Genomic DNA, 72,089 nt, shown 5'->3' on the forward strand with positions numbered 1-72,089 from the left:
AGCAAGGTGTAGTCATCTATTAAGGTGCAAAGGCTCTGCTTGCGTTGGAGTAGGGAGGATGGGGAAGGTGGAGCCATAGTAGTAACAGTAGTAGTCGTTGCGGAAATCTAGTAGGTTGGGGAGAGGAGGGGAATAAGACAGCCGCACTGCATTCTGGGAACTGTAGTCTTCCCTGGGGGAGGGGGAGGAGTGTCGGGGGTCCCGCGCTGCATGCCGGGAGTTGTAGTCTCCTCCCCGAGGGTGGAGGGAGGGCGGCGTTGATGCGGCCACCATTTTAGGCCTCGAAGGGGCCGCGGCCCGAAAGCCGAGGCCGGCTCCACTTCGGCGCCGGGCGGGCCCCGCCTCCGAGGGGGACGCCTGGAGGCCGCCCCTCGTCAAGGCCCCGCCTCCCCCCACGTGTACGCCTCGGGGAGGAGGAGCTCCCCTCTTACGAGGAGCGGGAGCCGGCCGGGCAGCCCGAGCCGCCCCTTCTTCTGCTGGCCTGGGAGAGGCTCCGTCTCCGCCCGTCCCGTGTGCGTTCCAGGGGCCCCCGATGCGGTGGCGGTCCTGCTTCTGAAAGTCTAGCCGGCCCGGGTGTCGTTCCCCGAAGCGCCGGCGGGGGGAGCAGCGGCCTTCGTCGGGGCTCTCCTGGGAAAGAGAGAGCCGGGGCAGGGGGCAGGGGGCGGGAGGGCCCCCACGTTCCGGCGAGACGCGGCGGCCGCGGGGAGGAGGATGGGGGCGAATCAGCTGGTGGTCCTCAACGTGTACGACATGGTGAGTGCGGGCCCCCGCAGCCCCTCCCCCCACCGCGGCGCGGGCGCGAACCTGGGGAGCCCCTCCTTCCCTCCACTCCCGCCCGCCTGGACCGGGCCCGCCGAGGATTTCCCCCCCCTTCTCCCGCCCTGCTCGGGCTGCTGGAGCCCGGCCCTACCTCGACCCCCAGGCCGGGCCGCGTCCCCGGTCCCCGTGCCCTGCCTGGCTCGAGCTCCCCCCGCCCCTCTGGTCCTGGAGGGAGCTCGGACACCGGGGCGCCCAACTCTCCCCGCCCTGTCTCCGTCCTCGTCCGGCCTGTCCGGCTGCTCCCCGGCCTCAGAAATGCTCCCCCCGCCCCCAGTCCTCCGAGCTTGCCCCCGAGAGCGAGTGACCGTCCAACACCCCCACACACACCACACCCCCCATCCTTGGCGGCCGTGGCCAGTGCCCCTCCTCCAGGATTGGGGGCCATTTAGCAGGTGTGCAACAGGTGAGCGAGGACAGCCTGGGGAGGAGTTGTGGGCGTCCTGGCGCTTTGGCGAACTGGAAGATGCCGGATCCAGCGCCGAGGCCTGTTGCCCCTTTGGAGGTCACTGTAGAGTTAGGCGCGTGTTCCCGGTCCGAGAGTTAGGGAGGGACAGAACCAGGGAAGTCCGCGGGCCGAATGGAAACTTTTCTTGTAAAACTGCGGGCGCTGTTCTTCTTTAGCTGCTGCCCAAAAGGTGAGCAGTGCCGCCTCTGACTTGATAAAGCCTCCGGATGGGCATTTCTTAATTTGGATTCAGCCGCAGCCTGGAGTTTATGCGAGTGAGATGGGCATGGTGGCGATCGTGCCCGCGTGCTCGCGACTTGGCGTAAACCAACCACCAAGGGAGACACGGACGGACCGGGCACAAGAAGAGCCAACGCTGGGTGTGCTACATGTGCCAGGAAAGCCAGGCTTGCGTGGGGCGTCAGTAATGACCCTGGATACCGGGCAAGATGCCCGCTCTCTTTGGGTGCCCCCAAGACCCATGCCCTCTCAGCTACTTCTTTTTACAGCCCTGAAAGCTGTTGCTAGATGATGGTCATTCATTCTCTACCATAGGTAGTCATTTTCTTGTGCTTTTCCCCTCTCCACTCATAAAGCCTGCACCTATAATCCAGATTTATTCCGCTTTTCAGCCCATTCGTCCCAGAGAGAGTAAGAATACACAGTAGCAGTTGCCCTCAGGCCCAGGACCTAAAAGAAGTTACACTAAGGGCAAGGAAACATTCTTACAAAAATTGGAAACATGTTCCTCTTTAGGCCAGGGTGCAGCGGAGAATCTGATTCTCAGAAATATGGAAAAAATGGGTGAAATTTTCCAAACTGCCGAAGAGGTCTGTGATTCTTGAAAAAGATTTGCATGTGAACTACCGAGGGATTGTCTTAATCCTCAGGGGACAGTATGAGACATAAAGAGGCTGCCGTGATGTCTCCATCTAGATCACATTTGATCAGGTCACTTTGGGAACTTGTTTTATTTTCTTCTCTGTAATGTGATTCCTACCTTTACTTCGTTAGTTTTAATCCCTGAGAGAAGCGGTTGAATGGTTATCAGATGGCCAGTAGCTATTATTCAATTTTAAATTGTTTTAGCCTTCCTAAGAGCTACTTTTATTTTATTTGAAAGGCAGGGAGGGCTTCCTTTCAGTTTATGAATTTTTCGTAAGGTAAGGCATCTTTTTTAGCTTTTGTTTTGTGTTTTTGCTCATTTTCTTGGCCCTTGTCTTTCCTCTGACTCAGTTCAATTGGAGAAATTTTGGTTTTTGAAGTTTTAAAATATCATTTGGTCTTCTTTTGGTTTCAGCCCATCCTTAATTCAATTATATCTGTTATTGCCTGCATGTTTAAGGCAGACTGTATGTGTGCAGGTGTGGACTAGCTGTAATTTTCTGTGTGTGTGTGTGTGAAAACAGACCCTTTTTGACATTTTTGACAGGATCTGTTGCCATTTTCAGCCATCTTTTTCCTTCTCAACCTTCCATTTGCTGTGAGTTAGATCAAGCTCTGCTGTTTTCCTTTATTGCATTCTTGATTGGCCTTCTGTCTGTTAACTCCTTCCCATAGAGAATCAGTGCAGTCCTCAAAGTTTACCTAGACATCTTGAATGCTGATAAGGTATTCTATACTATAGTCCTACTTTAGTGATTGAATCCACTGAACTTAGTCAAAAGACTTGAGTTCGAGGTTTGCCACCTGCTAGCTGTGAACCTAATCAAATTAACTTATCTCTAATTGTATATTTAGGTATAATAATATTTGTGATAATTACCTTACAGGGTTATTGAAATATTCAAATATGAATGCATATAAAGGGCTTCGTAAATTCTAAAAGTTTTCTACAAGTGGAAACTGTTGTCTTCCTGTTTGTGTAGGACTTGGGTGGATTCCATCCTCCATAAAGTGTGTGCTTCAGTTATTTTTCTCTGCATGGGAATTCAAATTCAATGAACATTTAATACCTACCATATGTGTGGTATACAGACACTGGGGGTACAAAGATTGAAAACCTTCAAGAAACTTGCAATCTAGTAGGGGGATAAGACTACACAGATTAATATATTATAAAAAGCACATAGTCCAGTGAGAGGTTTATGAGAGAGATGCAGAAGGCTTTATGGAAGAGGCAGCATCCTGAACTGTGTCTTGATGTAAGAAGCTAGAAGACATGTACAAGGAATCCTATGTCTGGCTTGGAGCCACCTTGATCCTGCCTGAATATAAAATTTTCAGGTGTCAGTATTTACACCTCAGAAATCAGCAAAGTCTGATTTAGGGCTTGATTTTGTGTTTTGTTGATTTCCTAGATTTAAGAAAATGTTAATAATGCAAATTAAACTTCAAAGTGTGCTGTGAGTGCATTTTTTTCCTGGAGAGACAGTTGTTAAACATTTACCAACACTTCTGTGATCAGAGGACAGAAACAAAACTGCAGGGAGGCAGGAAAGGGCAGAAACAATATGTAAAGGATGATTGGGGAGTGGGGGAGAGGGGTGATGAAAAAAGCCTGGTAATTTGGAGCCAAATTTTGGTAGGGTTAAATGTTCCCCTTCAGAATAAAATGCCAACTAATTATTCCAACAAGGGCCTGTCAGGCAGTCAGGAAAACCTAGCTTTAGGCACCTTTTCTGACACATTTTCTTAACCTCTGTGGCCCCATGCAATTTTCTAAGACTAAGTTAGAGATCAGTTGCTCTCTGCATCTATGGAGGGAGTTTCCAAAACAGAATTTAACTTTGAATCTACTTTGTGAATGTTCCCTGCAGTTCCAGAATTTTGTGTTTCCCTAAAATATGTGTGCATGCATGTATGTGCATAATATATATCCCTCTATATCCTGTAGACAATGGAAAATGATGAAAGTAGCTACCAAAGTGATTTTTTCTTAAAGCCCTGATCTAATCATGTTAGCTGACTTCAAAGGCTCCATATTACCTTATGAATCAAATTTAAACTCTTCAGTGTGAAGGTAGAAGCAGCTAGACAACTTGAGTTTGAGGTGACTCTGAGACATCCAAGTAGATCATTCCTGCTGTTTGAGCAGAATGTAGAACCAAACAAGTGATTTAAGATTAGGGTTTCAGCTTTGATTCAATGGAACAAAGGGCAGCTGGATGGCACAGTGGATAGAATGCAGAGCCTGCAGTCAGGGAAACTTACCTTCCTGAGTTCAGATCTGGCCTCAGACACGTTCTAGCTCTGTGACCCTTGGCAAGTCAATTAACTCTTTTTGCATCAGTTTTTCTCATCTGTAAAATGAGATGGAGAAGAAAATGGCAAAACACTCCAGTATCTTTACCAAGAAAACCCCAAATGGTGTTGCAAAGAGTTGGACACAACTAAAAACAACTGAACAACAGCAACTATTGAAAAAAATGTTAAATTTGGAGTCAAAGCACCTGGGTTTGAATTCTGCCTCTGACATACTACCTTTGTGATCTTGAACCTTAATTCACTTTACTTCTGGTTTTCAATTTCGTCATTTTTAAAATGTGAGGAGCTGGTGCAGAGGGCCTTAGGAGTTGGTTCCCATTCTAAATCTTTGATTTAATATTAAAGTCTTTGTTTCTCTAAAGTCTTTTCATATATCTTGTAGGTAGACAGCCATACCTGCAATAAAAGTTGGGGGAAGTTGGTTGGTCTTGATTTTTTACCTGCTGGGAATGTGGGCCTTTTAAATTATTTTTAGCCACTTAATCCCATATCAGACAGTAGTGGGTCAACATTTCCATGAGTGTACTAACAACAACATTTCACTTACCTAAGCTGACTCTAAATTGCTGTCACCCCAATCCACAACAAAACCTAAAGTGAACTATAAATAGCTTTTCTTTTCCCCTAGGGATCCTTCAGAGGCAGGAGAGAAACTTTGATTGTATTGAGACCATTATTTCCTGTACGTCTCTTAAGTTTCACCAAAAGAATATTGGTAATTGGAAGTATGGGTACTCTGTGTGTCTGTGCTTCCCTGAGATTTGATTAGGTAATCTTATTGGGAAAGGTTCCTATTATTTGGTACTGCTGATTCCTGTTCCATCTAGCACTTTAATTCTCCTTAAACTACTACTGATAGCACATTTCTCAAGTGCTTCTCTATACCTCTCTTCTTGTATCCAAATGTTACCTGTAAATTATACAGATTTTTGAATTCAGATTTTTAACATTACATAGACTGTGACAACAGAAGTGACCAAGAAAAGAATGTAACATAAGAAATACTAATCTCTCCCTTTTTGTACATTGCTCTCTTCCAGTGGTACAGATTATAGGATCATAGACTCGTCTTTTTAGAGCTGAAAGGAATCTTAGAGGCCTCAAGGCCAACTCTCACATTTTACAGATGAGCAGAGCTGAGGTCCAGAAGTCATACCACAAATAAATAGTAATAGAATCAAGATTTGAACCCCTTCTCCAAATCTAATGTTCTTTTTAATGTGCCATGTTTCCTTTCAAATGTGATTCTTAAAAAGTTTTTATTTTCAATTTGATATTGTAAAAATTCATAGAGATCTTAGATTTATACTCAGTCAATCATCATCATGACCTATTATTTATTTCTATGTGTCAGGCACTATGCTAAATGCTGGGAATCCAAAGAAAGACCATGACTTGTTTCCTGCTCTCAGGGAGCTCCAATTCTGATGGGGGCAACCGCAAGGAAACAACAATGGGAATACAAGATACTGTCTAAATGGAAAATGACCCCAGCAGGAAATTAGAGGGGGGAGAACAAGAAAGAGAGAGGCCTTTTGCAAAAGTGGGATTTGAGCCAAATTTTAAAAGATAGGAGGAGAGGCAGTGCATTACAAATTATGGGAGGCAACTCTTAAAAGGGCACTGAGTCAGGAAGTAGAGTATAGTATGTAAGGCTGGTGTCTCTGGATCATATTGTAACTAGGAAGTCTGGAAAGGCAGGAGAAGCAACATAGGGAGAGAGGATTCTGAGGGTGGTGGAGGTCTCGGCTCTCCAAATGTCCTCCACAAAAATAGACAGAACTTCGCCTCAGAGCACCAGAAATAAACACAAGGTAAAGCAGTTGCCCTCCTAGGACAATCTGAGAAGACCCCAAGAAAGACCCAGACTCTTCTGGCTGGAGTGAAGTGCAAACACCTCCCCTCCTGCTCTGCAGAATCAACAAACTACTAGCTCTGGGGGTACCTGGTTGGGAGGAAGTCTCTGCCTTGGAAACTTGATCTCTCTGAGTGTGTGGGGGTCTGAAGGCTGAGCAGGAGAAGATTAAAGGAATTTATACCATAAAGGGATGCCTAGCACAGCTGTGCTGAGGAGTCCTGGGCTGTGGCAGTGGAGAGAAGAAGCTAGCAGCACATCTGGTGAGTGCAGTAGCAAGGGGCAGGGACCCTGTTGGCACTTGCCGGAGAGCAGAATCCCTGGTTTCAGTTCAGGGGCAGAGACGACAGCTGTAGTTTGCAGCCACTGGAGGGTCCACAGGAATCAAGATTATTTTGGGGGGGAGGGGGGCCTTGCTGTGGCTTAGGAGTGGAGAGGAGGAGAGCCCAAGGTTGGGCCCTAAGACAGACCTCAGGAAATAACAGTAAGAAAGACCTGAGGCATCATTCTCCATACCTCAGGACTACTAATAGCTGCTAAAAACAAAATGAAACAAAAAATAAGCAAAGGAGAAAGAATCCAATCATAGATAGTTACTTGTAGAGATAGAGAAAGATCTGGGTTCATATTCAGAGGAAGGTAATGGTGCTAAAAAGCCACCCCTTTTTCAATGAGAAATGTCAAATGGTCCCAAGCATAAAAAGTTCTTGGAAGAATTTTAAAAGGACTTTAGAAATCAAATAAGAGAGATCAAGGAAAAATTAGAAAAAAAATTAGAGAAATCCAAGAAAATTATGATAAGAAAGTCAATCAACTAGAATTAGAGAATCAAAAACTTAAGGAAGAAAATAATGGCTTGAAAGCTAGAATTGGGCAAGGGGAAGCTAATGATGTTAAGACACCAAGAAATCATAAAACAAAATTAAAGTGTAGAAGAGAAAGGGGAACATCTCATCAGAAAAACAAGTGATCTGGAGAACAAATTGAGGAGAAATAATATAAGAATAGTTGGACTACCTGAAAATTGCAATAAAGAAATCTTGATATAATATTACAAGAAATTATCAAGGAAAATTGTCCTGATGTTCTAATACAAGAAGACAAAGCAGTAATAGAAAAAAAAACCACCAATCACTACCTGAAAGAGATTCCAGGAGGAAAACTTATGGAAAATCTTTATCAAGTTTCAAAACTCCCAGGTTAAAGAGAAAATATTGGAAGCAACAAGAAAAAAAACAATTTAAATATCATGGAGTACAATAAGGATAGTAGCTGCTATATTGAAGGACTGTAGGTCTTGGAATACTGTTTTCCATAGAGCAAAAGAACTGAGGTTACAGTCCAGGGTAACTTACCAGCAAAGTTAATCCTGAATTTAAAAAATGGACGTTGAATGAACTGAAAGTATTTCAGTTTTTTGTGACAAAAATCCTAGAATTTAAGAGGAAATTCAACATACAATATCCAGGAGAAATATAAACATTAAAGACCAATTATAAGGGGCTCAAAAAAGTCAAAATTATTTACTTTGTTATATACGAAAATATTAGCAGTATAATTATGATTGTCATCATGATTTGGGTAGTTTGAAAGAAAGACTTGGGTTGAACTGAATATGATGGAGTGATTCTAAAAAAATTAAACTGTAGGGAGAGAGAAAAAGAAATAACTATCACAAATAAGGCATAAAAGGAAAAATTGATGCAGAAGAAGCTAGTAGGGGGAAGCAGATACTGTTGGAACCTTACTTTCAATGGAAATGGTTTAGAGAGGGATGTATGTATGTATAAAAGTCTTCTAAATTCAGAAAGAAATAAGAATAGGGGGATAGAGTGGAGGGAGAAGGTAAGAGGGAATTTTAGAGGAATGGATAGGTTAAGGATATGAGGGCAGTGTAGCAGATAGAAGTAAAAACAGGAGTGAGGAGAGAGGGTAAATAGGGTGAAAAGGGTAGTGAGGAAAAACAGGAAGGAGAAAAATACACAAGCAATTATAGCTTAGAGTGTGAATGGGACGAATTTACCCATAAAATGGAAAAGGATAGCAAATTTAAAATTTGAATTTAACAATATGTTGCTTTCAGGAAACAAAAATGACAGATATACAAAGATAAAGGGCAGGAGTAAAATTTATTATGTAAAAACAAGCAAGGATAGTAATCATGATCTCAGACAAAGTTAAAATAGATTTAATCAAAAGTGAAAAAGTTTTAGACCATTTAAAATACCTAGACAGCATAAAATATCTGCCAAAGCAGGCACAGGAACTATATGAACATAAATGTAAAACACTTTTTATACAAATAAATTAAGATCCAAATAATTGAAGAAATCTTTATTATTCTTGGATAGGTAAAGCCAATTTTTTAAATGACAGTTTTACCTAACTAATTATTCAACGTCATCTGAATTAAACTACTAAAAAAATTATTTTACTCAGAAAAAGATAATAACAAAGTTCATTTGAAAAAACAAAAGGTCAGGAGTTTCAAAGAAACCAAGGGAAAAAGATGTAAAAGAAGTAGATTTAGCAAAATCAGACCTTAAACTAAAAGGTGATATTATTGTTGAAATGTAAAAAGGGTAATTTCAATTATTTTATTATTCAAAATGTATTATTATTTAAAATTTTCTTGTATAAAAAAATATATGTAGCCAAGAACAGAAGGAAAGCAGAAAATTGGGCCCGGGGGGGGGGGTGCCTTTCATAGACATAATCTCCCAGATAGGATGTGATTGGGTTGGAATATTGCTGTGGTATAAGAAACAACGAGCTAGTTGGTTTAGAAAAACATGGAAAGACTTAGGAAGGAAGATCCTGTCCACCTTCAGAGAAACATGATAGGAGGAAATAAGCATAGTGTGGTCTTACATGTATGTATGTGAATATATGTGTGTGTGTATGTTTGTAGGTATCTGGGTATGTGGAAAGGTGCTGTATTTATGTTGTCTTTGTATTTATTTTACTTTCTTCATCCTGCATCAGTTCATGCTGATATTTCAATGTTTCTCTGAGTTCTTATCATTCCTTAAGGTGAAGTAATGTTTTATTAGATCCTTATGCCATCATTTTGTTCAGCCATTTCCTACCTGTTGAACAGACACACATTTCATCTGTTTTTTGTTAGCACAGATAATGCCACTGTGAACATATTTATATGCTTTTGGTCACCTGCTTAAGGGATCCCTCTACTACCTTGAAGTAATAGGATCTCTAGGTCAGAGATATGGATACTTAAGTAATTTCTCTTGAGTAATTACACATTGATCCAGTTCACAACTCCAATGTTGTTCAAGCCTGTGTTAAGGCACCTACTACGTGCAAGGCTCTGAAGACACAAATGCAGGATTGAGACAGGCCTTCCATCCAGGACCTTGTATTGGGAGGGAATACATACCATTCACAGTGAAGGAAATATAGAATGTGTATAAAATAAATACGACGTGATGGAGCAGGGGCAGAGAGTCGTACTAACAGCTGGGAGAATCAGGAAAAGGCCTTTGGAAGGTGGTAACACTCTAAGCCCAGGAAAGGAGAAAGCATTCCAGACATGGAACAACCTGTATCGTCACAGAGGCAGGAAATGGAATGTCCTGCCGCTTGTTTGGTCTTCTCATAGCTGCCCCAAAATGAATTTTTCCATTTTTTTATAAAAAGCATCAGGACATAGCAGATGGAACACTGGATTGAGACGTAGGTTCAGATCCTCCCAAGTCACTTAATTTCTCCAAGCCTCAGTTTCCTTCCCTGTAATATAGGGATAAAAATCGTACCTACCTTCACTGGGTAGTAATTGTAGAGATCAAGTAGGATAATATATGTAAAGCATTTTCCAAATCTAAAGCCACATATAAAATGTCAGCTATAATAATATTCTTTTGATGAACTAGGAAACATTTGGCAAGAAATTCGCCACCAGCAGATCAGCGCCTGCTCTATTTATATTCTTAGAAAGTTTTCTGGAGCACTTGTAGGTGAAGTGACTTGAATCCAGGCCTTTCTGACACTGACATCAGTTCTATCCATTATGCCCCACTGCCCCTGATATCGTTCAGTTGTTTCAGTCATGTCTGTCTTGTCTTTGCCCTATTTGGGGTTTTCTTGGCAAAGATACTGGAGTAGTTGAGCATTTCTTTCTCCAGCTCATTTTACAGATGAGGAAACTGAGTTACACAGCTAGTAAGTGTCCAAGGCCAGACTCAAGCTCAGTGAGTGAGTCTTCTAGGTCTGACATTCTATCCCTGCTCACCTAACTGCCTGGTACTACCCCTGTTGCTATTAATTAACATTATTACTAATTTAATAAACTGTTTTAATTCACATTTGTGGTTATTTCTGATTTGGGACATTTTTTTTCCTGTAGCTGTTAATAGTTTGTATTTCTTCCTGTGACTTTCACCACTAGTCTATTGGAGAATGAGTCTTAATCTTACACATTTGTCAATTCCTTATAGCTCTATTTTGTCTTATGGTTTTTTTTTTGCATGTTTGCTTAAAAATTTTTCCCATGCCTGTAATTTTGAGTTACCTTGATATTTTTAATGGTGTGATTTGGAAAGATAATTAGCCTGTTTATCCATTTTTTTATTTAATTGGGTATAATATGTGATTATTGAAACCTATTTTTGACAGATTGTTTTCCAGTTTTCCCAGCAATTCTTTTGAAATAGATTCACTTTTCAAGTATGTTCTTGAATTTATTAAACACTAGATTATTGATTATATTTGTTTTTAGTTCTGTTTACCTAGTTCATTGCACTAGCCAACTTTTTTATTCAGTACCAAATAGTTTTAATAATCTCAGCTTTGACACCTCCTGCCTTTGACAGGACTGGACACTTAGCTCTCAGTGCTCTGGGCTGCTCTCTAAGATCCCTAAGTTTCAGAGAAGGTGCAGGCCTGTTTTGGTAGAAGTAACCTCATCTGGGTGTTCCCTGTACCAATATACATATACCCTGTGCCAGTCCCTCTCTGTATCTCAATCCATTGTTATTCTTGAACTGTAATCCTCCAAATGAATTTTGTTGTTTTGTTTAATGAAAATACAGTAAAGTATCCTTTGGGGATTTGGCACTAATTAAATTTATAAATCTAGTTTTGTTATTTTTACTATATTGATACAACCCAACTATGAATATTGGAAATCTTTCCAATTATTTAGATCACTTATTTACATAAAAAGTTACTTTGTAGTTGGAATAATCAGAGGCCAATGCTTAGGGGTAAGTTAATTCTCAGGCATTTAATGCATTTCACTATCTTCAATGAAATTTTACTTTAACCTCTTCCTCTTGGGTTTTATTAGTCATTTGCAGCCAAGCTGCTAGTTTTTTGGTGCATTGATTTTGTGTGCTTCTGTTAGTCAAGCTGTGTTAGTTACTTTATTTTTTCATTGATTCTTTAGGGTGCCTTGTTTAAGCAAACAGCCCTGTCACCTACATTTGCCTTATCTACAAATTTGCCTCCTCTTTGCCTATATGTATCCCCTCATTTTCTTGTTTTATAGTTGGTATTTCTAGCACTGTCAAATAATAATTTCAGAGGTTCTTAGCCACTTTTGTGTGTCATGGGACCTCCTTTGCAGTCTGGAGAACCTTAAATATGGATCTCTTATCAAAATAATGCTGTAAGTAGGATTACAAAGAACATCAATTAGAGTGAAATACAATTATCAAAATATTTTTTAAAACAAGTTCACAGACCTCAACTTACAAAACCATTGGTTTAGATGGTGGATATCCTCTTTTTGATCTTGCTGAGGAAACCCAGCACTGTTTTTCTGCTACAAGTAATACAGGATTTCATTTTAGATAATTTTTTTATCATATTGAAGAAAAGTCCTTTTATTCCTGTTCTTTAGTGTATTTAACAAATCTTTTTTTCAAAGACTTTTTCTGCTTCAGTTGATGGTGTCTTTTTTTATTAATAGAGTCTTATATTTCTGATTTTTATAACATTGTGAACTATCCTTGCATACCTGGTCTAGCCTGCTCATTGAAGAATTTTAAAGTATATTTCTATATTCTTGCTAATATATAATAATTATGCATCAGTATAAATTAGTGATGTTGGTATATTGTTTTCTTTCTCTGCTCTGTCTCTCCCTGGTGTTGATTTCAGGATCATTTTTCTCTCATAGAAGGATTGGGTAAGGTGGTTTTTTTTTCTCTATTTTTGTAAATAGTATATGTAGCATAGGAGCTATTTGTCTTATGTTAGAATTCAGTTACAAATCCATCTGACCAGGATTTTTACCTGGAAGTTCATTTATGACTTGTTTGATTTATCTCTGTGAAATAGAGTTTATATTTTCAATATCCTGTTTAGTTCATTTGGACATTTTACATGTTTGTAAGTATTGTGTTTGTTTTCTGGTTTGTTTGGTATATTATTGTATACCAAGATTACATACATATATATGTGTGTGTGTATATTATATACAATGCATATATACACATATAATAACTTTCTTTTTCATTGTGAATTCTCATTTTTTATTTTTAGTAATTTGGTTTTCTTCTGTTTATAAAAATCAGATTAAGCATGGGTATATTTTGTTGATTTTTTTAAAATTGGTTATAGTTCTCCCCTCAATCGTTTTGTCTTTACTTTTTTTGTGTGTGTTTTCAGACCTTTTACTTCTGTGTTTATTTTGTAATTAATTTGATGAAAATCTAAAATTTGGTTTTTTTTAGTTGCATGCTCAAATGGCAAATATTTTTTCCTTGTGTTCAAAAATAAAATTCCCTAAAGATTACTTTAGGTACATGCCACAACTTTTGATATGTTGTCTCATTTTAATTTTTTCTATGATTTTTTTCCTTTGACCCACTTATTTGGATAGCTTTTAGTCTCTGTGTCCTTTGTTCCTATTTCCTTCATTGTTTTATTGCATTATGAACTGTAACTGATGTGTTCTTAGAACATGATCAGTTTTAAACATAAAAATTACTTTTCAATGTTGAAAAATAGGTGTACTCTTTAAATTAGTAGTCACTAAAAATTGTCATAACTAGTTTTTCTCACATTCTGTTCATGTCCTTAATTTTTTTTTTCTTGTTTATTTTTTCTCTTAGATTTTTTTTTAAGTCAGAAAGAAGCACAATGAAATCATCCTCTATGAGTATTTTCTAGGTTGACCTGGAATTCAGTTAGCTTTCTTTAAGTATTTAGTTGCTATACTGTAAAGCTCACACACACCCCCACAAACATCTATCAGTTAACAAGTTATAATAACAACCAATACATTGCCATTTCGTATTTGCCAGTGATGTTCAATGTGAATTTCTTCATTATATTTAACTTTTCTGTAAATATGAGTTAATAAGACCACACTTAGATCATCTTTGATTATTCCCAAGTCCATTAAATCATCTGAATATAAAGAAAATGGGTAATAGGGTAATAAATAGGCAATGAAGAAAAGACAGAAGTAGGAAACCTGCCACCAGTACCTCAAAATCCTCAGAGCATTTAGGAGCCAGTCTACTAAAATTATGGAGTGGTATAGGGGCTATGCAGGCCATTGTTAAAATGCTTTTTACACATTGAGCTTTTCAGTATATTGAGACCTTTTTTTAGAATCTTTTTTTCTTTTTAGATAGGCATTTTTAACAGTACGTGATCGATGCATCCTATGCTGACATTTCTTGAAGGGAACTTTAGACTCTCCTCCCCCTTCATTATATTTATTTTGCATTTTTTTTATGTATCTCTGTTCTCAAATAAGAATATAAGCTCCTTGAGGCTAGAACTGTATCATTTTTTGGTTTTTTTTTTGTATCCCTTGCACCCAGTGTGGTGTCTGTCATAATGTCTCTAATGAGATAATATTTATAAAGCATTTAGCACAATGCCTTGCTCATAGTAGGTGCATAATAAATGCTCATTCCATTCCCTTAACCTTTATAAGGCAGATCCATATTGCAGGATCATGATTTAGTGCTGTAAATACTCTTAGAGGACATGGTGTCCAATGTTGTTCTTTGACAAGTGAGGAAAACAGGCCCAACTTGAGCTTAAAGTGACTTGCCAGAGGTCCCACAGTTAGTCTCTGGGGTAGGATTCAAATCTAGTTCTTCCTGATTCCCAATTCCAGTATATATATATTTAATATATACCATGCTGCTTTAACAGCTTAATAAATGTTTGTTGATTAATTAACCTCAAGTGTAAGTTTTTATATTTATCCCTTAGCAGTATATTACTTGTGTTATAAGTAGAACATTAATTTTTTTAAAAATCTACTATATACTAAGCACTGTACTATGCACTGAGATACAAAATCAAAAATGAAACAATCTCTGCCCCTATTGAGACTTTCTTTTACTGGTTGGATTGATTACTGCATAAATGTGGATAAATACGCAAATGGAAAGGTCACTGGGGGCTCTGATCATGTGACTCCTCTATTTAATCAGTTTTCTAGTGGCTTCTTCTTGCCTCTAGGATAAAATGTAAACTCCTCTGTTTAACTTTTATGACCTGGCCTATCCTGGCCTTAACCTATCTTGCCACTCTCCTTCCAGCCAGACTGGCCTTCTAGCTTGTTCTCTGTACACAATACCTTTTCCCATCTCTGTGCCTTTGTGCTGGCTGTCAGTTACTTCCCTGAAATGTACTCCCTTCTTACCTCTGTGTCAAATAGTCCTCTCTCTTCCCTTAAGATGCAGTTTTAGCGCCATCTTCTGCATGAAGCCTTCCTGGTCTTCCTCCATGCCTCAGCTGCTAATCCTCTCTCTTCAAATGTACCTTGTATTTAAACTACTTTATATTTATGCTGGATATATTCATGTGTACTTATAGTCTCTCTGCCTTTGGGAAGAAAGCTCCATGCAAATAGGGATTATGTTTTTTATAAGGTTTTATTGATGACTTCTGTTTCTTACATTATCATAGTTATCCCAAGTATTCCTCCTCCACCTTTTTCCAGAGAGCCATCCCATATAACATATAGGTGTGGGTTTTGGTTTTTTTTAGAAAGGGGAGAAAAAATCAGCTTGACTGATGAGTACACTGAAAAAGTTCAAAAACCTGTGCAGTGTCTAATACTTGCAGGGCTCCTATCTCCACAAAGGAGTGGTTTGATTGTGTTCTCTTATGTTTCTTCATCTGTATCCTGCTGGATCTTTGTAATTTTGTTATTCACTTGTGAGGTGGTTTTGTTTTTTTTTCCCCATTTACGTTGTTGTAGTTATTGTGTGTATTATTTTCTTGGCTCTTCATTCAACATCACTTCATATAGATCTTTCTATGCATCTCTGTGTGTTCATCACACAACATAGTATTACTCTATTTCATTCGTAGTGCCACAATTTGTTTAGCCTTTCTCCATTGGATAGATGTCTATTTTGTTTCCAGCTCTTCCCTGTCGCAGAAAGTGCTGCTATAAATATTTTGTGGTATATGGAGACTTTCTTAAGAATGGTTTCCATGGGGTATAAACCCAGTAATGTAATCTCTGGTTCAAAAAGTATGGACATTTTAATTAATTTTTTGGCATAATTTCAAATTGCTTTCCAAAATGATGGTACAGTTTCACAGCTCTACCAGCCATGTATTAGAGTGCTTATTCAACAACCCCTCCAACATTGAGTATCTTTATTTTTTTGGTCATTTTTGCCAGATTGCAGGATGCGAGGTGAAACTTCAAGGTTGTTTTGGTTTGCATTCCTCTTGTTATTGATTTGGAGCATTCTTTCATGTAGTTGTGAACACTTTGCAGTTCTTCTTTTGAGAACTGTTTGTCCATATCCTTTGACCGCTGTGGGGAGAAAAAAGAAACAGCCCAGGACTGAGTCTTGTAAGATAGAATAATAAAAGGTAATCAAGTAAAGGAATTTCAGAATTCTTGAACATGGAAATGGATCATTTGTAACTGATGGCAAGATCTGGGGTGTAACTGTCACTGCGTGTAGCTGAGATGGAGTAGTGGGTCGTGAATAATAGACTGAGGAGCTGGGTGGTTCAGGTATTTGAGGAAATATCAATATGTATGTAAAAGTCTCTTACTCTGGTCAGGAATTGAGTTGGGAAAGTGACCCAGGCACTGAACAGGTTAAAGAAAAAAGAATGCCTTGGGGTAGTAGATAGATCTAGGCTCTGGGCTGGGTGATAAATTTGAATAGCCTGAACTTCAAAGGAGAGGTTCCCAACTAATAGTGGTAGAGAAAGAGAAACTGTGGAAGTGGTGATGGAGAAAAAGGAGTATGCTGATTCCTCCACTTTGACCAGAAATTCAACCAATACTAGAAAGAGTTGTTAGAGAAGCAAGTGTAATCAAGACTCTTGTCTGGGGTGTGCAGCCTGGGCCTGGGCCTGGTTCTAGAAAAGATCCTGAGAGCAGGGCCTGTGGGGGAAGTTGACCTTGCCCAACATTGGTTTTGGAGAACAAACCTCTTTTTTAAAAAATATTTTTATTGAAATCTTTTGTTCTTACATTGCAGAAATTCTTTGCAGTTAACCCTTTCCTTCACCCCTTCCATAGAACCATCCCACAAAACAAATCATATATTTTAGAGAAAAAGAAGAGACAAAATCGGTAAAACTGGATCAGTATATCAGCAGTTTGGAAATAAATGCGCAGTGTATCATACCTATCCATGGACTTCCCACCTCTGCATAGGAGTAGACTGGGGATGACTTCTCCCATATCTCCTTTGTGGCCATTCTTGTTCTTTGTGTTTTCATAATATTCATTTTTGTGTTTGTTATTTTGTTTACCTTGTTGTAGCCATTGGATCCAAATCATTTAACCTGTCTTTCCATTATTCTCTGTATTTATCATATTTGTTAATTCTTACAGTACCATAATATTCCTTTATGTTCATATGCCACAATTTGTTTAGCCATTCCCCAATTAAAGGGAATATACTTTGTTTCTAGTTCTGTGCTATCACAAAAAGTGTTATTATAAATATTTGGGTATATATGGAGTTTTGGGGGGGGTTAAATTAATGACCCTCCCTAAGGGTATATGCTTAGTGGAATCTTTGGTCAAAGGGTATGGACATTTTAGTTACCTTATTTATATAATCCCAAATTGCTTTCCAGAATGGTAGTACCCATTCATGGCTCCACCAAGTAGGCATTTCTGTTACTCGTCTTAAGTGTTCTTTCATGTGTTTGTTAATAGTTTACAGTTCTTTTGAGTGAACTGTTTATGCTATTTATCTTTTGAATTATGCCTTTTAACCTTATATATCTGTTAGTTGTGTAGATTTCTGGGATTCCAAACCTCTCCGAGAAATTGGATACAAAGATTTTTTTTTTCCCCAAAAAACTTCCCTTCTTATCCTAGATGCATTAATTTTATGTGTGTGCAGAAGCTCTGAATTTCATGTGATGAGAACTATTGATTTTATATTTTATAATTGCTTCTATCCCTGATTTAGTTGAAATGCATCTCCCCATAGCAATGAAAAGCATACGATTTTAGTATTTTCTAATTTTGTATGCTGTAATCTTTCATATTAAAGTCATATATCTATTTTGAATTTATTATGAAATATTATATGATCCTGATTTAAATTTAAGTTCTGCCAATCTCCTTTCCAGTTTTCCTAGCAGCTTTTATTAGAGCTCTTTCCTAAGTAATTTACGTCTGGGGGTTTATCAGACACTGTTATTGAGTTCCTGGTTCTCCCTTGTACAGTTGTATGATCTGTTCCTTTGATCTACTTTTCTGTTTTTTAACCAGTACCAAATAGTTTTGATGGCTGCTGCTTTATATTTTGAAATTTACAATAGAATTTGAGGCAATTAGGTGATGTAGTAGATAGAGCCCTGGGCCTGGAGTCAAGAAGACAGGTTAAAATTCAGCTTTAGATATTTAGTAGCTCCCTGGACAAATTCACTTAACTTCTGTCTGCTTCTGTTTCCTAAACTGTAAAATCGGGATTTATAATAGCACCCACCTCCCAGGGTTGTTGTGAGGATCATATAAGATGTTTGGAAAGTGCTCTGCACAGAGCTTGGCACATAGTGGGCCCTTAGTAAACATTTGTTCCCTTACCCTCCTCCATTTTTCCTATATTCCTGACTTTTTTTCCCAAAAAATGTATTTTGTTATTTTATCAAGTACAGAATAGATTCCTCTGAGAGGAACCCATTCCAAACAAGTAGATCCCTGGTCTTTACTAGAACTTAGCACTGCATAAGAGGATGGCAAAAGGGTGAGGCATGGAACTGTAACCCAAGAAATAGGTGACCAACATCAAGGAATTTATTACCTCAGAGAGATAGCATTTTGCCAGTGAGAGGAACAAAGATTACAGGAGTGCCTGAAAAGTACTTTTTCCTCACCCCAAGGAACTGATTCCTCTAATTCTTAGCTTTCTCTCCTTTCTGTAATTGTTGTTTATATATTTCTCTTTGCATCTTGTATTTACTCCTGTGTAAACTCCTTGAGGGCCAAGGCTGTTGCCTACCCCATAGCACATTTCTGGCATACAGTAAATGTTTAATAAATGCTGCCTGACTAACTGGTATTTTGTGCACCTTGTGTACGTGTTGAATTGTATCAGATTCCTTGCTGTGATTTGGCAGTTTCATTGATAGTGCCCAGCACTACGGACAGGTCAAGGAAATTGAGAGCCAAGGATTTGCCGTTGAATTTTTCTTTAATTAATAAACATTTATTTTCCCTGTTTTCCATCTCTCCCACAAGCACTACGGCAAAGAAAAACAAAACAGAACCCTTGTAAAAATATGCATAGTCAAGCAAAACAAATTAAAATGATTGTTTTAGTCTGTCACCTTTCTGTTAAGAAATGCATGGTATGCTTCATCATTGGTCTTCTAAAGTTGTAGTTGATCATTTCATTGATCAGATTTCTTAGGTCTAAATTATTGAAAAAGACATAACATTGATGTTATATTCTTCTGGTTCTTCTCACTTCACTCTGTAGTGATTCATACAAACTTTCCTGGGTTTTAATGAAATTGCCCCTTTCATCTTTTTTTAGTGCACAGTATCCATTGGATTTAGCCAATCATTGGTAGCCTTGAAGGAAGAAGTTTTTGTATATGTAGGGTTAGAAGCCAAATTAAAAGAGAGAAAGGTTTCTTGGTGGTAAGAAAGTGGAAAAAGCAACTATGGCCAATTTTTTCTGATTTAGAGGTGATGGCTGGGGTCAAATGAAGGGTTTTTAAAGAATGAGATAAACCTGAGTGTGTTGGTAGATATCAAGGAAAGTGTCTATAGGTAAAGACAGAGACAGTATGATTGATGGGGCAAGCTCCTGGAGGAAATGGGAAAGCATGCATCTATAGTTGAATGGTCTGGGCAAATGCCCACCTTTTATTCAGAGACAGGAATGTAAAAGGCAAGAGAACTAGTGAAGCCGTAGAGGGGTTCTGAGATGTGAAATAGGGAGAGAAGAAACTCATAACAAGGGGCCTTGGTTACCTTGGTAAAGTAGAAAACAGGCCCTTCTGGGGATGGAAAAGAAGAAAGGAAAGAGGTAGAAAAAGGAAGCATACAAATTTTGCTATGCAGTTTAAGGGACCAGTTGATAGTAGATAACATTTTTAGTAGTATGTTACTTGGAGCTGTGTTCAGAAATAGGAGCTAGGAAGTAGCTGAAGAGTAGGAATAGAAGCAAATAGAAAGTCTTCCAGGATTGCAGTTGGCAGGGTATGAACAGCAACAGATGCCTTGGGATGTTGGTTGGGGATTCACAAGTGGAGAACTCTACAGTTGAATTGGTCAGCTGTTCAAGACCAGCGAAAGCAACGCTAGGGGAGGGGTATTAAATTGTTACTACGGAAGGAAGGGTGTGGTGAGGACAGAGAATGGGTTTGGGAGTAAGGCAGAGGAAGCAATAGGATAGCAGCAGATTATGACCAAAAAGGAAAATTTCAGAGTTCATGGTCAGATACAGTTGTGAGTGATTAAATCTAATGTCTATGGTGATGAGACGTGGACTGTGGTATTTTGAGCAGACATCAACTTGTGTATTGAATATTGGTACAAGGGGAGGGGAGGGGGAAAACAATTAGGAACCAAATATTTAACTTTAGAAGGGAGTGTGACTCAAAGGCCAGGATATTACAGTAACAAGGATTTATAAAAAGGTTTGAGGGGAGATGATATAAAAATATGGAATAAATTTCAAAGGAGTGATTGCTAAATTTTTGACCAAGGGAGCATCTCAAATTGGGAGTAAGGAGAGCAAGATTCAGGTTCAGTCTTTATCCTAGTCTTGGGGAGGCTGACAGAAGAAACACTGAAAACTGGAAAGGCCCAGAACTGACCCAAGAATAAGTGTGCAGTGATGTAGGATGAAGTAGATTCATTAACAGTAGAATGGAGAGTTCCAGAGGATACAGTGAGAAAATATAGATGGGAGGAAAACAACAGGGAAGGGATTTTTCACCTCATCCAATAGTGTTTCTGAATTATGTAGATAATTCTGTGATGAAGTCTTAAGCTTGCAGTGAGCAGCAATGGATGAGATTGGTTAAATTTCAAAAATTTCCTTGCCCCAGTTCTGACCATATTATAGCTTACATCTCTATCCAATGAAAAAAGTTTAGTTTTTTTAAGATTGGAAATACATAGCTCAAAATAGGAGAAAACGTACCCTTTTTAGTATATATGTTTAGTATTTAATAACATAGTGTATACCTATGTCTTGAACTACAGATTCATAGTATGTCACAGACAGTATGTCAAATATGCTAGCTTAAAACATAGAGGCTTCCATTTTGTCTTGAAATTGTCATCTTATCACTAGTACAGCAGTATACAGTTCAGATTCAGATAGTACATACATACTGTTACAAAAAGAATATTTTTATTTGCATGCCTTCTTGAAATTCATTGTAATAAAATTTTCCATTTATCTATCAAGTGCCCACTTTTGGGTGATATCCATACTGAAACTATAAAACTATAGTTACAGATATATTCCTTGTCCCATCAAGATATTTGATTTCTAAAATGTGACTTTTATTCATTGAAAAAATCAAACTACTTAAAATATACATCATATTAAGTTCTAAATAATGTACTAATCTCCCATGGTGAGTGGCTACTTAAAGTCTTTTGCATCTTGGGCATCAAATATATGTGACACTGTAGCACTCTTCACTATAAAATGTAATTTATAATAAAGTAGGTCTGTCCTGCCTTATAGGCAGTGATTAGCTGCAACCAGAGACATTATGGTTTTAGTATAATTATGTGCTTTCTTCTATGTATGAAGATGATCATCAGTATTTCAGTACTAATGTTTTAGTTTATATTGGTGAGGATTTTTTAAATGTATAACAGCCTCCTGATTTCAGTCTGTGTAATCAGTTACCTACTGAAAACCTCCTCCTGGATGTCTCATGAACATTTCAAAGAACATATCCAAAACAGCTTGATACATTTCCCACCCAAACCATCCCTCCTTCGGACTTCTGCATGTCTGTTCACATGACATCATCATGCTTCCAGTTGTCCAAGGTCACAACCTTGTAGTGATACTTAACTCTTCCTTATCCCTCAACCCCTCCCTCCCCCATATCCAACTAGTTGCCTAGTCTTGTCAGTTCTACCTCTTTACAGTAACATCTTTAATTCATGTTTCTCTTTCTCCAGGTACACAGTACCCAAGTTCAGTATCTTATCACCTTTCATATCAACTATTGAAAGTGGCCTCTTAAATTAGTTTTCCCTCCAGTCATGTATAGGAAGATTCACTTTACTCTGCAATCCATATTAGATCTAACTTTCTAAAACAGATCTCTATGTCAGCCCCTTATTCAAAAATCTTCAGTGGTTTCTTAGTGTCTTTAGGTTAAAATACAAAATCCTTAGTCTGGTATTTAAAGCCCAAAGCAAGTTGATTTCCATTTACCTTTCCAGCCTTATTTCATATTAATCCCATTACTGTACTCTAGTCAATGGGCTGGCTATTCCAGGTTTCTGACATTATATCTCCTAATTCTGTGCTTTTTCATAAATGGTTCCACTATATCTCAGAGGTACTCATTCCTCACCTCTCCTTCACAGAAAAGCTAACATAGCACAGATCAGGTACCATCTCCTACGTAAGGCATTTCCTGTTTTCCCTCTTGAAATTACTTTTTATTTATGGTATTTTTTTTTTGTATTTATTTTTATGCATGAATGTATTCTCTCTCTCAGTGAAGTTTGAATCCCTTGAAGGTAGGGATTGTTTTCTTTTTGCCTTTGTACTTAGCACTTGCATTATGTTCAATCACGTTGAATTCGTATGTACCATAGCCTTTTAACAACAATTAAGATAAATGCTGAATCTAGTTTTTTTAATCTTTGGATTATGTTGCACTTCATTAAAAATGTTTTATTTTGCTCATGTGATAATATTGATTGTACAAAAATGGGGTGGGTATTTGTCATGTAGACGTATGCAAATTACTCATCACTCCTTTCCTTCCCCCCTCCCCCCATGGAAATGCTTAAGTTTCTACTTAAGTAAAAATGTTAATGTGAATAGAGTACCTACTTTAATCAGTAGGTAAGTAGAGTGAATAATTTGTATTCAAAAGTGAATATATCAAAATAGAATAAACTTTAAACACTATTTACTGAACTGGGCTAATAGGATTATGTTTTCATGTAAGGTTTCACATTTCTGAAGTATTCACAGATAGCCTGATAATTGTTCTATGAAACCAAAAGTTTCCAGAGTGATCGAGTGGGAAATTCTGTAGATTAAGCTAAACAACCCACACGAACACATCTCTGCTACAGAGGGATTTAGTTAAGTGGATTGTTGATGTATCATTGTTGTGGTCGGAGTTTTTTTGGTTCTTGGGTTCGTGGAACAGTACTTTGTGGTAATATCTAATTTGTTTAGTATTGTGCTTGGTATGTATTAGTGAATGTTTGAGGGAAACCAAGCTATTAACCAGCTTCTGAATGCTCCCCCGGAGCACTTTGGAAAATGTGATTTTGATTTTTCTTTCTTTTTCCTGTGTTGTTTGTTGCTGGGACTTAGCTTGTCTTTAGAAAGACATATCTTTAATGTTTTGTGTTCCAGAAATAGTCTTCTTCTAAGCTTTTATGGGTTTGTTTGCTAAACCTTCCAAATAGAGATGTTGAGAGGAACCTAGCTGGCCTTGGAATTCGGAAGAAGTGGATTCAGATCCTGCCTCAGGCAAATGCTAATTATGTGACTATGGGTAATTTACTTAAACTCTCTGTGAGCTGGGTAACTCTCTAAGGACTGTTAAAGATGAATTAATTATGGTTTCCACACCAGGAGTTCCTACAGAAACTGGCACCAACATTGATAACAGCAAAAGATCTTTATGTGGAAATTAGGTCTGATACTTAATAAGCTGAATGGTTTTTGGGGAGTAATGGTATTAGTTAAAAACAATTTATCAGTTTGAGAAACAGAGGCATTAACAGTAATTCATTGATGACCACAGTAATATAAAGTGATGGTTTCAACATGAATAACTAATGGCTCCAGCTCACTATCACTGTGGAACTTTGCAGCTGGGATCATAAGAAACATTTAGTCCTGGATTCTGCTACTTAATCTTTTTTAATCGTCCTCTAAACTTTGTAGCATAGACTGCTTCCATTTTATCTCTGTAGTTAGGTCATTATTAATATCCTGACCTTGAATTAAGCTGGTGAAGTCTGGAGGCAGCTGGTTCAATTTGGAAAGATTGAGCCACCCAGACTCATGGTCTAATAATAATATTCAGGAGTCACAGCACAGGCAGCCCTAAAAGGAATTAAGTTTATACTTGGAGGACATGTCTGTGATTGCTTTCCCCTGGGAAGACTTCTTTTTCCCTTCATATTCTTTGGTCATAGGTTTTTCAGAAGTGGAGTAATTGGTGTGTTGTTCAGAAAAGATGATACTAAAGAGGTGTACAATTCTATCTTTCTGACAGTCTGATTTCTAAAAATTCTCAAGTAGTATAATTAATATATAAAGGTGACACTGACCCTGTCAGGGAAAACATAATTTGAGTTGTCTTACAATTTGTGTTGATAGGTTATATATACTAAGCTAATTTCTCTTTTATCCACTCTTTGGCATTAACTACACATTTGCAGAGACAGCTATAGCAATTAGGAATACAAATTTTAATTATAAGAGTAAACATAGTTAAAGAGTTTGATTGAAGAAGGTCTGGGAACCAGTGCCAACCCTTACTCTTATAGGAAGATTTAGGTTTTGGTGCAGCTACTACTTTAAAATTCTTTTTACTTAACATGCATACCAGGTAGCAAAATGTAACAAAGCATTTTTTAGATAACTTAATAACTTTGTTTTACTTCTACTTCTGCCTTAGTGCCAATCCTACAGAAATTTTAAAAAAAAAATTCTTTTACCATCTTTCTTAGCTAACAGCAAATAGATTTTTTTTCATAATGTCACAGTTTGGGGCTTTGTGGGGAGTAAGAGGTACTTCATTGTGTTTCTTATTTTCAAAGTGCATACTGCAGTGTATCTGGCAAGGAGATTATCTTTGAGAGGTGTGAGATATTTATAGAACAGCTTAGGTCTATGTTTGCAAATTAGGACAGTGTGGCTCCTGTAGGAGTTAGTGGGACTTGACTGGTCTTTTACTTGTACTTTATATTCATAGCTTTCTGATAGAGATAATCTAGTGAACATTAATTTGCCTCCCTCCCCCCCCCCCAAAAAAAAACAACCATTTTTTAAATATTGGGGGCCTTTCTGGGAAATATGACAATTAGAGAATTGATGAGCATATCATTACATTCTAGCAATGAGCTACATTACCATGATACTTTAAATTTCTTTGTGGCACAGAATAATGAATTTTTTGTTTTGAATGTTTTGAAACAGAAAATTTTTGTAGACTTGAGCCTATTTTTAGTACTTCGCAGTGGGTTGGATAACAGTAGCCTGGAAGTCCTATTCTTAAAAACTTAAAACTTTGTTTCTTGTAGCCTTAAGAAAAATCAGTTGACTGTCCAACTTTCCATCTCTAAGATGGAGGTAACACTACCCATTTGCAAAGCTATTAAGTATTCATTTTTTGTTCTAGTACCTCAGCAATCCTCTGGAAACATTATAAGGGTCCAGTTTGGATCAGATTCCATTGCAGTAAGTTCCAGCTAGCTAACATTTGTGTAGCATTTTAAGGTCTGCAAAACACTTTGCAGATACTATTTTATCCTCATTTCAACACTGGGATATAGGTGCTCTTATCCTCATTTTCCAGATGAGGAAATTGAAGCAGGACAAATGATTTATCCAGAATCACAAAGCTAATTAAGCATCTGAGGCCAGATTTAAACTCACATTCTAGACTCCCAAATGCAGTGCTTAATTCACTCAGTTTCCTGAAGCCTTAGATTTAAGGAATTTTTCAGGCCAGAGTATGTGATTTTCAGTGGCACCTACTAGCAACTTTTTTAGACTCATTCTGTTGAGTAGGTTTTAGGGAGAATGAGAGAAATTCCTGTGATGGAAGAAAAGTTAGAAGATTATAAAGTCAAGAAAGTGCTATCAAAGCATTACCCATCTTAGAATTCTCAACATGCTAGCACCTTAAACCCTTTTCTTGCCCAAAATTCACTCTTGGGATTTTTTTTCTATTTTTCCATGGAACAGATTTCTTGATCTTATGATGGAAAAACAAGTTTCACGTCATAGTTTGTAACCAGATTTGCTAGAATATTCCATAGAATGTTCCATAAAGGATAATCCCATATTATAATTGTGTTTTATGCTTAAAATGAATAAGCAGTCTCTTACAGTTTTATGTATATATAAATTTGAGAATTCATAATGCATTTTTGTTTATTAAATATTACATTCCTTTAATTTTTAATTTTAAGATGAATTTTAGAAGCCTTTTATATAGGTCAGTATCACAACATTATTTGGTTTTGAGTATTCTTGGGCTTTAAATGGAGACAGCATAGGAAAGGAGAGTTTATGAGGGCAACAAGAGTCCTCCTACTGCTATGTTACAAGCAGGCAAGAGTTAGATCTTTCCCTGTTCACATTCTCTGCCCCCACTAGCCAAATCTACTGTCTGACCTAGTGGCAGGGAGAATTGTTTCCCAAATTCTTTTCAATAGAATCCGGGTATTCTGTGATTTGAATTTGGTATTCTGTGAGATTATTCCTCTACAATATTTAATGTTAAATTATATATCAATAAAGTCACAACATAAGGCAGTTTTTCATTTAGAAATAATTTCTCCTGTTTTGCCTCCAAATTTTTCTGATGCCCTTCCTTTGTCATTTGAGTATCCAATGCTTCTTCATCTCCCAAGATCAGGACTTTATGAGTTCCATGAGGATATTTCAAGCCCCAAATTGTCCTTTGTTCATATTAGGTTCTGCTCTAGAATATTCACATACATATATGGTATAGCTCACATTGAAATAATCTTGCCTAGATCCAAAGCTAGATACTTCCAAGTCTTGCCCTAGTTCAGTATATCCTTAAGTTCCCTGTGCCACCAAGCCTCTTAATTTCTCTTGGCCTAAGTTTTGTAATCTATGCAGTAAGATAGAATGTCTCCTCATCACCCAGTCATGTGTGAGAATAAATAAAAATGCAATATAAGATCTGAGTGGTTAAGCTGTTATGGGCATTCAAAACATAAATACTGTATTATCAAATAGTATCTAAGTACCTCAGCTACTAAGAGAGGGTCATACCAAATATTTTATCACTCATAACTGTCAACGTGAATAATTTTGAATCCAAATTTTCCCATTTTTCCCCATTACACAATGTTATTATGTCTCCTGTTCTTTATTTTTATCTCTCCATCTGCCTCACTCATTACACTTTAATTTCATCTCAATCCTAATTATTCTCTACAATTCCTATTCTAGACCATCATCCCTGCCTTTAATTTCTTCAGTGTGAGCCCTGTTCAACTGTTTACCAAATATATGTGATTCTTTTTAGTCCTCTGTCCTACTACCATTCACACCATTCTGATTTTTAAATCTGAATCACATCCACCATCTACCTTCCTTCCTATTCCCATACTGCTAAAGCAACGGGAGGAAATCCTGGCACCATATCACTACAAATTTATGTTATCTGATTTCAACTGACCTTTACAACTATACAGTAAAACTATTATCTTTAAATTTCATTGATTAGCTCTCTATCCCACTTCCTTCAGCAGTTATACCAAAACTTCCCCTGAAGCCCCTGACACCTCCCAAGATTACCCTCTCAGCAGATGCCCCACCTCCTACTCTTCTGATAAAAGAGAGGCCATCAATTGAACTTTCTTTTTTTCTATGCCGTACCATAAAACTCTTCTGAATTTTTACCCATCCTCTCCTTGTCTGAGGAAGAAGAAGTCTTTGCCAAGACCCTCAATCTCATCTCCTCCTATCTTTTCTAGAAATTTGCCTCCTGGATCATTCCGTCTCTGTCATTTCAGTGTCCACATCTACTTATTCTTTCCCTCTTGCCTACAGATTGCCTGGATGTACCCCATTCTATTAAAAGTCACCTGACCCTACCATCCTCTCAAGCTATAGTGGTCTCTAAATTGAGTTTTAAAAGAAAGAAAATATTTTAGGCATTGGGAACAGGATGAGACCAAATGCACAGAAGTAGGAAAATTCAGGACACATTTGGAGAATAAAAGTCCAGGTTGGCCAAAGAATAGAATATATGAAGGACTGTAATACAGAAAGGCTGGAATGTTAGAGTAATATCAGATCGTGTTGGGCATTGAATGCTGGGTGAATGAGTTTAATCCCAGCAGGTAAGGTGGTCCACACCTGTAGACTCATCTACCATGGTGACTTTAGGGTAGTTAGATCTTTGAGATCAAGATTTGAACTTCAGTAGTCTATGCCAGTTTGATGTCTTCAGTAATTTTGGCATTAATATAGTGAACCCCTGGAAGAGGAAGCCATCGGGTTACAAGCAGCAGGTTGACCAAGTTCAGAGCCAGTCAAAACTCCCATACAGTTCAGTAATGGAATTGAGCTCTTGAATAGCTTCTACATTTCCAGCCTGACCTATATGGGGACCCTGTACAGAAAATATGGTCTACTATCTTTATTATTGGGATTTATCATTAATGGGGAGGGAAGATTACCATTACCCTGTTTGCTTTTAGCTACACATAGCACAAAATCTAATAAATTTAAATATCAGCTTGAAAAATTAGATACCTGTAATAAAAACTTGTAAGTGAATGAATAGTTGTAAAGATGTCACTTAGTTACAGGTGTATGATATGTTGTTAAAACTTATTTCACAAAAGATTTATTTTTTGAAAATCTATTATAGTAGTGCCACATTTCATTACAATTAATGTATTTTTTAAAGAGGGAATTATATCGAACTTCACACTGCTAAAGCCTAATTAATATCTATGGGAAACAAAGTTCTGTAAACACTGGTTTAAAATTTGGGCTTTCATGTAATTTGGGCACATTCACAGAAACTTGTTTGGAGAAATATAAGTGAGGAACTACAAACAATTTTTTTGCATTGTTATAAGTGATCAAATTTATTTTTTTAAAGTCCTTTAAAAGGAATGCTCTTTGAACATTTGTGATAATATAGAATCAGAGCATAAGTTATTTGTGTATTATTTTGTAACATACTTGCTTTCTTGTGCCAAAGAACTTCAAAGGATCTTTGAGCTAAAAACATTTTTCTAAATGATTATAGCAAAAATGAAGCAAATTCATTTTAAGAACAAGATTTCTCCAAAAACTAGTTAATGTGTTTGTTAGTTTTGAAAAACTGAGTACTTGTCAAAAGATATGAGTGGGCAGTTTTCAAACAAAGCTGTCTATAGTCATACGAAAAAATGTTCTAAACCACTATTGATTAGGGAAATGCAAATTGAAATAACTGTGAGATACCTCCTCATACCTGTCAGATTGAAAATGATAAGCATTGGAGAGGATGTGGGAAAACTAGGACACTAATACACTTTTGCTGAAATTGAGAACTGATCCAACCTTTCTGGAGAGCAATTTGGAACTATGTCCAGTGGTCTATAAAAGCGCATACTGTTTGATCCAGCAATACGATTACTAGGTCTGTATCCTAAAGAGATCAGGAAAAGGGGAAAAGAAACTATTTGTGCAAAAATACTTATAATAGCTCTTTTTGTGGTGGCTAAGAATTGGAAATTGAGGGTATACCCATCAATCAGGGAATGGCTGAACAAGTTGTGGTATGTGATTGTAATAGATTATTATTGTTCTGTAAGAAAAGACAAGCAGGATGATTTCAGAAAAACCTGGAGAAACTTACATGAACTCTGATTTAAGGTGAAGTGAGCAGAACCAGGAAAACATTGTACACAGTAATAGCAATATCATTTGATAAAGAATTGTGAATGACTTGGCTATTCTCAGCAGTACAATGGTCCAAGACAATCCCCAAGGACTCATAATGAAAGTGCTATCTACCTCTGAAGAAAAAACTGATACTGGTTGAAAACAAACCAAAGCATACTGTTTTTTGCCTTCTTTTTTTCTTTCTTTCTTGTTTTAAGTTTGAGTTTTCTTCCACAAAGTGAATTATGGAAATGTTTTACATGATTGCACCTTTTTCAGATTACTTATCAGAAGGGGGAGAGGAAAGGATAGAATTTGGAACTCAGAACAGTTTTTTTAATGTCAAAAAAAATGATTGTAATTGGACAAAAATTTTTTTTTTTAACTGAGTACTCAGAGTCAGTGTAGAGTCCTCAAATTCATACTCCAATCCAGGAAGATATATTTACTGAATTTATGAAAAAGAGCCATAGACAATAAATTTATAAAAATGTATTTTTAATATGTTGCAATTAAGTGGAACAAAGTAATTACCACTTGATTAATCTCCAAAAGCAATTATCATTTTAAAGACCTAGGTATTTCTAAATATGAATGAATAAGAAATTTTCAGTAAATAGCTATTTCAATATTATTGAACTATATTTCAATAAATATCACTATTGTATTTCATGTGTTAATTATCTTTTATAAAATTGTGTTAAGTTCTTGATTTTACTTGAAAATAATATTACCTAAGAAAATTATTTGTGTGAAACTGTTTTATGAAAAATATGGTGATGGCATTTTTTCCCTTAAAAAACTTTATTATGTACAAATTCCCCCCAAAAAAATTTTTTTAAGCTTGGAATGCGGACTCAAGTTGCCAATGAGCATATTCTTTCATAAGTATGAGTAACAATGGTTGCAACTCTTCAGTGGTTGGAGTTTTTTTCCCCTAAAAAAGTGAGACATCATAATAAAGAAAAGCATTGGGATATTAATCAGTGATACTGTAAAGTATATTGAAGTGGTTGCAGTTCTTTAAATCTTGCTCTAGTTGAGCATACTGTTTATAGTGATGCTGGTTAAAAAAAATTTTATTGATAGAATTCTGTCTCCTTATTGCTTTTGAAACTGCCTTTTTGTAGTTTAACAACGAATCACCAGGTTCAGGTCCTTTTCTCAGCCCTCATTCTGTTTTATTTCTGTAGCCTTTGATATGTAAAGTATTCATCCCTCCTCTTCAGATTCTCCTCTTGGCTTCTATGAAACTGATTCTGATCCTTTTCTTACCTCTCTGATCCTCTCGTTGTCTCCTTCACAGTTTCCAGTTAGTCACCATTTCACAGTCATCTGCCATTCTTTTACATTCCTATAGGCAGGTCCTTAATTCATGCTCTTATTTCGTGTACTAGAGTCCTCACTCATCTTGCCTGTAGTTCACTTGTTTAATCCATCTTACACACTTGTCAGACTGATGTAAAAACTCACTTTGGTTATCTCCTTCCCTTGCTCAGAGTATAACATTAAGCCCTTGCAAGTTACTTTGAAGCACAGCAGCAGTCTTCGGTCAAATACAGACCCTGAAATGCCCAAACTATTTTATTTAATGTCCCCCTAATCTATTTTTGTTGTCTCTCACTGTAGCTTTGCTCACATATACACACCCTTATCTAGAAGGTTTCCCTAGAATAGGAATGTCTTGTAACTTCAGATTTACAAAAATGACAGCAAATATCCTAGCTAAGATTGGTTGTTGATCTGTATTCTCACTTTTAATATGAATTAGAGAAGGAGCCTTACTCTTCTAGCTGCATCAATAAACATCTACAAGCATATTTATTAAACACTTAACCATGTGCAGGCATTGTGCTTATATAAATAAGCACATTTTATGCTGGACATTTTGTAAATGTCTGACTCATCCTGTGGTATATGTCTGATTATATTTACTTAAAACTTTCTTCTATTTAAAATAATAATTTTTTCCTTAACGCTAAAGTTTTATCTAAGTAATGCCTTCCCCCAGTGTTAAACTATGTTAAAATTTATCTAAATGGTATTTCTTAAAGAAAAACAAGAAAGTGGGATGATTTATCTGTAGACAAATACAATAAGAAATGATGGCAAACTTTAGCTCTAGTTTTACTTATCGGTTCTGAGATCAGAAATACCCATTTTAATAGACAGGAAAAACTGAATATTAATTGAGCATTTATAAATAGTAAAAACTTAAAGTAAACTTCTGAGTTTGTATGTGTAAGAAATAAATATAAATTATTTTTGTTTACTCACATTCCAAACAGATGATCTTGCAACACAGTTGTGCCCTTTTATCCCATTTTGATTTCTCTTGATTGTAGAATTAGTCAACTAAAACTACAACTTTTTCTAATGTTGCTTTTTGCTTTTTATTGAAGTGTGTTCTTTTTCTACATGATAAAGGAATTAGCATGAATTTATAAATAATTGTATTTTGCTAATGAAGCATTGAGTTGCATTTGCAGAAGTTAAATGATTATGATGGGATTTTTTTTTCCCTCTTCAGTACTGGATGAATGAATACACCTCATCCATTGGAATTGGAGTTTTCCATTCAGGAATAGAAGTGTATGGTAGAGGTATGTATATATAGTATCTTTAAATCTACTTCATAAAGATATGTGATTCTTAAGGAACTTCATGAATTGAGATTTGGGGTGCATCTTTATTAAACAGTTACTGTCCTAAGCTCCTGTGTTTCAGAGAGTGAATGAAAAAACCCTTCATCATTTAATCCCCAAGTTTGTTAATTAGTTAACCTTTCCATCAGGCCTTAGTTCCTTGGAAGAGGGAAATGGCAATCACCTGAGCAATATAATTGTGATAAAATATCCATTCTTTTAGCCAAAGTTTTCTGTTGTCATCTTTTTAAAAGTTTCAACCTGTCACTTTATCAGTGTGGTCAATTGCTGGTGTGCATATTCCCTCTACTGGTAAAGGTAATTTGAAACTTAAATGATCTTAGCTGTCTGGGGCACTGAGAGAGTAAGCTATTATATTATGTGTTAGAAATAGGGCTTGTGAACTGGAGTCTTCTTGACCGTTCATCCATCATGCCATGCTACCTCTCTGTTAAGTATATATCAGATTAATATGAGGTAAAGTAAACGAGAATGAATGAACAAAAATTTGTAATGAGGGCTTGAGAAAGTAACTGAAAGATTGTATTTTATATCATATAATCAGTGATTTTGAATGTAAATATTACTAAGCAGACTTAGTTCATTGCATTGTTCAGTGATGAGCATCATTAAAATGTCATGTGCCTCTTAATTGAAAGTTTTATTTGGATTTGAATTTAACTGTATGATGCATACTTCACTTTGGGTACTTCTGCTTCTGACTTCAGTTGGATTATTGCAATTTCTTCAGTGTTACCAATGACTGCATATAAAGTATAAAATACAGGTATAAAACAGTCTCATTTGCGTATGTATTAGCATCATTATTAAAGACTCACATTTATAGCTTTGTGGTTCCAAAGTGCTTTGTTCCTATCCCATTACGTCTCATCATTCTTCATCAATCTCTATTCTGGGTTCTAGAGTATGAGGTATAGTTTATTGAAGACCCTTCTTTAATTTTTTTTTCACTTAATAGACTGCCTTCCTCTTGCAGTCGTCCAAAAATGTGAGGTTTTTGCAAAAAACACCAATGCCTCTAGACGTAGCTGATGATGGTTTTGTCTCCTACTAGTAATTTTGATTGGGTTTGGCTTTGGTCTGAGTTGTGGCCATTAGTGAGGTCCCCTTCATTCTGGAAAGAAAGGAAGGTAGAGACACCTAATTATTGCTACTTTTGATGTAATGATTTGGGGATGTTTTTTGTATTACCCAAAAAAGACTATTTGACCATAATATACTTAGGATCGGTTTTCCTTAAAGGGAAGTAGTGCTAAAAAATATTGCTTTTTCAGTAAAATACTGAATTTACCTCTGCTTTCTGTTTCCTCAGTACTGTCTAGTGAGAATTTAAGCCTTTAAACATTTTTCTGTGTTTACCCTCTTTGTTACTAGCACTATTTGTGGTAGTGAATTGTTGAACTTAAAAATTTTCAGCACCAAGCCACATTTTAAACGCTTATTGAAAAAGGAATTGAACAACTAAAGCAGACCCTCAAATAATACCTTGTGTCCCTGGAAAAGGGACCACAAAGTTTACTAAGAACTAAAAGTTAATTTAGCAACACCATGGTTCAGTGGAAAAGGGAATGGGATTTTGAAGTTAAAGGATGATCTATATTCATATCCCCATATTGCCACTTGTTACCTGTGTGACCTTGGGTAAGTCATTTCCTTTCAGGGACTTAGCTTCCTCACCCATTGTGAGGATTGAACAAAGTTATGTCTAAGGTCCCTCCTAGTTCTAAATCTCCGGTCCTGTGGACTGTTTTGCTATTTATTGTTCACTGTTCTACGAGATTTTTAAAACCATGTTAGCCTAACCTTGTCACGTAAAAGTTACTTTGGAAAAAAAATGTCGTGCCCAAGGTCACACTGAAGTATCTAAGAAAGATACTAGAAGTGAAGCTGAAATTTCATTAGGGCTTCCTTATATCAAATCTTGTATGAAACTCTTCTCTGTGTTATGTTATGCTAGATAAAAAGTCACTGAGTATGAAAGAATACTTTGTCTGAGCTTTAGAAAAGCCTGCCAGTTGACAGTTTCTGGCCCATAAACATGAGTTACTATAGCCCTTTAAGAGCTGGGTGGAGGGCAAGAAGAAGAGGGGAATTATGTTAATAGTTCATTATTAATTATTAATTAATTAGTAATTCACCATTGAGGATTCATTCAACTTGGCCCTTCATGCCTAGAACAATTAACAACAAAAGAGCTTCATTTTGAGACGCTTTCATTGTCATATTCTCAGATCCTCTTCCTCACATCTTCTGTGCATTTATTACAAGTCAGTAGTAAAGAAGATTCAGCATCCTGGTTGACTTCAGTTTTAACTTTGTGAAAAATACTAAAAATCATGAGTTTTCTCTTTTCAGAATTTGCTTATGGTGGTCATCCTTACCCCTTTTCTGGAATATTTGAAATTTCCCCAGGAAATGCTTCTGAACTAGGAGAAACATTTAAATTTAAGTAAGTAGGGAGGATAATTTTGTTACATTGTCATATATAGCTGCCAGAGCTTATCTTATTTGCAACAATATTGAACACATCCCTGTAAGTTCAGTTACTTCTAGTGCTTCTTTAATAGTTTTTACCTGTTTGTGCATTTTGTAAATTGAATTGGTTGAAATTATTGTGTAAAGACTAAATTGAGCCAAAGTGATTGAAATAATTCAGTCTTTATTATTTAGTACTTTTATTTTAGCTTTTAAACATTACTCTGCCTGGTTCTAAATTATTAGTTTTCATGTAACTTTTGGTACTTTTCTGAAAGATAAAGGGTATCAAACATGATTTGTTGTATAATTATTTCCCACCTTAACTTTTTTTGTCAGCATTTTCAGTGTGAATTTACCAATGTTGAACATTTTCCCTTTTTCCTAGTGAAAGGGAAGCAGTACAGGAATTTAGCATAATTAATTAGACATATTGAAATCCGTTGGTGAGATGATCAGTAATTGTATTAAGTGACTATAATAAACTAAAATTTATTATATATTTTCAGACCTAATCTATCTTAAAAGCTTTGAAAACCTTTGATTGATTATTTTCAACTTCTAAATATGATTTATATTTAAAGAGTAAAATGGTTAAACCAGTGGTAATATAACTTGGTGAAATGAATATTTAAAGCAATAAATAAAAGTGTAGGGTGATAAGATTTTTAGTTCTTTTGCACTAAGCCCAAATACCAATTTGAGCTGTCTTGCTGGCAGAGCACTCTAGTGCTGTTCTAAATTCCTAGTCTGGAATATACTGTCTCAGCAAGACAACCTCATATCTGCTAAACTCCCTTTTGATACCTAGTTGGATCTGTCTTAATTAAGATTCTCCTTTCCAGAGAATAATATGTTGACGGTATACTGTAATTCTTTTCTATAACATCTACTTTGAATTTTTTGATGTTTTGTTAAGTTTAGCAGTTGCATATCTTTACCAAAACAATTGTAAATAAATTAAATACATTACTGCAAAGATAATATAATCAACCTACCAATGGTGAGGGTAGGCTAATCAAGATTTTGTTTGGTTTCTTTATTTACTATAGCTACCACCTATATAGATCTGGCATCTAATAATGGAACATTTATTGAAACAGCTGGAGAGTAATGTCATGTAGGGTTCATCAGAAACATCTGGTTCCTTTATTTAGCTTAGTTATCGCTAGAATGGATCTAGGACTAACAGCAGAATGGCTATTGAGATAGGAAAAAGAAAATATTTATTTTGCATTTGTATGTTAGGATTAATGTATCTTGACTTCATGTATTTAAATCCAAATCTAAGAGAATTAGAATGATGAAGAAATTTTATTTTTCTGGTTGTCTTATTTTTATTAATAGTTCCTTTTCTTATATTGGTCAAAGTATTCTAAGACTACCAGATTATATAAACAAGCCTATAAATACCTAAATACTATGTACTTATATTTTTTCCTTTTGTTTTAGAGAAGCTGTTGTTTTGGGAAGCACTGACTTCCTAGAAAATGATTTAGAAAAGATTGTAGAAGAATTGGGGAAAGAGTACAGAGGCAATGCTTATCATTTGATGCATAAAAACTGCAATCACTTTTCTTCAGCTTTATCAGAGGTAAATGAAATTGTATCCAAAAGGGCTTCCAAACAGACAATGCTATTTAGTATTTGTTTCTTGTTTCATTAATTACATCTTACTTTGCTGTTTTATTTTTCTGATCTGCTTATTTTTATGTAAAAACATGATAACAGAATTTATGTGATTTACTTAAGGTCACACAAATAATTAATAGCAGATCAGAAATTATAACAAGATTTCCTAACTTGGTCCAGTGCCATTTATACTATGCTTCCTCCCTCAAACTGATCTTTTTGTGTTCCCCCAAAACAATGAAATCCCCCCCCCAAAATCAACAAATATTTATTAAATATCTATTTTGTGCAAATTTATGCCTGCCCTTGTCCAGCCTTACAATTTCATTGTAATCCAGGATGCAAAAAGTCATACTGGGGTTTCCTCTCAAAAGGAAATATCCTTCCAGCTCATGTTGTGTATACTCTCTACAGACTTTCCTCACAACTAGCTGAATCATTAAAGAATGCTCCCTAAAATAAGCTGGATTGCACAGAATGGGAGAAGTAGTTGCTGGGAGCCTGATTAATAACAATTAGCACTTAGGTTCCTGAAGTAAGAACAAACAAATTCTTGCAAGACTGAATTACTTAATTACAGTTTAATGAGACATAGAATGGAAAGTGTGTTGGATTTGAAGTCAGTAAATGTGTTGGAATTTGAATTCCTAGTTCCACTTCTTAATACCTTTGTGACCTTGGGCCAGTAACTGACCTCTCCCAGCCTCAATTTATATAAAAAGACAGGATTCGATGGCTTCTGTGACCTTTCCAATTCTAATCTATCATTCTTTGAACCGTTACTAATACGGAGCACTTTTGATGCCTCTTCTGTATCTCTGCTTAGTCCATTGTTTTCTCTGCCAAGATATTTGTCACCTCACTGTTACATCTAAGATAATTTTGAAATTCGCTTTTAAAATGTTACTCATTACTTATCAAACTGCTTCACTGGTGACAGGAAGAGTTATTGCTCATTGCCTTCTTGTTCTCTAGCCATAGTCTTAAAGGGTATTGAAAGTATGACTCTTGCTGCACCCACAATATTGGTCCATATGGTTCATATAACTTAGATGAATCATCATTTAGCTATCTTGCCTTCAGATTCTTAGTCAGACCGTTCACCTTTTCCTTGATTAGCATCAGATCTAAAATTATCTGTTTTAGAGGTTCAGTGTTGTATGCTGCTGCTTGATCTTTTGTTATTTTGAAGAGAGAAATAATTTCTCACATTTAACGTTTTACATATGAGGAAACTAAGGCTTTGAAAGGTAAGTGATTTGCCTTTGATCACACAGCTAATAAATGTTGTGGGGAGGCTTTAACCCAGGTCACCTGACTGCCAAGTTCAGCCCTATATCCACAGTTCCAGATTACATCTCAAATAGACATCTGATTGGAAGGATGTTGTGTAATTAAGTTCCTTTCGAGCTATATGTAGGCCACCATGGGTTCTCGTCTCCTCATATACAAGGGGAATATTTATGTGCAGTGACATGTTAGCTATCACTCATGTATTCAGAATTCATATGCCTTAGTAATAAGCCTATTTAACAATTTATTTGTGAAATCAAAGACTGGAAAAAAAAAGGCCTTAGAAATCATTTATAATTTATAATTATTTGACAAATGTGGAGACTTGAGAACAGAAACAGCAGAAAACTTAATCCAGGTCATAAAGGGCCAGAGCTAAAATCCACAGCTTCTGACTCAGTCCTGTTGCTCTTTGTAACGACACCAGGTTGCTCCCCAACTTATTAGGGGTCTTTGTACAAGATATAACTGATGTAGTCTAAACCTGGGCCTCAGTAACCACTTCAGCATTTTCGAAGGGATAGAACCCAAGAGTTAACTTGATTTTTTTGCTGTGCTGTACAGGTGAGCACATCTGACTAATACTTGAACTCTTTAAATCCCAAACTTAGGATACACCAAATACAACAGGTATTTACATATAAGCAGTAGAAAAGAGAAAGAAGATTATATGTGAAATTGCAAATCTTTATTATGTACAGCTTGCTTTTTAAATATAATTAATTAATTAAAATTTAACATGTCATTTTCAAAGCTGTGTTGCTTGTTTGTGACACTGGCCTCCCTTCATTTTTTTCTATGCATTTTTTTTAATGCTTAAGTGATCCTCCTCTTTTTTTTAGCCAGGGAGAGGGTTATGCTACCCTGTCCCCTTGTCCCTCCTGCCAACCTGCTTATCCCCATTGCGGGGAGGAAAAAGCAAAGCTTTTATAACGAATACATAGCCTAGCAAAATATTCTTACATTGGCCATTTCAAAAAATGTGTCTTATTTTGCATCTTGAGTCTATCACTTCTCAATAAGTAGGTGAGTACTCAGTAAATAGACTTCGTCATCAATCTTGGCAGAATTATAGTTAGTCACTGCATTAATCAAAGTTCCCAAGTTCTCATGGTTTATTTAGTCTTTTGTCTCCAACTGTTGTGATTTGGACTGACTTGGAGTTTTGTTGGAATAATCTTGCTGCCTTCTATTCATAAGTCATCTTTTTTTTTATTACCCAGTATCTGACATTAGCTTTGTGATAGTATTAGCTCTCCATAACTTTAATTTTCACTTTAAAATTATTTGTTACTAAATAAAAATCTCCTTTTCTAAGAAATATATAAAAAATTTTATTAACTAAACTGCAAGTATGTTTGAAATAAAGTCACGACATCAGGGTCATCATTTTGCTAATATTCATGAGAGGTAGACAGTTTTTTTCAGTGGCTTCCATTAGACTCCTCCCCTGTCAGTTGGTTAACTCTCAGAAAAAAACTTCATTGCAGCCACCTAACTCTACTTCTTCCATTTTCCACAATTGCTTTGCCTCCCTAGCATTGCCTCAAAGTTGGCAATAATAAATAATTCATACTTGATAGTATTTAACCAAAATACTTTTTGTAGCAGCACCTCTGTGACACACCTAAGGTGAAATAATTTACCCAGGGTTTTTAGAAGCAGGACTAGATCTTCCAACCATGAAGCTCATGTCAGTCTCCTGCCCCATAGCTGCCCCTGGCAGACTGTGTGACTGTCACTCCTCTCCTCCCTCACCCCCCTTTCCCATGCCAATCCCATCCCACTCTATTGTGTTAACAAACTGTCCACTTTAATCCTGTTCCTCTGCTTCCTAAATAAATAAACCTTAAGAATTTAAGAACTCTGATCTTCCCTACCCCTAGAAAACTTTTTGTACATATTTTGCATTTAATTCTCTGTTTGTGTCATTTCCCAAATATTAAATGTAAGCTTCTTGCTCTCTTGCTCTCTTTTGTTTTGGTCTTTGTTTTCCCAGTACCTAGCCTGGAGCCTGGTGCATAGTAGATGCTTTATAAATACTTCTTGATTTGACTGCCAGGTCAACATTGTCACTACTTCATCATTGTCTTCATATTTAAAGTGAACTTGGTAACCATTCTGAAACATCAACAAGTATTAAGTGCCTTCTGTGTACTAAGCACTGTGCTAGCTAGGCAATGGGGAAACAAGTAGTGATAACGAACATTTATGTAGGTTTCACAGATTCTCCTGTTTGGTTCCTACAACAGCCCTGTGTGACAGATACTGTTATTATCCCCATTTTACAGGAGCTGAAAGAAAGTGACTCATTGAGAGTCACTCAGTCTCTGGTCTTCCTGATTTGAACTCTGGTCTTCCTGACACAAAGTCCAGTGCTATCCCGCTGGCTACCTACAGAAAACAGAACGGTCCTTGCCCATAGGTGGCTGACATCTAATAGGGAACACTTGTATCTGTGATGTGTGTGTGCGTGTGTGTATGTATGTGTGAATACAAATATATATATATATATATATACAGAATAGCTAACAACAGTAGCATTTACAAAGTACATCACGTGTTATCTTGCTTGATCTGTGCAACAACCTAGTGAGGTAGATGCTGTTATTCTCTTCATTTTACAGATAGGGAAACTGAGTCTGGGAGAAGTTAGGTGAGGTGCTCAGGGTCACATGGCTAGTAAACACCTGAGGCAGATTTCAAACTCAGGTCATCCTGATTCCAGGTCCAACACTGTGCACTTCAGCTCCTCGTTCTCCCCAAGGTACTTTACAAGGGAGGACACTAACGGTAGGGGAGAACCAAGAAAGGCTTCCTGCCTGGTGCTTGACCAGGCTGAACTGCCTCTTAAAAAGAAAAGAGGGACTTCAAGGTAGAAGTAAAGAGAGGGCAGTTAAGGCATGTGATATCACTAATGCAAAGGGATGAAGATAAGAGACTCTAAAAATGTTCCTTAAAACTTTTATCTTTGGTAATTCATTTTGGTAATACCAAAAATAATTTGGTAATTACTTACAGAATAAAGCCACATGATCTAAATTTATTGAATGTGATACATAAGGATTTTAATAAAAGTCTTGTTGAGCACATAGTACAGTGAGTTTTTTCCTTCATTTATGAGGATTTTACTTGTGTGACTCATGAAGTTTTTAGGTATAAAATCCATTTTGAATCCACTTATTCTTTTGGGGAATAAACCTAGGCAGAAATTTCTGTTCCCTCCTCCCTGGCTCATCCCTAGAGATTTTGTTGATGGACAAAGGGATCTCAGTGTCATTACAGACATCCCATTCCACTCAACCCACCCACTCAGCCTTCTCACATCCGAGAATTGTTGAGAATTCACTCTGACCCTTTGACACAGACCTAGCACATGGGGAAGATCTTTCCTTCCTGTCAAGCAGCTGTTATACTGCTCCTCACATGGATCTTGCTTCTCACCCTTGCTACTGGCAGAAGGGAAAGGGTGGAGAAGAAAGGTAGAAGAAGGGCACAGTTAAACTATCCAAGGTCCAGTGTACTAGCAACTTCCCACTTTTATGGGACAAAGGCAGAAGAAAGGTCAGGAGACCGAATAGGGAATCAGATTCTCAACCAGGTGGAATCCCCCTGTAGGCCAGGGCTTTTTAAACTTTTTCCTCATATGACCCCTTTAGTGCTTCTTAAACTGTAGGTTTTTACCCCATATGATAACCTAGTTTCCATGCTCCAGGAAGGACTATAGAATAGAAATAAACTAGGAATTAATACTTTTGTCTGACCCTCAAGGAAATGAGTCAGAGAACAACTGAGTCTGTTGCCCGGGAAGAGGTTTTATCCTAGGTAGATTCCAGCACTTTGATAAACCTCATGTAACAGGTTCTCAGACCTGCTAATAAATTGAAGCAAGGAAAGAAAGAATATATATCAAGTGAATGAACTGAAGAATATATATCAAGTGAATGAACTGAATGAAGGAATGGGCACATATTAAACACTTAGCATATACCAAGCTTTAAGAATATCGATAGAAAAATCATGATTGCTTCAGACCTTAAGGAGCTCATATTCTTAAAAGAAAGTTCAAGGTGGTCGTCATTGGACAGGGCAGCAGGGTCCAAGGTCCTGAGGCTGAATCAAGATTCCAGTTTATAGGGCCCAGGCCTCTGGGTAGGGCAGGGAAGGAAGGAAGGCCTAGTGTACTTCCTTCTGCCTCCACTGAGCCATGTGAGCAGGGACCAATGGCAAGCTGGCTGTCCTTGGAGGAAGGTGCCCAGGACTGCACAAACTGGAAGTGGCAAATAGACATGTGAGAAGTTCAGAAAGTAAGGAATGGCATTTGCTATAAAGTTCCTGGCCCCTGACCTCATTGGATGGGTAGTTTCTGTCAAAGGGCACTTGGAATATGGCCTGTGGAGGACTTACTGTGCACTGCTCTTCCTACATTCCTCAGCACTAGACAAGATTAACCTTATCTTTTATGTAACACAAAACCTGCCTTTTTCCCCCCCCTCCTGTAGATTCTTTGTGGGAAAGAGATTCCTCGTTGGGTCAATCGACTCGCCTACTTCAGCTCCTGTATACCATTCCTCCAAAGCTGCCTTCCCAAGGAGTGGCTCACTCCTGCAGCCCTTCAGTCTAGTGTCAGCCAGGAGCTCCAGGATGAGCTGGAGGAAGCAGAGGATGCAGCCGCAGCAGCCGTCATGTCGAGTGCTTCAGCAATGTCCAGATCTGGGCGCCACACTAAACTATAAATTTCTCCAAAGTAACACATTCAGAACTTTGGCAGTTGAATTTCACTAGAAAGCAGCAAGAACAAAGCAAACTTCTTTTTGGACATTCCTTTTGTATGCAACAATAGCTCTTCCCCAAATCCCAAGTTTTTTCAGCTCAGGATTATATTTGTAATTTAAAAGAATCACCTGACAAAAGAGGGGAGGACTCTATGTGAAGCCACCCTCTGTTTTTTTTACCCACTTGTAAATTTGGATTTACTTCTGTTTTATACAAGATCTGTTGAGTTATGTTTACAGTATTTTATATTGCTGTTTACAAATCTTGCATGGACTCCTGCCACCATGAAAGAAGAAAACCTTAATGTCTTCATAAATTAGGCAGGTAAACTTTCTACACTTCCAGCTGCTGCCAGAGCTGTGGCATAAACGGCAGAAAACCAAGTACGTGAACAGGTACTTACACAGTTATGGTCACCATCACCTGCTTAAGAATTGTGGTTTTAAAAAAAGACCATCAGAATACAAGGAACTCAAGCAAGTTGGGCTTCAGATGAGAGTATTTCTCAGTCAGAGGTCCTGTCTGGTGTTGGGAATGATAGGCGTGAGGGTGGGAAGAGCGATTCCTGAGGAGTGGTTACAGCTCTCCTTTTCACCCTGCCAGGCTCCCAGGGTAGCACATCTGCCAGGCTTCCAGCAGCAGCTGACTTCTGCCACCCTTACCATCTACCTGGTTACCCTGTGAACCAGGAAAGAGCTGTGCATGCTTGGGACTTTGTCCAGCATTCATGGCTCCAAGAATTTTCTTAAGGATTGATTGATTTTCTTGCCAGTAACTGCACATATGTGATGAGAGCGAAATTTTATTTTAATGCATAGTCATTTCTTAAACTGCAAAAAGTGGTGGGGGGGTTTCCTTTGAACCTACTAATTTGAAATCCTGCCCGCTTAAACGGAAGATTGGGGAATGCCTTGAGGAATGTCCTGAATGTCAGCAGTTTTAGTTTGCAGTCCAGATTCTTATAACTATTGAGGCTGTTAATTTATTTGGGTTTACATGGTCCAGAGTAGTAAAATATCTGTTGTACTTCAGTTATTTTCAGGCTTTCTGTACCATATCAGAAAGACATGCCATGACATGGGGCAGCCTAAACATAGATCAACTTTGTCCAGCCCCTCTCATGGCTGTGTGCTGCCTTTGGTCTTTTATGAGTGAATTATGTGCACAATCATTTCATCTCACGAGTAATGGCCATCGTACTCTCATAGACATTTTTTGTTGACCGCATATTAATGTGTCTCTATCAGCTACATTTATTTTTTTCAGCAACATTCAAGACTCATTTTTTTTTGGTCATTTTATAATCTCTAAAGTGTCTATTTATGTAAATCCATCCACTTAAGAACCAAATTGTGACAACAGATAATAAGCACATGGTGTCAGAGAAAATATGTAACCTCCTGAAGGCCCCTGTGCCCAGGTGTCTGTAGTCCTAGTTTGGCCATTCTCTGTAAAAATCATTCTTTACCTGTAATATTAACTTTTTCTGCCTTAATGAATTTCTGCAATAAAATTGGATGAAATTTATAAACAATTCAAGGCAGTGACTTAAACTTCGTAAGTATTGTTGGTTTTTAAGTGGTTTACCTTTATTTAAGCTACTGCCCTGTGTTAAATATGTGGAGTGAACGTATCTTTAAGTAAACTGTAGTTTTCACTTTTCCATATTCTGATTTTGATTGCTTTTATTATTTTTTATAGAACCTCGTCATAGGGAGAGATCACTCATTGTTTTTAATCGTAAAGAGAAAGCACATAACTTTGTGCTTTTAACTGTTCAATTTCCCTGAAAGGAAACACTTATTAAGAACTGCTCTCACTGCCAGAGTTAGAGGGGCCCTCGGTTTATAAATGGCTCTGTACTACAAATGCAATAAAAAGAATTAGGGACAGACACTACCTGATTTCCAATAAACTTTTCTAAGTCTGAAAATATGACTTAAAATAAGACACTAATGAAACCACCCTGCTGACATTATTTGTAAAAGGAGAAAAATTCCTATAACCAAAACCTGAATCATTTCAAAGTAGTTTGTTTTGCAATGATGTATTTTGTTAAATTCATTTAGATACTCATGTTTTAATTTGAGCTGCTGACTAATCTAAAGGAGTAGTAATTAGACAGTTTCCTGGTAAATAGCCAGAATGGCCCATCTGTACTTATTTAGGCTCCAATCAAAAATAAAAACATACGGTGTGCTTTTTTATTTTTTAATTTGATATACTGTCATCTGTGGCATTTGGAGATTAAATTCATTCTTGTGGGCCCTAGTAAAAAAGAACAATGGTCTTAGGTTATTATCAGCACATAAAATGAGAATATAAAATTTTGTGTAAGAGATGCTTTACAACCTGCTAAGCAGTTGTTGGTTCAGGTCATTCTCTTCAGATCAAAGTTGACCTTGCTCTTTGTAACATTCATCCTGACCTTTAAGGGTGAACATAGTACTTTTGTCCTTGCTGCTTAATTGCTCAAAAATGTCGTTTTAAAATTGAATAGTTCAAGGATGTATTTGTCAGGGATTTCCTTTGCATTTAGGGGAAAAAACAATCACTTCTTAAAGGTAGGTGTGTTTTATTAATAATTCATTTCACAAGTACTGTATTCAGGTGATGTTAATATGTTGGTTTTCCCATTTGTCTTAAATGTATTGATTTCTCCAAAACCTCTGAAAATGCCATCTGATTTGGAAGGTTTGCTCCTTGTGGAATCTTAGGAGGTGATGGTGCTGTATCTGTGTGACCATGTACCATTAACTCGGACTCCGCTTAATGCCTAAAAACCTGCCATCTGTTGCTCTGACTCATAGCCATAGTGCAAGTTGCCTTTCACCAGCATATTTAGAGAGCAGGGAATTATGGTTTTAGTTAACTGAGAGCATTGTGTGTGCAAGAATGCTTCATACTCCCAAAGGAGTTAGAAAAACTCTATCCGTGGCTTCTTTCCATCATAAAACAGGTCGAGACACATTCACTGTTTCAAGATTCTGATCTGCTTGCCTTCTTTTTCCCGGTTCAGTTTAAGATACTTTGTACTTTTGATACAGACTGTGTTTTCTTTAAATGACAGATAGTCATCTTTATTTGAACAATGTGGATTCTGTTCAGTGATCCCCCTTTTTCTCCTCCCCCTCCCCCCAAAGACATCCCATCATACTGTTGTGCTCCATTTCCTTTAGTAGGGTTTTATTGTGCAACTGGATTCTTTACACTTAGATGTTTAATCAGAATCAGTGCACATTCATTTTCACTGTTTCCAAGGTGTTAAAGTGGTTGAAGAATCTTCACATACCTAAAGAGAAATTTTGTGAACTTGCATACAAAAAAATTTTACCGTCACTCATAGTATTTATATAAAAGTAATTCTGAGAATCTTGACTTTTGCTACCTTAACATGGCAGTAAGCTATCATGTTAAATCAATTTATTAAAAAAAATACTTTTATAAGAAATGTTTTATAGTGCTTTCTGACCTCTGAGAAACATTAGCAGTTGCGAGGGGTGTTAGCATATTGAGGGTGGAATTGTATTTGCTTGAATTTCTACATATAATTGATAAATAATTGGTTAAATTCAGAATGCAATTTTAAACTCCACTGATGTCTTTAGCTCTTCTTGGGCAGTGTTCCTTGTTATCTGATGTAAGACTTTCTCATGGCATAGTGGTGGAGTTTTCAGGGGAGGGGATTAGACATCTGAGAAAGTCACTGGTGACATTATGGTCGCACTACACTCTTTTCTGCTCTCCCTCCCACTTTCACCAGGGAAAGCCTTGCTGGGCACAGAGGATTTTGACCTACTTGAACAGAACAGCAATTCTTTGCTTTTCTTCTCTTGTGATTTTTCTAGCCCTTTGGACCACTTTTTATTCACACAGCTGACCAACAGCTTTCAATAGTGATGACACTCTTAAGTTGCTTAAAAATAGGTGTGCTTTTAAGGTGTCAGGTGGTTCCAGAGCATATACATGCTCACCCTCATCCCACAGGATAGGAATTTATCATTTCGTCAATTATTTTGAAAGGAACTCTCTTGTCTTCAAAAATGGGAGTAAGACAATAATAAGAAACAAACTTTCATGTACTAAACAAGACCCAAGTCCTTAGTTGTCCTTTCTTTCAAGTTACCAAATCTGAGACCCCATCAGAGACTGCCAGTGTAAGTGCACAGGGAGTCTAAGAGCCATTTAAGATTTCTGAAGATGTTAAAGGAGCACAGTATTGTCTGACTAGTGAAAAAGCAGAGTTTCATAAGACGTTGAGTTCGGGTTTTTTTTTTGTTGTTGTTGGGGCCAGGAGAGAGAGAGAGAATGTGTGTGTGTGTGTGTGTGTGTGTGTGTGTGTGTGTGTGTGTGTGTGTGTGTGTGTGTGTGTGTGTGTTGTCAGTTGTTTGTTTCTTTTTCCTAGCAGACAGTGAGGATGGAGGCTTCTATCCTTTATATTTGAGGGATTTTGTGCAAACACCTAATGAGTTTTTAGGTAAACTTTCAAACCACTGAATCCTAGAGATAGAATAGACCTCAGAAACCAGGTAACTATTATGGAAGCAGAAACCCCCTCTGCTCCATCCTCAGTGGAGTGACATGTCTATTTTGTTTTACACAAAAAACAGTGGGTCCCTAAAATGTTGTTCTTACAATGAATACTAAGTTCACAGAACGCTGAAGTGAACCTTTAGGTTAAAGCAAACATCTTTTCATAAAGTATATAGTGGGGGTCTTTCCAGATCTGGATTTTTATACACCACCTTCATTTTTACATGGCTTACTACAGCAATAGAGTTGTATTAGGTGTCAGGAAAAAACATTACCCATTTAGGTTAAAGGTGTATTATTTTACCTTTTAATTATCTTCAACCACTGTCACTGGACTTTCCAGGACTTTATAGGACACAGTAGTTCCCAAGGTTGGAATTAAGTATTTTCTGGATGTTATTTCTGCCTTATGATGAAATATTTTTCACTTGTGACATGAACTCCTTAATCCTTCATGATTCCCATTCACTTAAAAAGACCTACTGTGTGCAAGGCACACTGCTCAGCAATAGGGATAGATACCAAGGTCATAGACTGTATTAAGTGTAGCATGTCTGGATCAAGGTCTGTGAGGAAGAAGAGTCACCTCCAGACTGGGAACCAAGGACTGCTTCTTAGCCTTGAAGGGAGGGGGAGATATTTTAACAGCTGTCTATGGCAAGGGAGGCTTAAGCAAAGAAAGCATGGGAGGAGGATGAGATATGGAGAATGGCCCAGTTTTGTTGCAACACAGAGTATGCAAAAGGGAGTAGAAGAGTGTACTAAAGCACAAAAGGTAAATTTGAACTTAGATCATAAAGGGAATAGAGTAAGAAGTTTTTCTTTTGGTGAGCTGCAAGGAATCACTGAAGCGACATAGCAAAAGCAGATGTGATCTAACAGAAGATGACTTCCTTGGGATTTGTAATAATGCTTTAGAAAGCTCGTTCTAGCAGTGTTAGGAAGTGATGATATACTCCACTGGAGAGGGAGTAGACTGGGGGTAGAAAGAAGTTAGTAGCTTATTACAATGGTATAGGTGAGAATAACAGCGGACCTTTACCTCGAAGTGTTTAAATGTTTGCAATGAACGATAAAGTCTGGAACTAGAACGGTTATGTTTACAATGAGAGGAGTGGGAGAAGTGAGTTCACAATGACTACTCTCCAAAAATCACCCTGTAAGACAAGGAACTCCCAGATGAATAAGATCCAGGGGTGGGGAATCTGTGGGCTTCTAGGTCCTCAGGTGTGGCCTTGTGTCTGAGTCCAAGTTTTACAGAAAAATCCTTTTATTAAGAGGATTTGTTCTGTGAAGTTTGGATTCCATCAGAAGGCCACACCTGAGGAATTAGAGGGCTGCAGGTTCCTCTGATTCAATTTAAAAAACAGTTGACAGGGTGGTGGTACATTGCATAGAGTACTGGCTCTGGAGTTAGGAAGATCTGAGTTCAAGTCTAGCCTCAGACACTTGGGACACTTACTGTGTGACCCTGAGCAAGTCATTAAACTCCATGCCCTGCAAAAACAAACAAAAATAACCAGTTGACAGATATTTAAGTTGCACTAACCAAGTGCAAAGTGATAAGACATATATAACGTTTATCTATCCTCAAAGAGCATGCAGTCTAGTAATCAGACACACTATGTATGAAAATATTTTACAGTGCAAAGTGTAGGAGTACTTGGTGGGGGAGGGGGTCACCACTGTAAATGTTGATTCAGGTTTAGCTTTTCTAGGACTTGAATCAATTCATGCCTGTTGTCTAAGAGACTGTGAACTTGAAGTTTGATTGGCAGAAACCTTTCTCACCAAAATACAACGCAGCAGACACCTACTGATTGCAGAGCTCCCTTTTAGGCACTGGGGAGCAAACTGTTCAGATAAGACCGCCTCAGCCCTCAAAAAGTTTACAATCAAGTAGCCAACATGAATAAATACTACGTGTTATATTCATTAGGGAAACATGAGATCTAATGAAGAAAGTACCTTAATGACCAGGAAGATTAGGAGAGGTTTCCTGAAGGAGGTGACGTTTCTGTAGGTTGGGTTATACTAGATTATAAAGAGCTTTAAAAACCACAAAGAGGAATTTGAACTTGATTCATCAGAGAGTAGATGACTACATCTGTTATTGGGGCAGCAATATTAAGAGACAGAGCAAGCAGGAAGACATATGGAAGCTATTTCTATGCTAGAATAGTAATACAGTGAGAAGTGATGGGGACCTGTACTCTAAGATATTAGGAATAAAGGGGAGAGGAATAGATGGGAAAGAATGTTTGAGGTAGCATCAGCAAGACCTAAAAACTGGAGAGGTAAGGAAGCAGGAAACCTCATGGATAATCCCAAAGCTTTGGACTTAGGAGACCAGATGAATATTCCCACAAAGATATTGAAGTCAGAAGGCACCGATTTAAAGGAAAAGATGAGTTGTTTTGGCCATGTGTTTTAAGTTGTTGGTGGGATATCCAAATGGAGGTACCCTATAGAAAGTTAAAAGATGTGCTTGTGAAACTCAGAAGGGAGAGGAGGCATGGAGAGAAAGATTTGGGAATCATGTATAAATGATTAAGTGAATTTAAAAAGTATTAATCACTTGTAACGTGAAGGGGCAAGTGATTAAGACAGACAAGTAAATAGCATAAAAAGAAAAGGTAGTCAGAAGGCAGACCCTTTGAGGAAAACCTACTTTTAAGTGTTCAGAGAAGAGGATAAAAAACGAGAGGATACAGACCACACACAGGAAACAGGTGAACTAGAAGATTGTGGTGTGCAGAACCTAATGGAGAGAGAATACCTCAGCGGGTCTACTCAACAGAGTCACAAGCTGCAAAAAAAAAGTTTAAGGAAAATTGGGACTACAAACCACTTAATTTGACAATTAGGAGATCATTGGAGCAGATTCAGTAAAGAGGAGGAGCAAATGCCACATTGCAGTGGATTGAAAAGAGAGTCAGTAGTAAGGAAGTAGAGGCATCAGGCGTACACTTTCAGAAATGAGAAAACTGAATGAGCTAGCATGAGCAGGGCAATGGAAACCTAACAGTGCAGATTGAGATTAAACACTTGGGTTTTTACACAGGAAAGAATCTCATTCCCAGAAAGAAAAATCTTCTTTAGGCCAGCTTCTTTTCCTAAATGGTAGATGATTAATTACACCAGTCAGTACCAGAAACAAGGGCAAATTTTAATAACTTAGAATGTCTGCATCTCCAGTCTCAATTTTGTCATCTGTTCTCAGTGACAGAGCCTTCCATTCTCCCTTCAATAAATTCTTCTTAAATTTCTAATGAAGCACTTTTAGCATGCATCTGTCCTATTAAACTTATTTGTAATAACTGAAGCAGTTTATATTTTAATCTGAACTGTAAGTTTTCCCCCTATATCTTTTGCTTCTGATATTTTTGCCTTTATCACCTTCAAATAGGAATATTGCCATTTATTCAGGATTACTCGGGGTTATCCATGAAGAATAAGGTTTTGCTGGCACAGAAGAGCTTCATTTGCTTCAATGTTTCCCAGCGTGGAGTTATCATAGACTCATTTATATCATCCTTTCTTCTTGCAAAGTCCTTTGTTTATGTGCATTATCTATTATTCCTATTAAACCATTTCTCAGTAAAGTTCAGGATGTTAAATGTGATCCCTAAACCCACCTTTAAACTCCTATTTACTTAAAAGATTGCCTCCCCCTTGGAATTCTCACCAAATGTGAGACTCTTCTGAAACATACCAACAGCTTCAAAGTTAAGTACTGGTGGTTCGGTAGTCTACCAGTAACTTTTGTCTGAATTGTGGCCTTTGGTGAATTCCCCTACCCTCTGAAAAAGGAGTACAGAGATTAATTGTTGAAAGCCTTGATGTAATGATTTTGGAAACTTTTTTATTTCTTGTGGAAAAAATTCCTTAACTAAACCTAAATTCTACTTTATTTCTTGGAGCAAATCAGTTGTGAAAAGACTGTTCCTATATGCCCACAGAAGTTTCCTTAATCAAGAAGAATTTGAGAATATGACAATTTGAGAATCTGATCCTCCAGACATTTTTTTCCTGTGACCAACCTATTTGTTACCAGAAATATTTGTGGAAATGGAATTGTTGAGCTTAAATTTTTCAGACACACAACCACATTTCTTGAAGAGTTTGAGAAACTCCAGTTGATTAGTTTTTTTTCTTGTTTGAGGGGGAAGGGGAGCTCAGAAGATTCTAAACTCATAAAAGTGAACTTTTTAAGTGAACTGGTATAGCATTTTTGGAGTCAGAAAATATCCCAGCCCTGCCATTTATTATTTGTGTGACCTTGGGCAAATCACTTTAATTCTCTGGCCTTCAGTTACCGTATCTGTAAGCTCCAGTCCTCATTGATGGAGGGAGTTTCCCTCCATGCCGGTGAAATGGCAAAAATTCCAAAAAAACTCTGTAAGGTGCTGGGTTACAAATTATATAATTCACTTGTATGATGTCTTAAGCACAAAGTAGGTTGTTCAGTTATCCGTTTGCAAGAAAAAGAAACAGAGGCTATGGAAGATTAAATAACTTCTCCATCGTCAAACAGAAAATGTCTGAAGACGACAACCCAGAACTCTTGACTCCAGGGGTAATTCCCAACCATCTATGGTGGCAGTTGCCACCAGCACATTCAAATCAATGAGCATTTATTAAATGCCTCTTCTGTAAAAGGCAGTATGATAAGCACAGGGGATATATATAAAAATGAAAAACTCCCCACAAGTATAGTCCTTTGAGGATGCTTATAACACACCATAGAGGCACCAAACAGATTGGAGGAAAACAATATGAAAGTATAAAAAATATTTTAAAAAGACATTTACGTACTAGTTCGAGGCAATAGATGAGGAGTGTCAGTGCCTGGCACAAGTAGGTGCTTAATCAGTGTTTGTTTTGAATTCTCACATGGCAATATGTGATTGTTAGACGAAAGGGATGGCATTTGTTAAGAACTAAGCACGTTGCCAAGCCTTACACTATGTAAATACTTATTCCCTCCCCTATCTCCTACCCTTTCTCTCCACCAAGGACATTCTGATGAGTGTCCCTCCAGCTAGGGGAATGTTGGCCTGAGGAGAGAGATTTTGAACAGGGAAGTTACTAAAGGGTGAATACAACAGTGCAGTCCATAGACAGCTTTGTCCAGAGGATGATTTTATTGCTTGATTTAATTGATTTAATTACTGTTGAAAGAAGTGTGAGGGCCAGAATGAAAAAACACAGAAAACCTGAAGGCACTGGGCAACTCCGCTATCTAGCTTACAGCTTTGCCACTCAGTTCTGGAACCATGATGAAGTCAACTGCACCATTTTTCTTTCTAGAAAATGTATATCAATCTCTTCCCCTCTTCCTCTGTTCACCATTCCCTGTAATATTTGACCAGCGTCCCTACTTGGCCACCACATGTACTCCTTTTATAATATAAGTTCATTGGGGGCAGAGATTGTCTCATCTTAGTATTTGTACCCACCGTGCTTAGTATAGCACCAGGCAGTCATGAAACATTTGTTAAGCACCTATTATATGCTAGATGCTGTGCTAATTTCAGGGAATATAAAAAAACCCAAAAAGGCTAAAGACACCCCCTCTCAAGCTCAGTCTGATAGGGGAAATGTAAAAAAGAAGGTACTGGTATTGAAGGGTTGGGAAAGGCTCCCTATAGTAGATGAAATTTTAGTTTGGTCTTTAAGACAATGTTTGTCCTTTTTCATTCATTCCAGGAACTGCAGAACTAAGTGGTTTAGATCCTTTCCAGGCTTGGTCTAGGTGATCCAGGCTGGAGGGTAGAGTCATACATAGAGGTACAGAACTGCAAAGATTGTCACTACTAGGCTTTTGAGGGAGAGCTCTTGTCTTCAGCCTGTGGAAGCTGTCAAAGAAAGATATCTGAGTTAGGCTCACTACCTTCTACATGCCTTTCAGGCCCTGGGTTTTAAATCATTTCCTTTGGCAGCTTGCCTTCCAACCTGGAAGCTTTACCACCCTGTGTAGAGCAACGCTTATGTATTAAGAGCTATACAATTGTGAGCTGTTGTTACTGTGTACCATATTTAATTTAGCAGATCCTCTAATGATGCCTAGATTGATAATAGGGCACAGCCATCTATTAATTGCTGTGCCCAAAGATGGGCATTTGGGTATCTGATGGGTATCTGAAACAGAGCAGTTGGACATCCATGAAAGTGCTGCACAACTCACTTGCAATCCAGTCTATTGAGTTCTGAATCCCAGACTCCTTCCAAAACTTGTGTTGTAGCACACTGGAATCCAGCCTCAGGTTCATGGCCAGATGTGTGATTTCACCCGTCACCCTCTGAGTCTCAGCTCGTGTGCAAAATGAGGATGATGATTCTTGGAATTCTCCGGTAAAGACCACGTCCAGTGCCACCTCCAGGTGTCTCAGTGGCCCTGGGTTCTCAAAGACTTGGACAACAAAACATGAGCTACAGCAGGCCCTACCGTGCTTAAAAGTCACGAAACAGGCCAGGCTTTGGCTCAAGTTGTAAGGAGAGGGCTCACCTCCCTTAGCTATAAAGAGAAGGACAGCCATGCCTGACCCTTGCTCCCTTGTCCTAATGTCCTAATTCAGAAGGTGCCATGTTAACTTAAACCTAGGGGTTTCAGTAGAGATGAAAAGAAAGCCTATTTGGGTCTTTGGTAAGGAATTGAACATGCTTCTATTTTCTGTTTCCTGACCACTGAGAGTTGGAATCTCCAGACATTGTTCTGTGTCCATCTTCTGTGTGACTGAAAGTATTCTGTTGGATTGAACTGTTACAGTTAATATGGTTGGTCATAAAGAAGAACCTTTCATTTAATTTGTAGGAGCTAAACTCACTCTCCTAGTACAGGTCAATATCTTCTCTACCACTTAGTCTCTTAGAGGAGAGATTCTGACCTTTTTTTTTTTTTTTTGGTCATTTTTCTTTAAATTTTTGGTAGTCTGGCAAAGTCTGTGCCTTCCTCCTAAGAATAATGTTTTTAAATGCGTAAAATACATAGGATTACAAAGAAAAGGTCTCAGGCTGCCCTGAAATCTGTCCGTAGACTGTGAACCCTAGCTTAGAAGGGAAGGAGAGGGAACAGGCATTTATTAAAGGCCTACTCTGTACTAAGCATGACTCTAAACACCTACCAAATAGTATCTCATTTGATCCTCACAACTATATTGGGAGGTAGGTGCTCTTATGATCTCCATTTTACATTTGAAGAAACTAAGGCAGACAGGTTATGTGATATACCCAGCTAGTAAGTGTCTGAGACTGGATTTGAATTCAGGTCTTCCTGACCCCACACTCTGTGCTATATTCACTGCATTGCCTGTCTTAGAAAGTTGCCTTCTCATTGAGAAGCATCTTTCCAGGAGTCATATAGCCATTGAACCCAGGTCCAGGTCTTCCTGGCTTTTAAGACATGCTCTCTTTAATGCCAAACTCCAATCTGAAGAAAATTGGAGAGAATATTAGGAGGACTGCAAGTATTTCTTACTACCTTGGGGAAAGAAGCTCAAAATGCTGTGAACTAACTCTACAAGTCATCATGCAACAACAGCCCAGTACATTGGAAAAAGCTGGATTGGAGAGTCAGAGGACCTGGGGCCAAGTACTGGTTACACATGTGGGACCTTGGCTAAGTCACCTCTCTGGGCCTGTTTCCTCATCTGTAAACACACAGAGTTGGACAAGAGGAATCTGCAAGAACCTTTCAAGCTCTGTCCATTATTCTATGAAAATGTGTGACTTATGAGGATCAGCCTTGCTAAGTGCGGAGGGGCCCATCACTAGAGGATCGACCTCCTAGGGCATGGCAGATTTTTTTTTCCAGCAACAATTCATAAAGTTATATTGCACTGGGTGGGGAGGGTGGAGAAATCATTCTGCTTCAGTGGATAGAATAGGCATACTGATAAAAATCACAGATTCTTTAGCTTACATTTCTTAACCTCACTGAATTTAAAAGAACAGATGGGATAATATAGTAACATAATGAGAAAGTTCTATGCAAGTTAAACTCATCTTTTTTCAGGCCTGGGCAAGTTGAGATCTAGGCCTTACCACCTACTCTTCCTCTTTTTATTTAATCCATGGTCCAAGGTATCAAAGGCATTAGTGAGGATTTGAAAATACTAGTCATCTTACGGAGTCCTCAAATAAACCTTAGCTAATTTGATGGGGTTCTCAACCACTGGAAAGCCTAATGTGTTTTGAGTCTTGAGTTGGAAGGAACCTCAGGGGTGATCTCATCCAACCCATACTTGAAAAAGGCATGCCTTCAATAAAATAGTCATCTGTTCACTCTATGAGAATCTTCACCAATGAAGGGTGTAAGGAATCCAGGAGCCTCCTCACTGAGATAAATGAAGGAGACCCTGGCAAAGCTCAAAACCCCTAGGTTACCCTGGCAAAGGAAGGTCTGCAGTAACTCTTGAAGTCCATTTCCTACCAATGGCAAGGTTGAGTATCAACTGGCCTCCAATTTCCAAGATGCCCCTGTCCTCTACCCCACCATGAGTCAACATCAGTTCTGAACCTTTACCTCCACCCCAGGTCTGATCTCCCCATCTGTGCCCCAAATTCCTGGTCCTCTAACTCAAGAGAAAAACCCTCTAAAATGCTCACCTTGCATCATCCATTTTCAGTGCCTAACTCCATCCACTACCCCAAAGGACTTCTCTGTGTCCAACCTCCCTGACCACCCTTCCCTGGTCTGAGTCTTCTCCCCTCCTCAGTCAAGCTTGCATGCTTCACTACCTGCTCCTGTGCCATAATAGATTCTATCAGGTGGTATTCTGCCTCCCAGACAGATCAGTTTTCTTGTAAGAAGGCTCAGCATCCCCCAGGGCTGTGACTAATGATCTCGGCAGTCACACCTGCCTCACCTTCTTCCCAAGCTTGGACTTAGGGAACACAAGAGCCAGATAGGGAACCAAGTGCCCTAGGGCCAGTTCCATTCTCCTCCCCAGCACTAGGGCTAAGGGCCTTGCCTCCAAGTACGTGGTTCCTTGGGTATTTCCATTGGCAACATAAATGTCCAGTGTGGAAGATTGCCCCCTTTTCCTTTTACTACTGTCCTTTGGGATCCCAATTCTTGTTTTTCAATTGTTTCAGTCATGTTCAACTCTTCATGACCCCATTTGGGGTTTTCTTGGCAGAGATACTTGGAGTGGTTTGCATTGCCTTCTCCAGTTCCTTTTACAGATGAGGCAAACGGGGTTAAGTGATTTGCCCAGGGTCACACAGCTAGCTAGTAACTGCCTAAGGCTAGATTTGAACTCAAGAACTTCCTGACTTCAGACCCAGCACTCTATCTGCTGTACCACCTAGCTGCTCTCCCAAATCTCACAAACCTGTATTTAGACAGTAGGGAACTTTTTCCCTCCTCAGGCAGCCTATGTTTTTCCTTAGGTTGAAAATCCTCCTCTCAGCAACTCCCATTCATTTCTCCTTATTCTGTTCTCTGTGACCAAACAAATCTTGATGCTTAGTTTTATTAAGACCTTGTTAGTTTCTCAAGTGTATAGCGATACATATCCCTTTTCACAAGCTATCCCTGTCTCCTCTGTCTGATCCATCTTATGGAAAGGGGAGAAAGGCATGAGTATGATAGCATAGTTTAGAAATGACTGAACAGTTCACCTTTCATCACTCAAGGCCCTGAGGGAAGAATCAGATCAGTGGGACTGAGTTTAGTGCGCTTAGTGTTGTAGTAACTAGTGTGCTGGTGGAAAGCGGACAAGACTGTAAATTATAGAAAATGGTGGCCATTTAGATGATGGGGCAATGGACTGGTTTCACAATTTTAATTTAAAACACTAGCACCAGAATCAAACTGGGCAAATTAATGGTTCTTTCTAAGTTCTCAAGAAGCACATCATCCTAAGAATGTCCACCTGTGTTCATTATACAAGTCACAAGCCTTCCAGAATTTCCTGCTTTGATAGGTTCTAACAGCCCCCAGAGACCCATGGCAGGCTACTGGCGAGGCTAATGCAGGTCCACAGACTTGGCTCAAAGCTGACCATGCCGCTTGCTTTCCTTTTTTTAGAAGCCTGCTTTTAGGCCTCTTTCTGTATACAGGTTGACAGTGCTGTGCTGTTAACAGAATAGAAATCAAGGAAGGTGAAAGTCTGAAAATGAACTAGAAACTTTCAAAGGAGGAACTTGATTTTCTGAAGAATTTCCTTTCTCCCCATCCATGTTCTCCCATTGGGAAAAAAAAGTTTTATGAAACTGATTTTAAAATGATTGGTAGAATCTTTACGATAAGGAGAGCTTGCATTTTTACTGGAGGCATTGAGGTAAGGCTTGGAGGAAGAAGCAGTCCTTGAGATGGCCTTTGAAGGAAGAAAGGGATTTTAGTAGGCTGAAATGAGAGGAGCAGAGACCGTAGTAGGCATGGGGATCAGCCTAAGCAAAGACATGAAGATTGGAGACAGGAAACAGAAGGGGCAGCAACTAAGTCCGCTTTGGCTAGAAGGGGAATATATGAAGAGGAGTAGTTTGAGCTAATGCTAGAGAAGTTCAGAGTCAGATGGTGGAGGACCTTAATTAGGAACATGGGAAATGGATACTTTATTTTGTGGACAGTGAGAAGTAGAGGAATGACAAAAATCCAAGTTGTGTATTCGGAAGATTACTGTGGCCTGGGGGAGAATGAACAACCAGATAAAGGGAGCTGAATTGCAACGGGAGGTTATGGTTACAAGATGGACTGTAGGGGTAGAGTTGACAGTACAGTGTGGGAGAGGGTCCTGAGGAAGAGGGAACAATCAAAAGAAAACTTGGGTTTCAGCCCTGAGAAGCTGAGATAGAAATAGGGAGAATGGTGGAGGTCAGTACAGTCAGTTAAAAAGTTTAAAAGTCCCAAGGTCCTCATGCAGGAAGATGGTGCAAGGCTGGTGGCCAGTAACTTGGAACAGGACATGCAGAACAGGGAGAGATAAAGTTCACCAAGCACGCTATCTGTGCATGTGACAAATTAGATCCCAAATTGTAAAACCCTTACATAGCCTCTGGACAGTAGCCATCTTTGACCTATATTATCTAGCCATTGCCTTGTGCCAGTATAAATAAAAACAGTATAAATTGAAAACATACCCTTCCCACCTCTTTAGAATTGGGATATTCACTGATCATGGCATAAGGTACCTCCCCCCTCCCCAGTATAGAGATCATAGGTCCTAGATGCAGTAGTACCCAAGCCAGAGGAATTGTGTTGATTCCACTGACAGGCAACTGCTATGTAACAGACATTCTTTGGAAACGTTTTCTTTCTTTTATTTTAAAGTAAGTTTTGTGGTTATCTTTTGTTCCCAATTTCCCAGTATATCCCTTCCCCTGCCCTTCCCTTAAGAAAGACAGAAAGCCATCCCTTAGAACATGGGGGAGGGAGGGATGAGAAAGAAACCAATCCCACAAGACTGATCCAAGCATTTCCAAAAAGCCTAACATTATCAGCAGTTTTCCACACCCACAGTTAACCCACCTCTGGGAAGAAGGAAGTATCTTCTCATATCTCTTCTCTGGGGTTTAACCTTGGTCATAATTTCACAACATTATACTGAATTGTTTTATTGTAACCTGTTCTCTTTCAGTATTATCACTGCCACACGTGTTTTTAACTCTTTGTGTCCCTATTCTCATGTGAAATCCTTGAGCCTAGGTCTGTCGGGGACGCCTAGTAAAGATATCTATCTAGCAGTATTGTTCAGTTGTTTCAAACCTGTCCAACTCTTCATGATCCCATTTGGGGTTTTCTTGGCAAAGATACTAGAGTGGTTTGCCATTTCTTTCTCCAGCTCATTTTACAGATGAAAAAAAATGAGGCAAGCAGGATTAAGTGACTTGCCCAGGGCTACATAACTAGTGTCTGAGGCCAGATTCGAACTCAGGAGGATAAATCTTCCTGACTCAGGGCCTGGCACTCTATCCACCATCCAAGCTGTCTTTTATATTTGCCATGGGTAGGTAGAAATAGGAGACAAGAGCTCTGGCAAGAGGCAGCTATTAGAAATATAGAATTGGGGATCACCTAGATATCACGTTTTCCTACCCAACTGCTCTCTTGGATTTTTCTATCATACCCTCCTCCCACGCCAGGTGCCCTTTCCCCCTCCCCCACTCTTGATTTTTAGCTTCCTTTTGCGTGTTTTCTCCTATTATATTGTAACTTCGTTGAGGGCAGGGACTATCTTTTTGAATTCCCAGCTCTTGATAGAGTGCCCAGCACATAATAGATGCCTAATAAATATTTTATTGACTGACTATCTAGAAATAATCATTGGAGCCATGGAAGTGGAAGAGATCACAAGATAAGAGGGAAAGAGTACAGAACCTTGGGGAACATCAGTGTTAAAAGAATGCATGAAAAATAAGAAGCTAGTAAAGACAGAGCAAGACTAGCTAGAGAGATAGAGAGCCATGAGAATCCATGTGTCATAAGCAGCCAAGAGAGGAGCAGTTCTAGCTGCCTATCTTCCTCCACTAGCATCCCAAAGAACTCTCCTATTTATCTTCCACTTGAACCCAACCCAAGCTGTTTGGGTTGTTTTTTTTTTTTTAAGTTCTCCTGATTTTCCTTAGCACTTACCATAAGTCTCTCAGATCATACTGGCTTATAACCTTAACACTAGCTCTCTTTAATGTCTTGCAACTTTTCTTTCTGTTATCTGAAATTTTGGGTGAACTTTCTGTCCAACTGCATCAGTCTCCCTAAGCACCTGCTGTTTTTCTTCTTCAGCAGAATAATTTATTGTTTCATCAGAATTCCATTTTTAAGAGCCTCTAACGTGCCTCTCAAGACAACTTCTTTCAGAATTTCAGACCATGGAATCCAATCCATCCTTTTTTTAAACTCTTTGCAACCTAAATCTAAAGCAACAGGTCTGTGCAGCCTAGAAAGGAGATGGATATAGGTACTGATTTTGGGAAGGAACAGATGGAAAATGGTGGTAGAGTCTTGGATATCAAAATGGCAGTACTGGTGAAAAAGACACCCAAATTACAATGGTGCCTTCTGATTCCAGTCTTCCACCAACCCAAATCAGGATCCTCCATCTTTAGCCATTGCCTTCCCCGCAAAACCTGTCTGTCTGATATGCAAAAGGAAACTCTCCACTCCTCCAAATAAAAGGAAGAAATGACCGGATGCCTAGGCCAACCATCTCTTCATTTCTCACCAGGTTTTAGCTCAGACCTCTACATCATGTCCTGCTGCCTGGTACCTTCCTCCTACCCCCACCTCACCTGGGATTATAGACCAGACTGGAAGAGACCTGAGAGACTATCACATGACATAGTCCAACCCTTTTGTAAATAAGGAAACTGAGACCCAGAAACATTAAATAATCTTGCTCAAGGTCACATGGATGACCTGAAGAAGCTGGATTTTGGACTCTAAGACCTTTGACTCCAAATCCAGGGCTAGTTCTGATTTCAACAATGTTTCCTAGCTTCCTTCTGCCAATATTTTTCTCCACTTGAATCACCAAAAGTAGATAGGAGTCCTCTGTTTTGACAAGTCTTGGGAGGTTCTCTGCCATATCTTGGATACCTGCCCTGAGAAAGACACATCACTGGGTTGACACAAATATGTCTCAGAACCCCTTAGCAGGGACTTAGCAACTTCCCTAATTATTCACTGCTTCCTCTAACTATAATTATATGATCTCTCACCTGAAAAGCACATGTGAATCTGCATTATCATTTTTAGAGGGCAAGTTCCCTCATTAACTCATCAGGCTTCCTCTTCTGGAAGATGAGAATTCTCATCTTGGCTTGGCTAAGAATAGGACAAGAACTTTTCGCTCTCTTCCCATTATTGGTGGTGAGTTATGCTGAGCCATCCACAGTTTCCCCCAGTATGCATTTGGTGCCTGGGGTTAGTCATGCCATCTGCGGCCAGAATGGATTGTTTTTCTTTGGGAGTGTTATTGACAAACCTGGAGTATGACCAGACGACTGTGACTAAGATAATGAAGAGTTTAGAAAGCATCCATGTGTGAAGCATTTGAAGGAACTTGGATGTCTGACAGGGGACTCAAAGAAATGCTGCCTTTCATTCATTTGACTGGATTTATTTCATTTAGAAAAGGATTTAGAGTTATCCTGTGTAATTCCACATGGTATAAGCAGGAACGCTGTATAGAAAGTTATAGGATGGCCAATGACTGGACAGAAGGAAGAACTTTTTAACCGAATGTCTAACAACAGAATAGATTGGTTGTCTCATGAAGTAGTGAGTTCCATGTCACAAGAAATGTTCAAGAAGAAACTGGATGACCATGTGTCAGGGAAACTGTAAAGGAGATACCTACATTAGAGGTGGAAGGTTAAAGTGATTAACTTTAAAGCCCCTTCCCCTTTTAAGATGCCATCATTTTTTGAAAGGCCTAACCTATTAGGATTTGGGGAGAGATATATGCATGTTGGTGGCCTCAGCGCCCTGACATGCTGATGTAACATCCATCTGTGCCTGACGTCTGCGTTTCCACTGGACATCGCCTTCAGCAGCAGGAACAGACTGTTCAGTGAGATTCCTCTGCAAGAGCTACCTTCCTGTTCTGTCCTAGAAAGGATCCATTATAATCAATGGCCTGGAGAGACATCATACCTGGGCAGACAGCATTACTGATTTCTTCAGTCTTTTTATTGTAATATATGTGGAGCATTTCCAAGAAGACTAGGGGAGAAGAAGGAAGATGGTATACATTAAGCTACTCTCCTAAGTAAGATAAACATTATTTGCCTTAGGCCAAAATGTTCTCCTTTTGTATTACAAGTTTGGCACAATTAATCCACTGTATTAGTTGGTTTTCCAGCAGTGGAGATGGGTTAGCACTGAGCTACCCATAGATTCAGTTCCCTGTCACCAGTGATTATATGTTTGTTAATCATTATTAGAGTGTGTTCCGTAGCCAGGGAACAAGTTTTCCTTTATGTAAATTGGACTATTTTAGTGGTAACAGTCCTGGAGTGGATTCAGAATTTATGGAGCTGAAAGGAACCTTAGACATAATCTAGTCTGAAGTTCTGTTTTACAAAAGGGAAAACTGAGGCCCAGAAAGTGTGAGTGACTTGCCTCGAGTCACACAGGTATTAAGTAGCAGATCCAAGATTCGGATGTGTCTTTTGATTCCAAATGCAGTGCTCTTTCCACCATGCCATGCTAAGAGAGTGTCGGGGGTTATTACTGGGACCTAAAAGGACTTTGCAAAAGACTCAGACGAGCAAGTCAGTGCTGATAACAGCAGGTTGTAACTAGAAATGCCCAGGGCACTACCTTGGGGAGGCAGGAACTTTCTGTAGTTCCAAAGGAAGGAAATTAAGACAACCTCCATCCCTTACATTGTAGGTGCCAAGACTGATACCCCCAAAGTGTAATTGTGGTTGGCAGAGAGCCTCAGGCATAATGTCAACTTATGTCGAGTATCTGGTAAACCTTAAAGCACTATATAAGTGTTAGCTTTTATTACTAACCTACTCATGGTCTGCCCTGCCTTGGCTTGTCATCTTACCACCAAAGAGTCAAGCATCACTGTGTTTGGGCAGCTGGGAAAAGCTGAATCAAGCCAGGTGTTTTTTATAGAGAGGGCAGTCCAGCCTGGGCATGTCTGATTAGTTTCTCCTTTCTGATGTCATAGACAGGGGAAGAGCCAATTAACCAATAATCTGGAAGTTCGCAGGCATGGAAAATTCCAAATACTCACAATTCTAGAAGAGGAACCAAACGGGGGAGAGGATCCCAAGGAGCAAGGGAAACGTGTATAGATAGGACAGACACAGATGTAATGTTCCAGACTACAAAAGCAAAACCTTTTTTTTAAGTCTTCACAGAGACCAAATAATTATAGAACCCTTCATTTAGACTTGGAAGAGACCATAGTGACCATCTGGTCTACCACCTTCCTTTTACAGATGGGAAACTGAGGCCCAGTTGATTAAATGATTTGTCCAGAGCCACACAAAACTAGGATTTGAACCCAGCTCCACTTACTCCATATCCAGTCTTTTTTCCATTACACCAAATACAATAAAATCCCAAGGAATTTTACTCTCTCAAGCTTATGTTTGTTCTCAGAAGTAGGTCTCTGACCTATTATACCCTGTTTTTTCAGATATTCTCAACATCCTCTTGTTTCTGCCCTGGGACCATTCTCCATCCTGACCTTCAAAGAAATAAACTAAACCATCTTCTTGACATTGGCCCATCCTAATGCCTCACCCCTGTCTGGAATAAAGAGCCAGTCTTCCTGCCCCAGGGAAGACAAGTCTGCAACCTCAGGAAGAGGACAGAGATACCTTCATCTCCTTCAGTTGTAAATGATTTCATGAGCTGCAGAAGGTGGACGATGAGGTCACTAGCACGGGGCTCACTTGCTCAATTTCCCCTCAGTTTGCTCTTGGTCAGCAGCTTACAATTGAGAGTCATAGGTGTTCCCAGCAAGTCAGTCTGAAGGACCAAGTATTTCATATCTCTCAGTCTATTTGGGAAAGGTGGGGAGGATGGGAGGCCAGACTTCAGCCACAGGCAAAAAGTAGTTCAGAGAAGTATCTACTCATGCCTTAAAAAACATTTTTAAATTCAATTGCCATATTTTGTTTTTATGTCATCTTCATTTCCAAATATTTCCCTTCTCAATCTTAGTACTTCTCTCCGAGAGATCTCCCCTTTAACTTGTATATATCTCGTTTATCCGTAATTGTGTTGCCCTATTAGACTCAGAGTTCCCTTAAGCAGGGACTGTTTTTTGCATTTCTTTGCTCACCCCATTACTTAGCACAGTGTCTGGCACATTAAGTAGTAGGTGCTTAATGAATACCTGTTCCTTGACTTGATTTCCTCTCCCTTCCCCATCCTTGTTAAAAGCAAGCAGTTCACCAGAACTAACCACTGCCTCAGCTGAGTGGATATGCAATGTTCCACATCCATAGTAACCCCACCCCCTCCTCCAGTGAAGGGAGGGGATGCATTTTCTCACCTCTTTGGTGCCAACCTTGGTCATTATATTTTGTGCAGGATTGTTTCTAACATTTTCAGAGTACTCTCATCTCTCCTATCTCAATTTATCCTTCCAGAAACTCCATGAGATTAAATGGGAGACAGTTATTCTTAGCTACATTTTACAGAGAGAAGGAATCCAAGGCCCAGAAAGGACCATGCTAGAGGCAGGTACCTTGGTTTTCCATTCCATAATCTTTCTACCCTGTGACTAATAAAAAGGTTTTATTTTGCTGTCTTCACTGGAAATTTTGATAGTTAGAAACTACCTATCTAGAACATTTGAGATAGCTCTGACCTCCAGTGGTACCTTCTAGCCTTTATTTTTTTTCTTCCCACTACTCCTGTCCTGGCAGGAACTATCTTAGAGAAGTCTTCAGTGCCCAAAAAGGGATGTGAGACTTTGCCTGAATGCTGTGCTATCTTCAGATACTGTCTCAACACCTTCTAATGGGAGGAGGGGAATTGGTAGTGAGGTGTTAAGTTACTGTAAACTTCAAAAAATTTGTGTCACCAGGTATCTCAAAATAGAGACCCTTCTTTAAATTATATATAAGGCAACATAGTACCACCCTCCCAAAAAAGGATCAGTGACTGTTCATTTTGTGTCATTTATTGTTTTCATTTCTCTCTCCACCCACCTAAACTAACAACAACAAAAAAAAAAAAACCAGAAGGGAAAGCTGTGTCTGAACCAATGAGAGGGCAGTTCCACCGAGGACATCTACGCGGACAGAGAAGAGCCAGCTCTCCTTTGCAGTGGTAGGGAGAGAGAGAGAAAGAGAGAGAGAGGCTTCCTAAGCCTTGTCTCTAGAGCCATCCAGTACCAGGAGGGGAATCTCTTCCAATTTCTCCCCTTCATCAGAACACTCTGAGTTGCCTCGTTTCCAGGTGCTGAGCATCCTAAAGAATTTCCAGAAGTTTGAATGGATCCACAGGCCCCTCTCCTTCTTCCCTTGCTTGCCCTGGCGTCGATGTTTCTTAGCTTTCTTCCTCTGGGGTAGTCGGGGAGCCCCCATCTTGAAGAGTCTGCCCCACCACCAGCAGTTGGAGGCCCTGGCTTCTCCCAAGGTTTGGGGTGCTGCTCTTCTAGGTGTCTGGAACTGGGTGTTGGAAAAAGCTTGGCTGGCTCCCTTCCAGCTGAGGCTCTGCTCTTTCAAACGGATCATTTTCTCCATCAAGGGCCTCACATTCAGGCATAGGCTGGCGTGAGTAGTCCCTGCCATGCCTAGGATGACATCTGAGACTCCAAGATGGTCCTTCAAGGTCTGTCTCCTGCAGGAAGCCTCCAGAGATTCATTGATTGGTGTCAGGGCTACTTCTCAGCATAAGAAATCAAGGCTGAATTCACAAGGAGCGACTCTGCAGCCTGGGTTTACCTTTAGAACAAAGGCAAGTAGCTGCCTCCACTTTTCCTGCTCCAGGTCCCACCAACACCTTGGTGGGAGAGTGTAAGTCACAATCACCCACTCATTCTCAGTGATTTGTTCTGTTGTCATGGCAGCACTGGCCTGATGAGATCATTGGCCTTCATGACTACATAATCAGCAGAATCCTTTCCACCTCTCTCACTTCACCCCATCTTCTGTCATGTAGAAATAGAACCAGAGGCAATCTCGGAGATCTACTACTCCAACCCCCTCATTTTACGAAGGAGGATATTGAGACCTAGAAAAGTTAAGTGACTTGCCCAGTGTCACACAGGATTGTAAATGGCAGAACCAGAATTTTAACCCAAGTTTTCTGACTGTAGCTCATACTCTTTCCACGGTAGTATTGAGAACAAACATCTTTCCTATAAGTAGATATGAGGGAGAAGGAGAGTACTACTTTGGGGGATTTTTCTAGAAAATAAATTTTTCCATTAAAAAATCAGTCAGCCAGATGTTTATTTTATAGGCATATATCCAGTACTATTTCCACCTATAAAGCCAACCTTCATTTTAGAAATAGTCATGAGCAAGGAGAATACTAATGGTGAGATTTTTTTCACTGAAAAATAAAATAATCTTTTCAATCAATAAATGAGTCAGCTAGAGATGAATGGACTTGGAAAAACCATAGAATCACAGAATTTAAAACTGAAAGGAACCTAAGACATTAGCTGGTCAAAATCCCAATTTTATAGAGGAAGAAAACTGCAGCTTAGGGAGAGGAAGTGAATTGTCCAAGGTCTTAACAGAATCAATCAAGAAACATCTATTAAGTGCCAGCTAAGAGCCAGGCATTGTGCTAGGCCTAGAGCTTCAGAAACAAAAATGAAATAGCTCCTGCCCTTGGGAAGCTTATGTTTTATCGGAGGAGACAACGTGTGCAGAAATAAGTATACAAAATATATGCGAAACAAATATGAGATAATTGAGGGTGATCTGCTTGTCAATGGCAACCATGAGATATGAACCTAGGTCACCTGATTTCGAATCCAGTGCCCTTTCTCCTACACCATACAACTTTGAAGTAGGGCCATACTTGTGTCTTTTGTTAAACAGTATTGAGAGGTGACTCCAACACCTTCATTGGTAATTTATTCCGTCATCCTTAGTCACTGTCTTTATGGTCACAGGTAAGACAGTGCCCAAGTCGACTTGGAATACAGTGGGGGAGAAATCTTGACCTTTTGACATTTTTTTTCCTGTAGGCAAAGGAATGGGGTGGGAAGAGAAGCCAGAGATCCCACCTTATTTCAGTGAGACTTATTTCTATACATTAGCCCCCAAGTGGGTATGAGCAGATCCTAACCCTGAAATCTTCAGTATTCCTCTATCTTGGGAATCTATTTTTTTCTCTCAGAGAACTTCCAAGCATGGAGATTTCTTCAGCTCAGCCTTAAGGAGTAAGCAGCAAACAGGAATGAACAGGAAAGCATCGCTCCTCAGCCAAGCTCATGTCACACACAGTTAGCTGGACCTCCAATAGGTACAAATAGAAACAGTACAACTCACCAGGTGTGCTTTTCTGGCAGTGTCTCTAAGTCAGTTTCCAACTTCTTCCTGATCTGCAGAATCAGTTGATAAACATTAAGCACCTACTGTGTGTCTGGGGATACAAAGAGACGAAAGACAATCCCTGCCCTCCAGGAACTCACAATCTAATGGGACAGACAACAAACGTACATATGCAGGATTAATGGGAAATGGAGTATTAATAGAGGTAGGGCATTAGAATTAAGAGAAATTAGGAAAAGCTTCCTGTAGGAGATGAAATTTTACCTTAGGCCTGAGGAAGCCTGGGAAGACAGCAGGTAAAGGTGTTGGGGACAACCAGAGAAAATGCCCAGGGCTAAAAGGAGCACTTGTTCGTAGAAGAGCAAGGAAACCATTGTCTTTGGATCAAAACTCTTATGTGTCAGGGTGTAAGATGTAAGAAGACTGGAAAGGTAGGAGAGGGCTAGGTTATGAAGGGCTATGAATGCCAAACAGAGCATTTTGTATTTAATCCTAGAGGTGATAGGGAGCCACTGGAGTTTATTGAGTAGGGAAATGACATGGTTAAACCATGGATTAACCATGGTTAAACTTTAGGAAAACCACTTCAGTGCCTGAATATTGGATAGATGTGGAAAGACCAGAGGAATAGGATGACTCCTAGTGTGCAAGCCTCAGGCATAGGAAGATGATGGTGTCCCTCCATAGTCATAGGGAAGGGAGGGTTTGGGGGAGAGAATGAATTCAATTTTGGACATGTTGATTTTAAGCTGCTTACTGGACATCCAGTTTGGTATGTCTGAAAGGCAGTTGGAGATATGAGATTGGAGGTCAGTGGAAAGGTTGAGGCAGGATAGATAAATTTGAGAATCCTCAGCATATAGATGGTAATTAAATCCATGGGAATTAATGAGATCACTAAATGAAGTCATGGAGAGGGGAAAGGAGAAGACCCAGGTCAGAACCCTGTGAAACATCTACAAATAAAGGGCATTATCCGGATTAGGATCTAACAAAAGAGACCAAGAAATCAAGGAGGAGAGGGCAATTACCAGTGTCAAAGGCTACAGAGAGGTCAAGGAGAATGAGGACTGAGAAAAGGCCACTGGATTGGGCAATTAAGATCATTGGTAACTTTGGAAAGAACAGTTTCAGTGGAATGACAAGGTCAGGAGCTGGATTGTGAGGGGTTAAGAGGAGAGTGAGAGAGGAGAAAGTGGAGGCACTTTTTGTAAATAATCTTTTAGAGTTTAGCCACAAAGGGCAAAAGAAATACAGGACAATAGCAGGGATGGAAGGATCAAGTGAGGGTTTTTGACATGGGCATGTTTGTAGGCAGTAGGAAATAAGCCAGGAGACAGGGAGAGATTGACAATAAATAAATGGCTGTAAGAAAGGTTCAGCTTCCCATCACCTTTGGGTATATCCTTAACATTATAATCTGGAAAAAAGTTTCCTTCACTTGTTCTTTTTTGTTTTGTTGACTCCCTAACGGCCCATGCAAGCTACTTCCCTGTTTGAGTTACTTGTATGCAATTTCCCAAACAATCCCTGGTCCTTCTCTTGGGTCAGTGTGAGCTTTCCCAAGGAAGGTACCACAGACATTTTAATGAATCAGCCTTTGACAGGCCTAGGCCTGGCCTTGGTTTCAAGTTGGTCTTAAAAATTTTTTCTTTGTTCCCTACCTGCTTCTCCTAGTTGCAGGGTGTTAAGAGCATATTCACCAACTTCTCTGACCTTGAGCTCCTTCTCAGTTTCTGCAAGAAGTGAATACCAGTGAGGACCCTTTCTGTGGGTACCTTTGACCGTGCTAACTCCAGAGCTTCCTTTGCTGAAGAAGCCCACCCTGAGGGTCTCCCAGCCAACTATCTGATACTGTGGCCAACTCCAGAGGGAATTATAATGGCCTTGGGTACTTGAGGTAGGACTGGAGTCATCTATGGAGACATACTCTGGTCCATAGGCTGATCTCAAGGTCCCAGATGCCTCCTGAAAGGGATGTGGGAGCTGGTGGCAGAGATTAAAATGGGACTACCCTTGGACTCCTCTAGGGTAGGGATCTCTTCTGATATCCTCCCTTTCCCCTACCACAGAACCATTCTGAACAAGTTGGCCCAAACCCATGCTAATAGCAGGTTCTTAGGTCTTTCCTAGTCTGCACTCAAACCCCTAAGGTAATTGATCCCAGAGACCCCAGAAGACTTCAGAGCTGACCTAAGACTACAAGCAGAGACTACTGGGTTGTCATCAAAGTCTCTGTAATCCTTCCCTCCTGTAAACTTTCCCAGGTGAACTATAGTATTTAGGAACAAAACAGAGGAGACTGTTCCAGTTTAGGTAATATATAGACCAGGCATTTCTACTCTTCATTTCCCTTCCAGGACTATTGCCTACAGACCCTAAATTGTACTAGACAGCCCTTCATCCATTAATTCAGACTCAGATATAGCCAGATCAATAAAAGTCATTATGAAAAGAAACAAAAGATTTACATGGTAAAAACAGCTTATATTTTTATAGGTTGTGTGATTAACCCTATTTTTCCCATAACAGAAAGGAAGTTCAGAAAGGTTGTGACTTACCCAAGGTCACAAAGCTAGTAAGTGCCACAGTTGGGTCTTGAACCAAGTCTTGCATCTCTTAGCCTAATGTCCTTTCTACTACAGTAGAAAATTACTACTCCTAGTGACAGTACACAAGATTGAATGCTATAAACTTAAAAATGAATTTTTTCGTTTGAGACAACCTGGGCTAGAGTTATTCTATGACCAGTTGGCTTAATTTGTTAAATCATGATGCAAATGAACCAGGATTAGGGGTCAGCGCTGCCAGATTGGTATGTCAGCTTCACCCTGTTGCAGAACTGAGGCCCAGCCACCTGTTCTGAAATGTATGTCAGTAGTTACAAAGGGACCAGCATGAGTGAGTGGAGGTGGACCAGTCAACCACAGGAAGCCATCTCCTCTCTCCCTCATTGGAAGGATTACTCAACAATCTGCCTTTAACCTGCCTTTCCAGTCCACTCCTCTTCATGTGCTGCCTTCCAACCAAACTAGACAACTTTCCTCTACCCTGACCTTTTCCTGTGTTCTTGTTCTGCTCTTTCCCTATGTCCCCTACACCTGAAATGGTCAGTCACCCCACCTCTACCATCTCTATCTGTTGAAGTCTCGTGCCTCAAAGTCTAAATCAGGGGCCCCTTCCCTCCATGAAACCTTGCTCCCTTTCTCAAGTCTGCTCCCAATAGAAGAAAGTGATCTCTCTCTCCTCAAATTCCTCATAGCTCTTTGCCCAGACCTTTCTTTTCCTGTTATCTACCCTCTTCTGTATCCAAGTTCCTTGATTCTCAACCTTTTTTGTTCATAGAAGAGAACTCTTCTGTTTCTGTTTGTAGAATACAAAGAACTCTTTTCTGTCCGGAGGACTTGGTGCACACTGAGGGAGAAAGTCTGTGGCTTTTCCATTGCAAATAGAAGTTCCATAGAGTCCATGGCTTACTCTTTTAAGAACCAGTATAGATGTAAAGATGGAAGAAACTTCAGAGGCTAAGGGTTCCTAAACTGGAGACAAACGTCAGTTAGTATGAATGTGAATTGGAAAAAATTTCATCTTCATTTTCTCTAACTTTTGATTTTCTTTCTAATCTCTAGGTATTTTGTTTTATGCTTTTAGAACCGTTATTCTGAGAAGGGGTCCATGGGCTTCGTTCACCAAAGGGGTCCATGACACAAAAAAGTTAAGAGCTTCTGGTTTCTAACCCAGCCCCCTCATTTTACTTATGAGGAAACTGAGGCCCAGGAATATATTAAGCATCAGAGTTTGGATTTGAACCCAATTCCTTTGACTCTAGAGGCAAGGCTACTTGTCCTGTACTTCCCTGTCTCCATGCTGCTATTTGCTGGGTGAGTATCCTTGGGAGAATCCAGCCTCTCTGAATTTGTTTCTTCATGGGCAGTATGGAGATAATACTAATTACTCTTCCTTCCTCACAGCGTTCTTGTGAAAGAAGTGCTTTGCAAAATCATGGCACAATAGAGAAATAGGATTTTCTGCTATTGTTGTCACAGACAGAATAGACAGACTTTGGGTTTTTAGTGGACCCAAATTAACGAGACCTAACTTGGAGGATCTGTGAATGCGATGAAGTCACTGAGCCATAAGAGTAGTGAATCCATAAGCATTTATTAACTGTTGGCTTTACAAATGTGAAAAGCTTCATTTGTGGCAGTGTGGAATCATGGAGAGTGTGCTAGAGTTATTTGTGTGCATATCTTTGCTCTCGTTCTGTTATTACAAGCACCTGCAGAGCAGGGATGGGATCACATCTGTCTCTGTAGCACTGCAGGGCTTCTATGAAATAGAGAAGAGGGGAAAATGCATTCCTGGTGTGGGACTACTGGTGCAAAAGAGATGGAAGATGGGATAACCTGAGTGAGGCATGGTACAAGGCCAGTTTGATTGGAAAGGAGTGTGTGGGAAGGGAAGTATAGCATGTCTCTTTTTTTAATTACAATTTTTTTCATTCTCTGTAGTTCAGTCATCTTTAATCTCTTTATGGCCCTATTTGGGGTGTTCTTGGCAAAGATATTGGAGTGGTTTGCCCTTTTCTTCTCCAGCACATCTTACAGATAAGGAAACTGAGATAAACAGCATTAAGTGACTTGCCCAGCGTTGTATAGCTGGTAAGTGTCTGAGGCCAGATTTAAACCCAGGTCCAACACACTATCCACTGCACCATCTAGCTGCCCATATTCATAAGCATTTAACTTCTTTCCCATCTCTTCCCTGAAAATAAAAAGGAAAACAAAACTCTTGGAATAAATATAGCATGATGTGTTGCACACAGTAGGTGATTAATAAGTGTTTATTGAAAGACTGAATCAGTGAATTAATTTCTACCCTGGACAGGTTCAGTAGTATTACCTTTGCAAACAAAGACATAATATTTTTAAACCCAGAAGTCAACAGTGGAAGTGGGACAGTATCCACTTCCCCTTCCATACTATGCTGAAAAGTGTCTCAGAAAGGACTGATAAAACTACCTGGGTAGTTGCCTTAATGGGACAGCTAGGTGACACAGAGCTAGAATGCAGGGCCTAGAGTTGGGAAGACTCATAATCTTCATGAGTTCAAATCTGACCTCAGATACTTACTAGCGGTGTGTTCCTAGGCAAGTCATTTAACTTCTGTTTGCCTCAGTTTCCTCATCTGTA

General features: G+C 38.8%; 1 protein-coding gene across 1 annotated transcript; it reads left to right on the forward strand.

Annotated features, from left to right (window-relative positions):
* The first annotated feature begins 373 nt into the window (after window positions 1-373).
* On the forward strand, window positions 374-43,963 carry DESI2 (desumoylating isopeptidase 2). Its single transcript, XM_072647633.1, has 5 exons — window positions 374-753; window positions 32,118-32,190; window positions 34,609-34,702; window positions 36,181-36,322; window positions 42,156-43,963. The coding sequence occupies exons 1-5, from the start codon at window positions 712-714 to the stop codon at window positions 42,387-42,389; spliced, it is 585 nt and encodes a 194-aa protein (XP_072503734.1). The 5' UTR covers window positions 374-711; the 3' UTR covers window positions 42,390-43,963.
* The last annotated feature ends 28,126 nt before the right edge of the window (window positions 43,964-72,089 follow it).

This window comes from Notamacropus eugenii, chromosome 2 (assembly GCF_028372415.1).
Source record: "Notamacropus eugenii isolate mMacEug1 chromosome 2, mMacEug1.pri_v2, whole genome shotgun sequence".
Taxonomy (NCBI): domain Eukaryota; kingdom Metazoa; phylum Chordata; class Mammalia; order Diprotodontia; family Macropodidae; genus Notamacropus; species Notamacropus eugenii.

Bases quoted from the DNA above. Each gene is read 5' to 3' on its own strand.
- DESI2 (XM_072647633.1), top strand. From the start codon at position 712: ATGGGGGCGAATCAGCTGGTGGTCCTCAACGTGTACGACATG. The intron at 32,191-34,608 runs GTATGTATATAT...TTCTCTTTTCAG, and splicing joins AATAGAAGTGTATGGTAGAG to AATTTGCTTATGGTGGTCAT. The intron at 34,703-36,180 runs GTAAGTAGGGAG...CTTTTGTTTTAG, and splicing joins GGAGAAACATTTAAATTTAA to AGAAGCTGTTGTTTTGGGAA.